The sequence below is a fragment of the Rosa rugosa genome, chromosome 2, assembly GCF_958449725.1.
Source record: "Rosa rugosa chromosome 2, drRosRugo1.1, whole genome shotgun sequence".
NCBI classification, from domain to species: Eukaryota; Viridiplantae; Streptophyta; class Magnoliopsida; order Rosales; family Rosaceae; genus Rosa; species Rosa rugosa.
The window spans coordinates 12,508,835-12,565,229 of record NC_084821.1 but is presented as its reverse complement, the minus strand read 5'-3'; the positions used below and the strand labels follow the sequence as shown (position 1 = coordinate 12,565,229).

Here is a 56,395-nt window from a genome sequence, read left to right as displayed (position 1 = left end):
CTGCAGATTTATGTGTTAGTTCCAAAAGCAGTTCAAAAACACATAAAACACCAAAACAAAATATCAACCATAATGGCAACAAGTACCACAAGATACTATGTCAATGAAAATACCCCAAATCTGAATTTCACATTAGGCAACACTTTTGTAGCAGTAGACATAATGTACTTAAGTTTCTGAATCTTCACCCCATAATTAGAGAACTCAAGTTATCCAAAAAGACAATCAACATCTTATGATAGTAGAAGAGTCTTTAAGTATCAAAATATGAATTCAAAATCATGTGTGAAGCTATTTGTCACCAAACTATGCTATATTAACACTTCTTTGGAAGACACGAGTAAGCACAGTTTGAAAACAATTAACACAAGTTTCCAGGTCATTTTTATCTTAATGATCAAATGCAAATAATAACAGAAATTGCTTTGTGCAACATGCCTATTTTTATTTGCAACAACCTGTGACCTAAATAAAGTTTAACTAAATTCAATTCAAGACATAAAGGCACTTGAAAAGAAACTTTACTCAATCTGCAATTTTCTCAATGAAAATATGACAACATTTACAGGGAGACAGTGAACTTCTTAACTCAAACATTCATCAATTTATCATATAATCATTGTTCAATCACAGATATATATTAGCAGAATGCAAAATATTAAGCACAACCATCCATAAGCAATCACAGAGAAAGCACAAAATCGTTTCAATTCAACTCAATTCAATTCAGAGACACAAGCACACCAAAACTTAAATTTCATCCGGTCACCATCTACTCTAGCCTAGGTGCACGCCGGGAATGCTTCTAGTGTTCTTGTAATTCAACAGAAAACGAATTAAAGCTTTGAATCGAAACATGGTTCTCAGAAGGCCTAACCTTTGCGACTGCAATTCTGCAATAATTTTAGCGGAAGCAATAATTCCCAATACTTGTATTCCCCAAGAACGATCTTTATCCAATTTTAATTTTTTTTTTTTTTTTTGGCCTGTTAACCAAAACCCTAATTTCCCAAAACGTTTTGCAATTCAACATAACACAAAACTCTAGTTCAAAATACAATGAATTGATCTTCTAAAAATGATTTATGAATTGTGAAATTTGGCTCTGATACCATTTGTTAACTTAATGAGCAAACCAAGATATTTTCACAAAATGCATAAACACAACCAAATGATCAATACAATATGAACTAGAATACAACAAGAGGAGATGCATCACCTGCTTCATGCACAACAGCCATTCCTTCAAAAGCAGCAGCAGCAACACAGCTATTCAACACAAATAATCCGAGCTCCAAAACTTCAAGCAGCCACACGCAAGAAATCTTCTACTCAACTATGTGTTTAACTCCTCTCTCTGGGGCAGGACTGAATGTTTTTTCACATAGTGAATAGGGACTTCAAGCACCTATATATACAAGCTAGATAGGTCTTCCCATAAAAGAATCCCTGATTCTAGCCAATGAGTTATTTATGAAAAGATGCTATAATTTATCATATCAACTAATTAGATATTTATCTTTATCAAAATGGATTCCTAACCATATGAGTGACATACCAAAGCTCATTAGGTGTCTAGGTAGATAATTCATATCTTTCCTATTTATTGTAATAAGCTTAATCAATTTGTTATTTACTTAATGTAGATAATATTAGGTCCAAATAATATTTTACACATTTGTCTCCAATATAGATGCATCACTCTTTCAGGCTAAAATTTGCAAAGATTTGCTGCCATGTCCTTGGAATTGGGTTGATTCTCACTTCAAGAATCTCAAACTGAAAATTGACATCGGTGAGCCTACACGGTACTTTTTTGTGTTCTGAAAGTTGCAGCCTACTGGAGAGGGATATTGGGATTTGTAAATGATAGAGATAGAGCCAAAAATACAAAGGTACATTTCTATACTCTATAGAGAAAAAAGAGGTGAATTTTCCAATGCCATTAGGAGGTGAATTTTCTGGTGTTACTAGGTGGAGGCGGTTTTGTAAACGAATGAGCAGGAGCTATGAATTAGAAGTGAAGCACCCTTTTCAGAAGCTCGGAGCCAGGGTTGGGACAAATACTGAGGAAAAGAAATTCTCCGCAAGAGTTTGTAAGGTAATTGTTTTGCTTAATTGTTATGGTATACCTTTTTTCTTTTTAATATTCTAGCTCTCGTGTCTCTGTCAAGGTTCCGATATTGATTATGAGATCATTAGTATCACAGAAACCTTCGTCAGATACTCTGCTGAAACACAGAAGCAGCACTACAAGGTCGAGAAACAAAATTTGTAATAAAGTATGTAGAGAACCCCCATTGGTCAGAGAACATAGGAATCATGAAGGAAAATTTTCCTTGAAGCTTATAATATCTGCAAGTCCTCTGGGAAGGTTTGTTATGCCGAAGCCAGGGAGGATTTTGTAATTAATTTGCTTTTGAGTTACTTGACTATTCCACTTGGGTTTTTAGTAAAACAGATGCAGGCTAGCTTTCTTCTTTGATAGGATGCATTAATAAGCTGTACATGCAAGAATGTCCAGGTTCTTGATGAGCAACATTTGATATCAAATATTCATATTAGCATTAATTTCAGTTTACCTACCTGAGGTTTAGGGCCAACATCATGTTAGTCCCTGTGATTTCAATTTAATCAAGAACACCCCTATACTCTGAAATTTCATCAACCGTGTCCAATTTTTATTGCTTCGTCCAAATTGGACGGTAACTCTAGTGATGAGGCCCACTTTAAGGGCTAAAATGGTCATATCGCGACCAAAAAAAAAACCCACGATGAACAAACTCATCTTCTACTATTCCACTCACTCTCAGGCTCAGCTTCACAGTCAACGCCACAAAACTGACTCACCCAGGACCTCGCAGATGAGCTCGTCCTCATCGACTCACCCCGCCTTCACCCCCCTACTCCGACCAGTGAAACTCATAATCTGCAAATCGAAATTAGACCAAGCCCACCAAATATCAAATACCCATCAATACCCATCGAAGAATTAAGAATAATCATCTTCTTCATAACTTTTCCGAAGTTCAGATTCAGCTCTTTCCGGTATAGTACTAGAGCAACCAGAATTCCTCGTCGCTCATCACCACCCTTTTCTCGTTAATGGGTCTCCAAGATTTCATTGAACCCGACAATGCCTGGCCTGACCCGACCCGCCCCACCCGACTAGGATCCCTGAATGCCAGTCCGTCTCCACCTTGCTGATTCGCAAAATCCTCCCCTTCGTGAAATTCTCAAACTTGGTTGACCCGCCTGAGTCCTGCGCCGACTGCCGAGAAAATCTCTGCTTTGACGAAGAGAGTGCTGAAAAATCTAAACACAACAGAGTCGAAAAACTGAGCAATCATTTGCAAGAAACCCCAAAATCCAAGTCGGTATTTATCTCAGATTGAAATTGGGATTGGTTTGAGACTTGCCCAATTTGGGAGGGATCGAAAATTAAAGATTTGATCCTTCTCTCCTTCCGTAACGGTCCATCTCAGAAACGAGACTCAAAGATTGTATTGATCAGGAAAGAGAGCAACCTGTGTCGGCGGAGAGTATGGGGAGGTTGATATCGTTTTCGAGCTTATAGCCTCTGACTAGCCCTTCAAAAACCAAGGGAGTGGAGAAGTTTCTCAATTTAGGATTTGGGTTCGACTTGTTCAAGAGTAAAAATTCTTCATCATCTACTAAGTCAATAGTGAGGTCTTCATCGTCTTTCTGGATCTGGTGGTGGAGGTCATGGCGGAGGTGGGTGATGGACCTAGGTAAAGGTAGTGCATTAGAATGTCGTGGGGTTATGCTTATTATTCTAATTTTTTTTTCCTTTTTCTTTTTTCTTTTTGATGTTGTCTTATTTGTACTTTTGAAATTCTAATAGATGTGAGGGTTACAAACGTAATTTAGCCCTCTAGGTGGACCCAAGCATGTGAGAATGAACGTCCACGTCAGCAATTAACGTTCAATTTGAACGGAGCAATAAAAATTGGACACGGTTGATGAAATTTCAGAGTATAGGGGTGTTCTTGATTAAATTGAAACCACAGGGACTAACATGATGTTGGCCCTAAACCTCAGGTAGGTAAACTGAAATTAATCCTTCATATTATCACAAGGAAATGCTACTTAGTCCTAAACTTTTGGTTATGGAAAACTTTTGGTTAAACCTGCTTAGTGTTTGTGCAAAAGAGGAATGCTAAAATGAAAGAGAAAGTAGCCGATTGAGAAGCAAAAATTCCTACTGCTGTTTGCACTGTTATATATACTGTTGTTTTCTTGGTTTCTTTTTGAGAAAATTAGAAAAAAAAACCCAAAAAATGAAGCTCCTATTAGGAAAAACCCATTCCTATATTTTCTTTTAATCTACACCCATTCACATAATCAAACCTTCCTAATAGAATTTTAAGTCTATAATTATGATTTTTCACTTTTTTTAGTTTGACTATTAGGTAAAATATTCCTCAAATATAGCTGGTGACTTTTTAGTAAAATATTTATTTCACCTCATTTACTGGAAATGAAATAGAATAATCCAACACCTTTGTCATTAACTTTCACTTGCTAATTTTGGTATTTCTACATGAACTATAGGTATAACTGTATAATTTTTCCTAGTGTACAGGTGTTAAATATCATGTGAGTTTTAACATAAGCAAATGATTTAGGTACCTGTCATTTAGAAGTTCACAATTTGTACCTATCAATCAGGGAATAACTTAGGTAGAATGAACCATAGGTAAAATTGCATAATTTTGTCTATCATTCAGGTGTTAAACATCGTGTGGGTTTTAACATAAGCAAATGATCTAGGTACCTATCATTCAGGAAGTTCACAATTTGTACCTAAATCATTCAAAGAATGACTTAGGCACCTATAACTCCAACTTTTGAATGTGGCGATTACATAACCTCCAACCCAGGTATTGATTTCAATTGCTGGAATCAAGAGTTGATTAATTCTGGGCGATGTCTTTGCGCAACCGTTTCCAGAGTTGCATCTGCAGAAAATTTGGGGATGATGACAGTTTTAGTAATTCTTAACAACAATGGGTTTTAATGTTTATCTTATTTAATAGGTTTTTTTTTATATAGATAAACCTCATTAATAGGTTTGGGTGTATATTAAAACAATCTTACAGATGGGTTTAATATAAAAGGTGTGTGTGAATCTAGATGTAGAATCAAATTCCCCTTTGTTTTTCAGTAGGATAAATAAGCTTAGTTTTCAATGACCTTTTTGGAGATTGGCTATTAGGCTAGCTCGTACAATTTATAATTTGATCACAATCTTTGTATTTGTTGTTTTTCCTACAGTTAAAATTATAAATGACTATCGAATATGTTGCTTATTGTAGGCTTTGCAACTTTTGTTGGCTTCTCTTTGTTGGTGACTGTATGTTGTTACTGTGGCACCCTCATTAGCGAGCGGGAGTGCAAGAACAATGATTACATTTTCCTGTCCCGGCGACGAACCATGGCTAGAAGACTTTGAGGTTGGTTTTTAATACTAGATGAGAAGTCCGGTATGTCTTATTGGTGTGGCAGACTCCTTGTATTATAATTCTAGCTAGGTTGCAAATATTGTATGATCTTTTAGGGACGCAATATGTTCATGAGTTTGCAATGAATATAGATAGAAATGGTATTTATGTTTGTGTTAAATATAGGCACATCTTAAGCAGTTGCTCATTCACATCTTAAACTCAGGCGCCATTTCTGTATTACAGTGTTGTATGACCTGTATTGCAACTACACATTCACATCTTAAGCACTTGTCTTTTCAGACAGTTGTATACAAAAATTACCCCATTTGAATCATAATATTACATAACAGCTGATTAACATGTTGAATTGTTCAAAATAATTAAACATTTACCGTACACATCAATCTGATTTCATAACGATAATGCGTCCAGGAAGAAACCCTTGATTTCTGTCATGCAAGACATTCTTAACATAACAAAGCTAACCATTCTGATCTTGTTTTGGCTTTGAAGATACTGGCCGGTGAGAGCATTATTGTTGAAGAGTGAAGAAGTCACCAAAAGACGAAATGCCTGCAATAAGAAACATAAGTAATCAAGCTTGTCATGGAAGTACAACTTCTGTTCCAAACTTCATCAATGATTATTAATAATTAGAACTCACCTCTTACTTGCCCACATGCACATATCGCTCTTCAATGTCAGTGATTGGTACATTCAACGCATTTAGAACAGATAGGCCAAGGATTTGAGACATTGGTCTTACACCATGACTATCGGTTATCAGAAACCTAGCATTTCCTCTTAAGAATCATCGCGCACAGTCAAATCCATTATGATTACCGTGGGATTTAGGATCTATGAACTTCACAGGAATGGCAGCCCTTTTTGTGAAAAAGTGAGCAAGAAAAGTGTCGGTGATTAGTTCACTGGAAGCAATATAGCATGGGGATTCGTTAATTCCTAAAAGATGATTCTGGTAGCAAAATCCAGGGAGATGCACGGGACTGGTTAGCATATCCCTGTGCCAAGTTAGCTTCAGGTAGCGGGGATGAAGATCCTGGCACTACGGTATAGTTGATCAATGCAACCATTGAGAGGGACAGCCAAATTTGTTTCAGTATAAACCCAAGGGGAAATTGAAGCTGAAAAGCAGATCAATAAAATCCTGCTCTGCTTCGTTCATTTACGAACACGCCATCACCATCTTGATCACCAGTTGCTAAAAAATTAACTGCGGGTAACTCAGTAGACTCCCACAATGACAAGGAACACTATCATACTCAGAGTACCATTGTGGAACAAGTCACACTTCCAATGAGAGCACTTAAAGTAGCGTGAAGGCTCACTATCATCAGTTTTCAGTATGAGGTTCCTCACTAGGAATTCAGCTCCAATTTTGGGATATAACAACATGTCTTTACATTCTTTAGTGCGACAATATTGTAAATCCATGCTCTCAACACTCATACAAATTCTTCATGCAACCAATGCCGGCTGGGATTGGATGACTACGAGCAAGCCTAGTAATTGCTCCAATAATAGGAAATGTTAAAAAGCTAGAGAGTGCATTAACAAATTCATAATCAGACTCTACGAAGATAACTCTCTTGTTCACTCCGTCCACTAAAGCCTTCAAGCTAAAATTCTTCACATCTTTGTCAGCCATGGCCACAAATAATGGTTGTAAAAATTAGGAGAGGATACTAATGAAGATAGCTGATATACACAAGCTTAAAATACTATAATGATTTGAGATTTTGAGAACATATTTAGATAGGGTTTTAAGAAGATGAAAAGAACCAACACTAAAGTGAATTCTGTTATTAGTACTTCAAATCCTGTTTGAAACGAAAGATGAACAAAAGTGAATTCATATGGATAGTATGCAAAGAACTTGATAAAGAATTTGAAAAGACAAAGTTAAAACCTCATGTGAAGAACACATATTGGAAGACAGAGGGTCAGCTAAACATAATAATTACAAGAATATCAAGAGAGACTACCAAAGTGAGGATATATGAGTCTTTCAGAAAGTGGGGCTAATAGCCAAAGTTCTTCTCCTGTTCCATCTTTCATTTGCAATCTATAACCGATTCAAATTATCTACAATAAATTAAATTTGATGATATATTATTGCAAGTCTTTTTGTCTTCTAAAAACTAGTATAAATTGGGGAAGCTCTATTGAAGAAGATAAGTTTACTTGTTGGGAATAGATATCTTTTTTTTGAAAGAATAAGTCAGCCCTTTATTGCAATAGAAAATCAATCAAACCATACAAAGTTCCGCTGCAACTGCAGCTGAAAGAAATGGAGGAGTAGAAAAATAAAAACAATCTTGCTGCAAAGAGCAAGCATAAGCTGCTAACTGATGGGCTACACCATTGCCCAGACGGCCTACATGTGTCACCTTCACAAAAGAATGAGACTGCAACATATAGTCACCATATCATCATATAATCGTCCCAGAACGGACGTATTACCAGTAGTAGAAACGCTCAACTGACCTTGAACTACCAACGCATCTGTCTCCAATATGGCAGGAAAGAAAGCATGGTCCAGCACAAATTCCATTGCCTTCTTACAAGCTAGCACCTCCCCGTGCTCCGGAGACAATAACCCAGTAAGAGGACAAGCTCCTCCTGCCAGCATAACCCCGAGTTCATTACGAATCACAAAGCCCGCTCCCCCCTTTCGAGTCACATGATCGAATGCCCCGTCGACATTAATCTTCAAAAAACCCACCGGAGGTGCAACCCACCGCACCACCCTGCTTCGTCTAATCTTTCCTTCCCCATTGTTCAAGGTATGAAACCGATATTCCTGTAATCTAGACATCGTCCGAATCACCACATCACTTGCATCCCCCTTCTTTTGGTCCCAAACCCGATCATTTCTCTCCTTCCAAATCCCATACAGAAGAAACAGAAAGTCTCCAAAGCTTGTTGGAGACAACTCCGCCGCACATGCAGCTAACCATTGAAGCAAATCTTGGCCTTCATGTTGAGGTCCATAGCAAACCTGTCGCAAAACCATATTGGACTGCAACACCCTCTGAGTGAAAGCACAATCCTTACAAAGATGTAGCGTGGACTCCTGATATGTCTCCTCAATAGATATCTGGCCGTACGTAATTCAGTGAGGTCCTTATACTATTTAATGCAACATGCTGTTGTTACAACTTTCTTAGTTTTTGAGTTATTTGGACTACTTTGGAGTTCTTGGACTTAATTAAGTATCTATAACTTATATGCTTGTGTTTATTTGTTCTTTGAACGGGGTTGCTGAAGGTGATTCTGTTCTTACAATCCAAGGCTAGTATTAGCTTGAAGGTGAAAATACTTATCCGAAACATTTTTCTGGGTTTCGGGGATTGATAGACACGATGCAATCCTTACTGGGCAGAAATAAAAAAATTCACACAGAAAGCACAATTTTGGTTACGCAGTGAAAACCTCAATTTTGAGATTAAAAACACTGCGGGGCTCTTACTCTTGAGAACCCAAATAAAATCAATAAACTTATTGATGAAGGATATGATTCTTTACAAACACATATAGCTCTCTACGCGGCTACAATCTCTAGACTCACTAGAGAGGTGCTTGTCTTGAATCTTGACCTTCTTCTTCACTTGAACGATCTGCAAATATCGCTCCACTTGCACCACCAATCTTCTCTACTGATCTCGAGAGAATCAATGCATGTATATGAATGAACAATGAAATACTTAGACACGGAACAAGTGTTTCATGGACTCGTATGGAACTCTTTCTCAGCAAGCAAGACACTTGTATCAAAATCCCTACACAATCAACGCTACTATTCTGAATATATTGAGGAGAAAATAAATTCTCAACAATTAAGACTTAACCCTAATTGGACTCTTACTAGGAAAGATCTTTTAATAAAAGATATCTAATTAAAATAAACAAATCCTAAATCACCTAGGACTTCAAAAGCACGATTTTATCAGTTGAAAAATATCTTTGTAAAATAAAATCTAAAAACCAAAAGATACTTTCCAAAATTGGACTCCAAAAAACGTAGGGTTGACTAGGACAGACTCGGGCAAACTCGGCATGTTGCAATCCCGTGATTATGCATGATATGCAATTACCTGAAATTCTCCGAGATCAGTTTTGATGAACTTTGTAGGCTTCTTCAGTGCTTTGTATAGGGACGCCAACACATTAAGTATAAACCTTATACCTACAGAAGGCCTTGGTGGACAAGGGAAGCAACAGAGTTATATTTATTGACGAATCTGATGATTTTATTGATTTTCTCTTTAGTTTCTTGACATTACCTATTGGAAAACTTATCAATCTTGCTCATCGGCATCCATTATCATTGAATTTTCATTGCATACACAATTTGTACCGAAGTGTAAGGACATTGGTAAAGGCTGTCATTCTTCATTTACACAATTTTTAGATCCGTACTATTTGGCTGCATCACATATTAAGAACCTAAAACTGGAAATTGAGGCTATGCAGAGGACCGATGATGGTAAGTATCTTTTTTTCTTTTCGAAAAAGGGCTGGTGCAGCGGCCCTTGCACCTTATCCATTAATGAAACCGTAGAATACATGGGGGGACATAGTACCTTAACCCCGTAAGTATATTTTCTGTTATAGGAATTGCAACCTATCCCATAGGGTGTTTGGATTGTTTGGAGATATTAGGTCATTTCATATCAATTATTTTCCATGTCAATGTATAGGCAATTTCAGTCACGGGAACTTCTCTTACGGAAATCCGGTGGAGGTGTCTTTATAAAAGAGCATGCTAGACTTATAATTACTGATGATTTACAAGTTACGCCCCCATTGATTGGAGCGAATTCTCCTTTGTTTACCAAGTTTGGAGTCATGGTTGGGAATTGTACTGCTTCTCAGATGACTTTCAATGTAGGATTACGTAAGGTAATTTTTGTGTTTGACTTCATGTGCTCGACTTGCAATCCATTTTTTTATATCATCATTTTCCTTTGCCTGTTTAGACTATGAGCGACTAGCCGTTGTTTGTGAATTTCCAGGTTTGGAATTTGATCTTGCGCTCAGTTGTGTCGAAGTCACCTTTGACGGATACGCTGCTGAAGCATTGTCCAGTAGCAGGTCTGAGCATTAATAATTTTATTCAAGAAAAGTGGAAGAATACTCAAACAGACGCACAGAACAAGGAAGAGAACATTTTGGTCAAGCTTATGATTAGCAAATCGATGAAGATGGTTTGTTATGCAGAAGCAGGGATAGATTTTGTCAGCTTACTCCAGAGCTTCTTAATTGTTCCATTTGGGTATATAGTCAAAAGAATGCAGGATGGTTCCCTGGAAGGATGCATCGATCAGTTATGCAAAAGTGTCCAGGATCTTGATGATCAATACGGGAAGTCAATTAAAAAACCACAGGGAAATGCTTCTGACACCCAAACATAATACCAACACAAACTTCAATCCTTACAGCAGTTCTCAGTTCATAATAACTGACACTCTGATCATAAATCCTGCATCACCAACCCATGTCTCCTCTCTTTTGAACTGTTTTAAGGTGCCTCTTACAGACTTTGAGGAGAAAATTGTGCGTGTCGGCAAAGACGAGGTTAGGTATAATTTAGCTGTACTATAAGATTGTTGAGTCTTTTTAATATCTTCAGTGCTAACACTTGATTTCTTATGTTTTGCAGGTCTTTCGTCTTTTGGTGACTTCTTTTTTGTGTGATTCTGTTCTCACAAATGTCTTCATTGGTTCCTCAAAAGGATGAACCATGATGAACAGGGCTTGGTTGTCTATTAACTAGTCTACGGACTCCTTTAGTAATTTAGAAAGTGGATCATATTATCAGAAACATTGAGGATCATAAGTGCATTCCAGTTAAATTATCATGTGGTAATTTCAAATGTATTTGTGATACCTGCAATTTGGGAATTCAATTGCATTTGGTGGATTTTAATCATGTGGAATAATTAGTGATGCATGTGTGGTTATTTATAGAACTCTATTGCTTTGCCGTCCGTGATTGCAACCCAGATCGATCTGTAAGGAAACATATATGGTTTGATATGGGCAAGCAGGGGACACATCATGTTCTTTTCAGCAACTTTTTACATTTCCGCCTTTTGGAATTTGCAATCGACTGATTAACAAATATTGAATATTAGATCAAGATTTGAGATGCAATTTTGTACTGAACCGATAAACGGAGAAACCTAAAAATAAGAAAGTGACTGTAGATCGATCGAGACATCGAGTGACCATAGCAATTCATTTCATCAATATTTATAAACCATGCACAACGTACATTTAGAAAACTGCACGAAATGAATCCGAAAAAACACAACAAGTTTGATCCAGAAGTCTCAATTATTAACCCTCAATTCTCAGCAACTTCTTCAAATGCAAGATAAGTGGAAACGTTGATGCCTTCGTGTGGATTTCGAAGCATAGAACCATAGTCATGGTTCTCAACACTAGACAGATCAAAGATCTCGTGTCCGGCAATATTATCCACACTCGAACTCATAAACAAAGTTCTCACCACCGCACTCTCTTTACTGTAGTTATCTGGAGGTAGGATACACTGCAGTCGAAAGATGCCTCCATCCACAACCGGCCGGTACAGCCACCAGCTCGAACCTAAGTTCACAGACAAATCAACAGTCGAAAACTTAAGACCAATCCCTTTTGCAAATTCCACAGCTTGAGAATATCTATGAAACGACCAGCTTTGATCCGACGGCAAGCAAAGCCCGGTGGCGTTAACCTCCGAAAGAGTGGGGCATATGATCTGCTCAAACGGCAGACTGGTGATTCGTACAAACCCTAGTCCAGAGATAGCAACCCCAAATGGTTGTGGGACCTCAAAGGGGGAATGAACCATCGGCTTCTTGAAGAATCTAGAAGCGCCTAGGCCGAAGTCGAGAGAGAAATTAACAGCTCTTAGCTTGAGATAAGTAAGAACGCAGACTCCCTTTGTGATTTCAGTGGCGAAGTAGGTGGCTTGTTGCTTAATATGGTCGAGTTTTTGGAATTCGGGGCTCAAGTTAAGAGCGCGGGAAATCACTGCGGTGAGGGTGTCGTTGACGCTGTTCCAGAATTTTTGAACGTCGAGTTCTACGTACACTGGCTTCTTTGACATTTGGTCTCGACGGAGAAAGCAGCCGAGCTTTCCTTCCGATTTCAGACTCTGTATCAATTGTTCTGGAGATTCGTCAGGGTAGTTGAAGGAAGCCATGGTGGGACGTCGTTTCTGTTGGTAGGAACGTCTTTGTTGATTCGGGTACGTATTTCGGAAGCTTGGAAGAGTGAAAATGACTGTTGTTTTGATGATGGAATTATACGGGGGTGAGAGATCTAACATCAAGAGTCCATGGTCAACAAAAATAAAACTCACAAGAAACGAGAGGTCAAATGTCACAAATTTCTATAAAGCACGGACTTTAAAAAAAAAAAAAAAACGACAAGTAATATGTAAGTGACTCAACACTTATTAAATAATTTTAAATCGTGATATTTATAATTAATATTTTTTTAATAATTAAGAAATGTATTTAATATCATCCAACTGTCCATTCACGTTGATAAAAGTACACATCATGAATTCTCTTTTTATAATTAAATAAAGATATGGGGGTTGAATTTTATCTTACCTTATAGTCTTTTATTTTATTGTGTTTGTTTAGGCTAATGACTAAAATATCGAATATCGAGAAAATATCGATAGTCCAAAAAATAGAAATTTTGACGGAAATATTGAGGAAATTTCGATCTAAGTAAATTTTGGTAATTTTTATTTTATTGTGTTTGTTTAGGCCAATGACTAAAATATTGAATATTGAGAAAATATTGATAGTCCAAAAAATAGAAATTTCGACGGAAATTTCGATCTAAGTAAATTTTTGAAAAAAATGATGGAAATTTAGAAAGTAATATGGAAATCATTAATGAATTTTCATGAAATGTTTACATGATCAGTTATCTATACTATTAAAAAAAAAAGTGTTTGATAAACTTAATTGTATAATTATTGTAGTAATTTGAAGTATAACAATATATACTGACATGACAAAGGTATGAGATTCTACATGAGAAATCTCAAAAATGATTTAAATAAGAGATTAGGAGAGTTAATTATTAATTATAATAATATTTTATAATTAAATATATATGTTAAAAAAACATCGGTCTTCTAATAAACAGAAAAAGAAGTAGAAAATGGTTCTTAGAAATACATAGAAAAGTTTTATTTTATTTTAATAGAGCCAAATGTTTACTAGTTAACAAATTAGATAATTAGAAGAATTATAAGCATGGAGGGAAAAGACTCAAAGACCGATACATGACCCTATAAATTTTTAAAGTTTTCCTCTTCTTTTTGAGGGAAATGTGGATTTCATTAACGCATGCCAAGGTGGCCATTACATATCCTTCTGCTGCCTTCAACTAGACAGATCAAGAAGTTGTAGTAAGAGAACTACTTTGATACATAGAGACAGACCATCTATATTCGAACTAACCGCTCACTTATTTAAAAGTGAGCCTATAAACTATGAAAAAATAGAGAGACATAGTAAATAGGCTCCTACCACAGCCATCTAGATCTTTTCCTTGCCCTTCAAACTAGGGCTTGGGGGTGTACCCGAGTACAGCACTGTCATGACCTCCTCAGCAGAGACCTTCTTTGTCTTTGGATTTTTATTTTTAGATCCCAAAGGCCTTCCTTTCTTCTTCTTTGTCCCCGGCAGCTCAAGTACTGGCATCATGACCTCAGCCGGCACCAACATACCTCTAGGGCTTTCCACAAGGCCCAGAGACTTAGCACTGAATTTAGAAGAAAATTCAGGCATCTTCACTTTCTTTGCAGAAGCAACCGGACTGGTTTTACCTTTAAGGAAGTCAGACATCAAAAATTGCAATTTGTGTGGGGAGGGAAAAGGTCTACCTCGTTTAGCCTGGCTCTCAGTCTCAACCGGCACAATAGCACGGGAATTCTCATCACTGGCTACCCTTGATTCAGCATTCCTGATGATCACCGGTCGCCTAGGCCTGCTGGACTCAACACCACCAAACAGGGAACGCCCCACTGGTGGCAGGATAGGAGTAGTGATGCCCCGAAACCTGAAAGTCCCTTCCTTGAACTGAGGACCATGGAATCCCAGAAACTGATTAGTGAGCTCGAGCTTTCGGGCCACAGATTGCTCAACAGTCTTGACACTAGATGGTACAGTGTCTGGCTTGCATGGACCATTCTCATGGAAAACACGAGCACAAATATCACACTCGCCTACTAGATTTTCAAACAGAAATTGTACCTCCTGCTCAACCCCTCGAGCAAACTTTAGGGTTTTTGTCGGAAAGAAAGGCTTCAAGATTGAATGGGAGACACGAACCCTAATCTCTCCCGTAGCATCAAACAACTTTCCATCGATGTCCAGGTACTTCCCTGCAACAGAGGCTATATTGGCAATAGTTTTCCGTTGTTCATATGCCGGTGGCATATTTGTTATGCGAACCCAGAAGAATAGGTCTTGCATTGGTATTGATTGCAGCGGAGCAATACCATCATATGGCTGCATCACGACCAGAGCTCGGCCAAAACTCCAAGGCCCCCCCATCATCACCTTCCTGCAGTCACTGCGAAGGTCAAAAGAGAACAAGAACCGAGTTGGAGTCCTTTGTTGGACGGTAAAACCCTGGTTCAGTACCCAAACACGCCTGAAATGACGTCTCAGGTCCATGGCTGTTGTCGGTTTTGGGGAGAGCGGCCATGCAAGGAGATAGAACTGCGATGTTCGCTGCGCACCTCCATCCGACATAGCAGAGATGTCAACCACATCATTGCTCGCAATGGCGAGCGAAGTGGCGAAACTTCTGGTGACAGAGTCAATATTAGACATGCTAGGTAGTGAGGCCGGCGGAAATCCGGTTGATTTGGCTGCAGAAAGGGCGACACAGAGGCCGGAATTAGGAGCTAGGGTTTCTAGGGGTTGGGCGGCCGTGAGAGCCTTTAGGGTTTTCTCTTACAGAAAGAAAGACCGGTGGGTTTCCGGAGAAGTTAGCCCCCTTCAAGCTAGGTTTTTTAAAGTTTTCCTCTTCTGATTAATTTAGTCAGATTGGATAAGGATAAAGACTAATTTTCACTAGCCACATATCGCGAGAGGTGACGATAATCTCAGAATTTCGCGAAAATTTCAAATATTTCCTGAAATATCGAAAAAATTTCTAATATTTTCGGAAATATCGCGAAATTTCGAAAATTTCTAATATTTTCGGAAATATCGCGAAATTTCGAAAATTTCTCCCGATATTCTCTTGGTAAGTCAAAGATATATCGAGACTCTAAAAAAAAAGGAAATATCTTTAAAATTTTGAGGATATTATCGATTTTTCAGTCCTTAATTTAGGCGTTGAGAATTTAAGTTTAGTATGACGGAAGTTTTTTTTAATGCTATCATTCTTTTAATAAAGTCATATTTTCTTCAGAGTTGGAAGTTGGGTTAGGAAATACTCTTTGTTTTGTAGCTGTTGTCATGTCGATGAGATCATGCTGGTCCCCCTCGAGCCTCAAGACAGTGAAACACCAGACACCGTCATGCGGCAGTCATGCCAAGTGTTTTTTCCAAGATGAGGCAAAAGGTAATTGATTTGCAGCCTCCGAGGCTCTGACGAAGGAAGAAAAATTATTCAAAGCTTCGCAGTGAAGCTCAAGGTGATTGATACTGATCAGACTATATGAAGCGACCGAAGTTCAGAATCTTCACACATCATTCCTGAGCGTGAATGGACTCGCTAAAAGCAAAATATCTCTACTACGAAGGTATAGGCTCCAAACCTAACGTGAGATTTGTGCAGGATATTTACGCAAAGACATAAATGATCTTAACGTAGGATAATGATGAGACTGGTGATACTTTTTTTGACCAGACTGATGAGTGATGGGGCTATTAAATTTCTAGAGTTATTAACCAAAATCATAACTCTGTTGGGAAGCACAATACCCTTCTTTTCAGGGGAATTCAAGCGAAAATATCTTATCTTTCAATGAAGCTCAATACTCGTTGTTTTATGGGTTAATTTAGATAATCCCGTAATCCGCATAGATAATCCCTAAGGCTTCGTTTGGTTCACAGAAAGGAAAGTAATTCCTTTATCTTTTCTATGGGAAGGGAAATGATTTCCCAATAACTTTCTATTCCGATGTTTGGTAACATAAGGAAAGTTATCAGGAAAGTTGGTAAATAATGTAATAAAAAAATATGTTGTGAGTAATAAATACAAGAAAAGAAGAAGGGGAAAGTGATTTCTTTAAAATTTGGAAGGAAGTCAAGGAACCACTTTCCCCCTTATTTTCTCTTCCTTCATGAAATAATTTCCTTGCAGGAAAGGAATTTTCCTGATACATACTTTCTGAGAACCAAACGTGGCTTAAAGCTCATCTCTGTTGCACCACTTCTGACCAAAGAAAAAAAAATCTCTGTTTCACCTCTGCCAAAATCTCCTTGCGTAAAGCTTGAAAAATTTATTTGAGTGGTCAAATCAGAGCCAGAACGCAGAAGTGATGTCGCTCTCCTTCTTGGAGTTTTTCCAGATTCATAGTACAAAACCAACTAGAGGGTAGCAAACTTTTGGTAACATTAAGTTGATACTATACAAAACGCGCATGGAAGGACAACAGTAGGCCGCCCGGGTTAATTTTCTTTTTGGTGGTTTGCTTTATTATTATTATGAGCTAAATTTTTAAATTTATAAAAATTCCAATGAAAATTTCGAGCGTGAATTGAAATCTTTCTATATATCAATTGATATTAGTATTTAAAGGTAGTTTTCAATATATTTTCACTTTCATTCAAATATTGGTAGGGTGAAATCTCGTTAGTTTTGTTAGTTTCATAAAGGAACTTGAATCATTGACTATATTCAGTATATTGTAGCTAGGAAGCATCATGAAACGGAAATTAAAACAAAATTTGCAAGTTTGTGATCAAGCGGAAACGAGGAGATAGTTTATGCGAAGATATGATCTACTGTAATGATAAAGATGAGAGTGGCAATACAATAAATCTACTTCAATTAAAGGTCTTTATTCTAGATATAGAACGACTTACAGAAGAGTTCGAGGAGCAGATTAAGAAATACATTGAGAAACAACTTCTACCCTCTACAGTTCTTAAGTTAATCTTCCTCATATAAATTGACAATAAGTTTTTTGTTTCAATAAAGACTTCTAGTCTGGTCTCTATGCAGAATTGCAGATGGAATAATTTGTTTTTTTTTTTTTTTCCTTCTCTCTCTTTTATCTTTTGAATTTTCAAAAAAATTGAAGATCTATCGTCAGTCTAGTGACGTATTGCCTTGCATTTAAATTTCAAATTGATGTTTGCCGAGATGAGAGATCCCTTAAAATAGGGGAACCCCTATTACTAAATGATAACAGTCAGTCAGCTGGACCATGATCCATTAAAAACCCACGGTAAAACAACCCAATTTCACTTCGTTTACACCTACATCAGCCGAACCCTAAGCAGCCCTACCGTCCTAACAGCGATGGATCCTAAAGAATCTGTCGCCAGCCAAACCAACGTCGCACTAGAGTTAACCAAGCAACTGTTGCTGACTGAATTCAAGGACAAGAACATGGTGTTCTCGCCGCTTTCCCTCCACATCGTTCTGAGCCTGATAGCTTCTGGGACAAGGGGCCCTTGTCTGGATCAGTTTCTCTCTTTCCTCAAGTCCAGATCCACCCACCACCTCAACTCCCTCGCTCATGACCTCGTCACTTTCGTTTTAGCCGATGGATCACCCGGCAGTGACGACAGTATTCATCCCGGCGGTCCTGGTCCTCGTTTGTCCTTTGCCAATGGCGTTTGGGTCGACGAGTCTCTTCCTTTCAAGCCTTATTTCAAACATGTAGTGGACACTGCTTACATGGCGGCTCTAAAGGAGGTCAACTTCAAGTCTAACCCTGACCAAGTAGGTATGGAAGTGAATTCTTGGGCTGAGAAGGAGACTAACGGCCTCATCAAAGAGATTCTTCCTCCAAATTCAGTCGACATCTACACGAAGCTCATCTTTGCAAATGCTTTATACTTCAAAGCATATTGGGTTAATAAGTTTTTTGATACAGAAACAAAAAAGCGTAACTTCTACCTTCTGGATGGGAGCTCGGTTAAAGCAGTTCCTTTTATGAGAGGCGGGGGCTACCAGTATATACGTGCTTTTAAAGGCTTCAAAGTCTTGAGGCTTCCTTACCGACAAATTGGAGTTTACCCCCGGTGTTTCTCTATGTACTTTTACCTTCCCGATGCAAGAGATGGGCTGCCAGCTTTGGTTGAGAGAGTTTGTTCTGAATCTGGATTTTTAGATAGCCATGTTCCCCATAATAAGCTTTATGTGGGTAAAATGTCAATCCCAAAGTTTAAGATTTCTTCTGGTTTTGAAGCTTCAGAAGTCATGAAGAGGTCAGGCCTGGTGCTGCCTTTCACTTTTGATCCTCTTAAAGGAGGTAATGTGACAGAGATGGTGGAGTCTCCTGCCGGTGAGGACCCATACGTCTCGGCAATATTTCATAAGTCGTGTATCGAAATTGATGAAGAAGGTACGGTAGCTTCAGCTGTTACTGTTGCTACGCTTTCTGGTGGGGGTGCTCCTCCTGTGGAAATAGACTTTGTGGCGAATCACCCATTCATGTTTTTCATCAGAGAAGACAGTACCGGAACAGTGTTGTTCATGGGGCAAGTGCTCAATCCCCTTGCTGGCTGATTCATGTTCTTTGTCCTTGCTACTTTGTGTTTTATGTCATTCCTGCTTTTGTATGTTTAGTCATCCTTTGTTTGGTCGTGAACTTAATTTATGGGATATTAATTAAGTAGTTCTATGGCTTCTATCAGATTAATATCTGTGTTGACGGGTGAATTGGTGTTTCATTTGGTTTATTATATGTATATGAATTGAGTTTTTTTTTGGTAAATTAGATTAAGAAGCCTCTCGAGCAACCGTGTTTACAACATCAAATAAAAGAGCTCTAGCAGCTACATGCCTACACTAGAGGCAGAATTGGTCCAACAAAAATCAGGAAAAATTTCACAAATGGTCACTCAACTATGACTCATTCGACACTTTGGTCACTCAAGTTTCAAATATATCACTTTGGTCACTCAACTATTACATTGTCAATCACTTTAGTCGCCCAAATAGTATTTTTTTTAATGAAAAAAATTAACAAAGTGACCAAAGTGATTGACAGTGTAGTAGTTAAGTGATCAAAGTGATATATTTGAAACTTAAATGACCAAAGTGTCGAATGAGTCATAGTTGAGTGACCATTTGTGAAATTCTCCCACAAAAACCATTTAATGATGTATGTCCTAGGTTTGCAAATAGTGTCCAGCCGCAAAATTTACTTCTCTGAGGACGTGTTTAAAAGAGATTTGAGTCCAGAATCCAGCAAGGCTTCATATGTGTTATATGAAATCAGGTTTGCAAAACATGAGTAACGCAAATAGGTGTTACTCACTTACTCATGAAAGTAATTATTAATATTTTCACATGGGGAAGAAATTGGAATTCGGAAGCAAGTGATCCTACTTCTGTATGATTGGAATTGGTTTCATGGACAATCAAAAGTTATGATTAGAGCTTTTTAGAACTGAAATGTGAATCCATGTCGTTCTTTCCCTAGCGGAGCCAAATCTCTTTTGGAGAACCTCAAACTATCTTAAGATGCTGAAATTTGACACCTGATGGTGTTACTCGTGGAACTTATTAATATTTTGATTATTTTCCACTAATTGGAAGTAATTCCTTACTAACAATGTTAGCTTGAAGGTCTTGTTGAACATTTTGTACACAAGTGCGGAAATGATAATGATTTCGTTGATGCTGTCTTAAATTTCTTGACTATCTCAATTTGGAACAATGGTTAGGCTTTTCTCATACTTCACTTCAGTTGGAAACTTGGAATTGGTTGCACGGACAACTAAAATGGAAGTGCTGAGAGTTTTAATTTAAAGCTTTTACGAACTAAAGAATGCCAATCCGTGTTGTTCCTTCCCTGCAGTGGAGCTTAATCTCTTTCGGAGAGCCTCAAACTAAAATTTAAGTGCTCCAAATTGGCGTGCACCAGTTGTGTTGTTGGAGAGTGTGTAAGTTAAAAAGTTTCACAGAAACTATTTGTTACGAGTTGCTTCCTGTGCAGAAGCTAGAAGGGGAGGATGTCTTTTACTGTTCAAGTTTTTGGACTCCACTTGGGTTTAAAGCTAGATGAGGGATAACTCTTTGGAAGGCTGCGTTGATCGGTTGTACAAAATTGTTCACGATGTCGATGAGCAAATAATAGTTCATTGAAGTCAAATACACAAGGAAATGATAGCGAGCCCCAAGGTTTTCCTTTGATGTTTGCTATCAGAGCTCTTGAATTTATGAATCCTGTAATGGAGACTCCAAATCGAATTCTAGAATTTATGACATGTCATGTAACCAGTCAAATTCGTAGACTCCAAATCTCATCGTAATGACAAGGTAGCACGCTCGTGGATTCTTGAAAGGACCGGAATGTTCATGGTACTGGACGACTGATGGTCTCAATGGAAGTCCTATATCCACAATTTTTGGCGTCCCTGAATTCGAAAGAAGATCTCACCGACATTGAGGTACAAGTTGCTCTTATACACAAGGAGGTGATCAGTTTGTCAATTGCCATTCATACTTTGACAGTTGACACAAATGGTGCTTGCATACTCGAACGCTCATAAGCAAGGCAGATCCAGAAGCTTTAAAGGAGAGGGTTAGCTTGAGCATAATGACCTTAATATAAGAAGAGCTTAACCTTATTACAGATTGACACATGCATTATTACCTAAAATCGAGCATTTAAGCTCAAACTAGTTGAATCTCACTTATTAGATTTTTTCTTTTCAAAGAAAAATTACTTGGGTTATAGTAAATTATGTGCAAGAAACACGTCCATAATCAATTGACAATAGTTAGAGAGACCCAAACCTTGAATTTTATTGCAGATTTAACTTTTCAAATATGGATAACAATCTACATTCTCGCACGTCCTTTAACGTATGATGAGTTTTAAGGCATACACGTGAACAATTTATATTTAGTAACCTGAAGCATGTTTAGTTATTGAGTATATAAATGTGAGCAAACTAACTGTGATGCTATAATAAAGTAATTAGATATTCAGAATCAAAATCAATTAATAATGGTTGAAAATGCCCAAACCAGGTCTCTTTTTTTTAATGTGGCACAAGCACTCCACGTTATCACAGTATTTTCTGTTACATTCTAGTTTCTGTATTTGTTCTTTGCTTTGTGATACCTGTATGTTGTATGATTTCAATCTTATCTTCCCTTCTATCGACTTTAATGAAGGAATAAAAAAGAAAAATGTAGGAGTTGCAAAATATTGTCTTACAAGTACTCGCATCATCTTCTTTTACTTTTTGTATGCCCGGTTACCTTTCATATACCAAAACAATAATACCTCACTATTTCTTCAAAGTAATTCTATTTACTATATACTAAAGATGGGTTACTGTTCATAGACACTGTTTCTAAGCGTTGTTGAAGTGACGGCTCCAGCCGAGCCGGTCATGGATGAAAAACCGATTTTGTCCCTGCTTCCTCTCTGTTGCCCGACACCTGTCTACCGTCTCAAAACTCCCGCTTCTTTCTTCTCGACACCTGTCTGCTGCTCAGTGCTTTCGTGTCTTCGCTACTTCGCTGCACAGACAGGTGGAGAAAGAGAGAGAGATAGCGAAGGAGGTGGTACTGTTTGTTGGCATCTACAATTCGGATTCGATCTTCCCTGTGTAAATCTGGAAGTCTCTATCTACACGGAGAGAGGTGTCTATCTACAGTAATATTTGCTAAGCCAGATTATCGGGTTTACTGATCGATCAAAGCTGGATAGAGTTTGGGTTCTTCTTGATAACGTTCAGTCTTCCAGATTATCAGGTTTGGTTATCGATCAAAGCTTGATAGAGTTAGAGTTTCTTTTGATAGAGTTTGGGTTTCTATTTCATATTAGACCTGATGAAATTTTTTTTTCTTTTGGGATTTTGTTGTTCGTCGAGCACACAGAAAAAGAGAGGGAGAAGAGGACGGGGGAAGAAGGAAAAGAAGTAGAAGAGAGAGACCAGAAACTTTAGCTTGCTTGCCTGAGAGAAAACAAGTGGAAAGTATTTTTTTAATCTTGAATTTTCTGATTGAAATTGTTTCTGGGTTTGATTGTAGTGTGTTTCAAACAAGGAAAAGTAAAGTTTTTGTACTTTGTTTGCTTTTGATTGTTCACTTTTGATATGTGAATTGGGGTTTGATTTATTGTTTTCTGATCAGCATCTTTTGTCATTTCGATTTTGTGATTGCTTTTTGATGTAATTTTTGTTGCATCTTTTAGATAAGTTTCTTTACGATCAGTTCGTTATAGTTTGAAAAAGAGTGAGAGGATTTCTGAGTATTTGATTTCTCTGAATGAAATTTGGTTTATGGTGTTTAATTGAACTGATTTACAGAAAGTGCTGGATTATTCAGTTTTGTTTTGCTGGTCAGGAAGCTGGATAAGCAACATGTCCACTACTTTTCCGTTTCTGGAAGCCTCCATCAACATCACCCTTTTCTCTTGCCGACATCAGGATTACCCATCAACATCAGCACTGATCAAAACTTGGTAAGATTTTAACTTGATACAATCAGCACAAATATGTACTTACTGACGCGTATGCTTGCACTTGCAATTGTGTTATAAGCACAGAGCATTACATGTTCATGGTCTTGGCTGGGTGGATCTATAATTATACGACATCAAAGAAGAGAAAGTGACCCCTTGATATATGCTGGTCCAATTTAAAGTTATGAGGTTGTCTTTTTGAAGCGGTTTTCTTCTACCATACCTTTGATCACTGGTGAGTTTTGTTCATGTGTCTTTTTGAGCTATTTGATATACTGATCTGTGTATTTAGTGCGGTTATGATGTGGATTTTGATATATTGGTAACATGATGTTTAATCTAGCAGGTTATTTTTGTTTATGAGAGGATAAGTGCTTATCATTCACCAATTGCAAGAGTGGGTTTTTATTTGCATTTGAGGATTTTCGGCAACATTACTTGCAACCGATTTGCGGGTAATTCCATTTCTGATGTTGCATGTCATGATTGTGTCTGTGATCCTTTGATTTACGGTTTCTTTGTTGGGTGGTTTTTGGATTTACATGTGCTGTTGTGTTCAATTTCTGTCTAGATTTTCAAGTTATGTAGATATCTGGGTTTCTTGATTAAATTCATCCATGATGGTCGCATGTGTTCTTCAAAGGTTGATGAGGCCATGAGCAATAAGTGACATGTCTTCTTCGTGGTAATAGGCGTGAAACACCGAGGCAATTTTTTTCCCTTTTCCTCTGTTTTTAGTTGATTCGTTTTTCACTTTAGATTAATTGTTTAAAGCTTCAATTTTTGTTTTGATTTGTTTGTACTTTGTAGTATTCTTTGCCTCCTCAAGTGGGAAGGAGTTGGGAAAGTGGAAATCCCCATGAGGCTGTAGACTTCTGGGGTTTGACCAAAACCTAGGTGAGCAAAACTTCCCAAAGTTTGATTCTTTATCTCTCAGATTTTCATTTGGTTGTGGAAACAGTTTGTTGGGTTTTGATTCAATTGGTCTGTTTTGGGTTTGATTGCTGTGTGTGAGTGGATTGATTGTCACAATACTTCAGGATCTGAATTGGGTGTTTTGGTAAGAGAAAGTTTGAAAATTGGGTTTATAGAAAGGGAAAGATTACATTTTTATGCCATATAATTGAGAGCTTAGAGCTACATTGAGGGTCTGAATTTGTTTTGTTTTGCTATTTCTTTTGTCTTACTTTTTGTTTTGTGGAATTTCTGAAGTGCAAGGTGTAGCAGATCAGATTAGTTTATAGGTGTCTTCAGATTAAGCTACTCTGGTACAAGGACTAGGACTACCCTGAGAATAAGTTAATGTGTTGGAACCATTATAGATTAATGTGTTGAAACAAGGTCTACGTTGAGAATTTGTTTTCAAAGATAGTGATATGTGTGTGTGTCTGTGTGCTGTACTTTTGTTGGATGCATATTTTTACCCTTTTTTTTTTGGGTTTATATCAGTTGAGCTGAAAAAGGACCAGTAATTACTCAAAACTTAATTGGGGTGTGATCGATCAGGTGAAAACTGGTTGTAAAACTTTGGGTTTAGTTATAAGATCTGTGGTGTTGGCAATAGCAACCTTTTTAGAACAGTAATTAGCTCTACATATTTAAGTAGAATTATGGGAAATCAGGTAGAATTGGGTGGGGCATATATGGCATTCAGATCAATCCTCTTGATCGAACATATAATTATGCAGTTTCCTGCCACAAGGCTGGAATACTGGACTGTTCAAAAGCAAAAGCATGTGAATTTGATTCAGTAAATCTGTGCATGATCCAATTATATTATGGTCAATTTGTCCAATTAACTCTACAGCTATCATTATGATTGAGTCTGCCAAAAATTGCATGTGGTCAGATTATTGCTATCACCATATAGTTATACACATTACTCATGACTAGCTTAACAATAATCATCAAACCAGTACTACTTGAAGCTCAAGTTCATATGCCATATGATTCATGTGTATACATTCACTACACACACATATATATGCTGCATCATACATATATCTCATATATAAATAATTGTAAGTAACTCTACGTGAACATTAGAACCTATGTTTTTCATATTAATTATCATGGAAAACATGTTTATCATAGTATCAAACAGTGGTTTGGGTTGATGAGAATATTAAAGATGGCTCCTTCATCCTAACAGAGATACCAGAGCCTCAATCTTTGAAAATTATATATATTTGCATCAACATATTAGATGCTATTACCCATCTAAATTCCGTTTTTTCTTTTTAGCCTAATAAAGATAAGATCAAAAGAATCACTGTTAATTCATATCTAAATATTTGGGGTAGCATGTATTATACAGCTTTGCTTAATTATCATGGAAAACCATTTAACTTTCTGCCAACATATTAACTTTCTGTGCTGATTTGCTTTTGTATTTTCAGTTTAAATGAATTCCAGAGTTTGTCAGTCCTTGCTATTTATTGTAGATAGGCTACATACATTTCAACTCCATTTTTCCACTCATAAATTCTTTCACACCTTTTATAACTTCTTGCTTTCACAGTGATACAGAGACAAGCATTGAATCAGCGGCCTCAACACCAGACACTCTGAATTTATTTACTATATACTAGAGCTCCTGTAACTGTACTGTTCTTAGGAACAGTACATATCAGCAGTGGAATGACGGTTTTGCCCCCGAAGAATGTAGCGAGAGAGAGAGGCTCTGAGATACAAGCGTGGCAGCCATCAAGCTGTCCGATAGAAGCGAGTATCGACCGCATCAATCAGGATCTGAGATACGTAGGACGAGTAGGAGAGGTTGGTTTTCTATGCTTATTTGCCAGATTTGAGATTTTCAATTTTTGATTTGATGTCGTCGTAGGTTGCTGGGGGGTGGGAAAGAGAAGAGGAGGGATTCAAGATTGTGGTGGACTTCGGGGGAAGAGTTTGGGTTTGTTTCCGGAGAGGTGGATTCGAAAATTTAGATCGAGTTTGGGGGATAGCTTTTAGCAGGAAAGGAGGTGTGTGTTTGTATGTGTTTGGCTTCCCTTGCTTATGTGTCTACATCCATGATCATAAGTGAGAAAGAGACACCCTTCAGTAATTCACATCTTCAGTGTAGTGAGGCTGGCATACTTTTAATTAGTTAAAGCACCATGTAGCATCACTCACTGTCTTAGGGACTGGCCTGATTTCTTATGCTTCCTTTTTGGTTGATAACCATGTTGTGCATTAGTAAAATATCTCTTACGTATTGAACTATATGTACGTATTGAATTATGCTATCAATTGTTTTGAATGGTATCTTATGGTAAGTGAGCTGGTGTTTAGCCAGTTCAAATTTGTTTGATATTTTTTTTGTCAGTTCAGCTTTAGGGATAATGAATTCTATTTTTGTAATTCCTGTTGTAAATTTTTGAAACTACTTTGAAATCTTTCATATGTTACAATGTTCACAGTGTGTGCACAGTGATCAAGCCCTTCATTGATGTGGGACGATCGATTTTCTTTTTGTGGGTTTTTGGTTTTGTAATAGTCATCTTCACTTTTTCAAGGAAAGTGATAGTTCGTGCTCTTGAAGAAAATGCTAGAGCTTCCTACAATTTGGACACTCTTTGAACTACAGAGCCGTTTGAGAAAGAACCAATTCAGGTAAAGTTGAAGTGGACAAATTTTTTTTTTGTTTTTACACAATCGGCATCACATACTAATCCTTTTGCATGGATACGATGCTCCCTTGAAAAGTCATGCTATGAAGTAGCTACACATGTTGCTGTCATGAATTTGTTATTTGATGGTAAGTCCTCATAAAGCATGCTCCTATTCAGTTCCACATGCCATAATAAGCACACTTGATCTTCCTGATATCGTAAAATTTAAACAGTCCTGTAGTACAATTGCTTTCTGATGTTTTAGATTGTACAGTGCATATTATTTATGTTTCATAATTGTTAGTTTATTACATGGAACAAGAACCTGTAGGTTGTTTTGTTTAGCATTATTACTAAAAGGCATTTCGAAATCAAAACACTGCTGATGACAAATTTATGCTGAAGGAATATTAAGCCTATTATATGTCAACAGGTGAATTGAAAGTATAAATAAAACTACATTTGTTCCTTTTATTTAGGTTGAGTTAAATGGAGCACTTGAAACCCCGTGTTAGCAAGGATTTAGTGCATGGTCATAGAGAATGTTGGGATTTTATCTGCAAGCCTTTTCCATCATATCTGCTTTCCTTATTCTACAGAGTACATCATTCCAGGGTTGTATACAGAATTACAGATCAAATTAAAATATGTTCGTGAACACACCAAGTCAAACAAGTCAGAGATAATAATCTGTGCCATTAAGTAACCTCAATGCAATATCTCTGTAACCTAAATGTACTAATACATATTATAACTTTTCCAGATGCTGATGAAAAAAGTTTATGCATTGATGAAAGCCATGGAGCGGAGTCTATGAAAATAAAGAAAGAAAGAAGCCGTAGCTAAAGATAGAGAAGCTGCAGCAGCTAAGGTGGATGCTAACAAAAAGAACAGAATTATAAACTCATCTAAGAGGTTGTAATTACTTTTCAACAGCCTCAATACCATTCTTTCCTTTTGTATTTTGCTTCTGTTGCAGCATCCCTTTCAAACATTAAAAATTTCAAATCTGATCACCTGAATATATGATTGATTTTATGATTTACTTCTAATTGCTGGGGGTAACAAAAGCATCTTGAATGTTTGCTTACACGAGATTTATTGAAGATCATGTGGAGATTTAGTCTTTATGAGCAATGTGTTCTATTTTTTATATTAAGAACAATCCAACTGCTGTATACCACTACAGCTAAATTAATCAACTACAAAACCCGCAGCAGTTATTTTTTCTCTTTCGGCTCTCTTCTCCCCCTTCAGAAAGTGATAGCCACGGATTGCGACAGAGAGAGAGAGAGGTATTCTGTGTCTTCTGGGTCCCTTCACTATTCTGCGAGAGAGAGAACGAGGGAGTGAAGGCTGATCCGAGAGAGAGGAAGAACAGGGAACGGGAAGAGGAAGAAGAATTTGATACACCAAGTTGAGGTAATGACTTTTTTCCTGAAATTTCAGTTCCTGATTGATGGTTTGGTTTGCCATGCATGCTGGGTATATGCGGGAATTGGATTTCAGAATTTGTTTTTCTTTTTCTCTGTTTGAGTTGAAAGCTCTGTGGGTTTTGAAGTAGTGGGTAGCTGAGATTTAAGAGCATCTGAGATGAAGTCCATGAAGGTAGATGGCTATAGGAAATGTTTTTGATGGCTCGGTTTTGACGGATTTTCCCTTTTATAAGTTATAACTTTCAATTTATCTCCTGTATTTGTAGCTTGAGTTTCCAATAAATTAGTTAGAGCTGTCTTCTTTTTATTAGAAATTGCTTTTTGAAACTTGATCAAAATTGTAGAGCCAGAGGATGTAGTTTAAGTTGATGAATGACTAATTGGCCGGTAGATGTACTGATTGTATTATTGCTGTCCTGTTTTATAGTTCGATGAAAACCTATGCAATTTTAGTTTATCATTAACTTTTAGGTATATTTGTTCGTCTCTTAGTCCGATTTGGTTGAGTTTTCTGTGGACTTTGGTTGTTCAGCTCTGAGGAGTTGTGGAGCCTTACAATGTCCTTTTTATTAGACCAAACCAACTTAAGAATAATAGGATACTAAATGCGTCTTTCCTTTGAAAAAAATTTCTTATGAAATAAGCTTACTGGATCCAACATTACTACTTATGAAGCACATACCCAGAGTTTCTTATCAATTCTTTCTGTCTTATATCTACTTGCAATTTTTAGAAAACCATACTGCATGAAAGATACTACTGTGAAGTGTGAATCTATGATATGGGTACGGGTAGTTTTTATCAACAAACAACATTTTTATCTCTCATTTGAAGATTTGGAGCAAAAGTTATAAGGAAAGGGAAGCTGAAAACTTTAGTTTATGCATTTCCTCATTTCACACATACTGAAGAACACGTTCATTCCTAAGCAGAAGAAGATCATCTTCTTCAAATTTGCAGGTATGACAAATCAAAATGATAGTTGGGCCGACAGCAAAGGGATCTTCATTTTAAGAGGTATTTGCTTGGTTTCTTCGGTCTAATTCTTCTTATCTGACTCATTTTGGGGTTGGGCTCTTAGATTGTTTTTCATTTGATCTTAGCGTTAGCATCTACAACTAGAGCCCAAGATGGTATCTTTTATTTAACAAATTTAATATATCACCGAGGTATATATATTTGTAGTTAGTCTGCATGCCGAACTGAGTCACTAATTTTCTACTCTCTGTTTAGGCTTCCAACAAAGCTTTTGCTGATGCATATGCGGTGACGGCAGTTAGCCAAGAAGTTGTTCATCCGGAAAGTTCCAATTAAAAGAAGCAGAGTTCAAAGCTCCGTCTATCTAAGCTTCTATATATATAAATGAAAGAGAGGGGAGGATTTACTATTGTTCATCAGGTAAAGCCCAAATATTTCATGGTTAAGAATTTTGGAGATGATATGTTGTGGTTAGAAAGAAAAATTGAGTTAACTACATGTTTTTCCTTCTGAGTTCATCAAAATTTTAACTTCTGGTTAGAAAGAAAAAGTCTCACATTTCCAATAAGCAAGACAGGCTTGGACATCCCCATAATCAATAGGTGGCCTTAGTTATTTTGCCATGAATAAGGGGAGCGGCAATGTGTTTTTCTAAGTTATCTGTTAACACAGAGCCACTTATACTCACTATTGGAACAAGAGTAATAATGGTGTGGCTCATTAAGCTTTTCAGAGTAGTCCTAAAGTCCAAATAACCTTTAGCAAGCTCAAAGATATCGCAACAGCTACTCCAGTTCTTTTGAAAGAAAAGCAGCAGGAAACCCTCACTCCCAGAGGTTTATAGCCTCCAATTGAGAGTAAGGTTTTTCATGAAGACATCGTCATAACTAATCTCACAGTATAGAGAATTTATGATCTGCAAGGAAAGTTAGAAACACATCAATATTAAAAGCTGTATACTTTTAGGTGTATGATCTGCAACGAAAATTATAGTTGCAATTCGATCTGTTTGTGGATAAAGAAACTAAATCGAAATGTAGTTTACAAGCTAGCTACTTTATCTTATTGTAATCCGTATAAACCATTGTTCTTTTATCTAGGCTGTTGGCACTAACAGAACTGAGCCAAATCCTAAAGGTGAAAAACCCATAAGCATTGATATAGAGAACATCTGAGAAATATATGAGCTGAAGACACAAATGCAACTTCTAAAAGTTCCTCACAAGATGACCAGACAAAGAGGGACTCAGATTACTCTTCAAATGAGAATTGGCGCCATGATGAGCCATTATCTGTATCTGCCATCCTATTACCAATTAATCATTTTGAATTGGTAAGCCTATAGAAGACAGAAATGTGCCTGCGTTTATCCAGTTGATGATTTTGTACTGAATTATTATGGGATTACCTGGACAGGAGATTGTTGATTGCTATGTATAAGCAGGGTTTAATTTTATGTGTTGGATATTTATCTACAATTTACATAATATATGCAGTTCATACTCTGTTCTGTAAATTACTCCCTCCTGGAAATTTCATTTGGGTGTTGACTAATTCACTATAGAAACAAAGAGTAGCCTTTTTACAGTTATTAAATTTTGATAACAAGATTCAACCATTTATCCTGTAGTGACTGATCAAGCATTTATAATTTATATCAAATATAATAGCAACATGATCAAACTATCGTGCTAGCAATTTGTCCTAACTAAATACCACATGTCTCAATAATAGAGCTCCTGCAACTTCTAGGTGTCTGTTCCTTTAATTACGCTGTTTTACTCACAAAATTTGTATCAGCATTCCTATTTACTTTTAATAAATTAGTCTCCAGCATAATGGTGTGAGCATGTATAAAAAAAATGATCTTTGGTATCTCTGTTATGCTCAACAAGTCACCACTAAAATCTTTGCCAGCCTAAAGCACTCTGATACAATCATAAACATGCCAGAGGAAAATCCTGCTGAAAATAATATGGTGACTAAATCCCTTCCTATATTTGATTTGATTTTGTAGTTTTTTTTTTTCATTTTCTTTATGTTATTTGTTGCTGGGATGTCATTATTTCCAGTTTCTGTCGATCATCATTGGGATTTGTTTGTAGTCTTGAAAGTTTTCGTGCTTTTGAGGCTGAAATTGTTACCTTTTTAATGTTTTGGTGTCATGATCTTCTGATTTCATTCCTTGGCCCTTTCAAATTTGTAGGGTTGCAGTTTTTAAATATTGAGGCAGCCAAACCATTTTGATTAAGGTAATTGAACTTATTGGATTATCTCTGCAAATAAACTAAAATGATCAATCTCTTAACATTTGGTCCTTTTTGGTTTTTTCTATTATCGAAATTTTTTTACAGATAGATAGTGCAGATAAGATTGATCTGTTTGGATCTTCTATTGTTGTTAGTTTGTGCAAATGAAACACTTCTTTTTATAGTCTTACATTGTCTTATAACCATAGTTGTTAATAATATGATTAATATCCAAAGTTCCTAATTAGCATTTTCATTGTTATGAAAAAGTTTTATCACTGATATGCCTAAGATGTCAGGTTGTGTTTATGCAGAATGATCATGTGGTATTTGGTGCCTGCCACACTATCTTCACTACTTATTATGCCTTAGTCAGAGGGTATGTAAAACTATTTGATATGCTCAAAGTTTAATAAATTTTAGACATCCTGTATTATTTTTGCAATATCTTCCTTTAATATTTTTGACAAGTAATATTTATCTCCAGCATAGTTTCATCTCAATTGATGGACTTTGGTATGGTGTTAAGAACATCGAGTAGTGGAGCCGAGTTGGAAGAAATTATAGACCAACTTCAATGGCATAGGTTCTCTCAAGAAGAATGTGCCAACATTGATACAGTTATTGGCATTGAGAAAAAAAAAAAAAAACTAAAAACCAAGTCAAGCCATATGGTCTAGATAATGAAACTACTGGAGAGCGGATAAAGATCCAAATATAGCGGTACCTGAAGATGGGATTCTGGAAGAGTGTCAGAACGAGGACATCTTTTATGGGAATGATAGATAACCTTTTGTTGCATGCGATTGTTTAGCTATTTCACATTTCTTCTGTACGCTTGATTTGCATAGTTTGGATTCACTTTCAGCTTTAATATACTATGCTCTTGAACCTCTCTATGTTCGATCTCTTTGGTGTAGAAAAAGATGGTCAAAACAATGGCCATTTTAGGTTTTAGGTCTGCAGCATGTTTTGGATTTTGGAGACTTCAAATCACTGTTAGATTAATGCTCAAGGCTTCTTTTTTTTTTTTTTTTTTTGGGATGAGTTTTTCTCTATTTTCCTTTTGTAATTTGTGAAATAATGACAATTTCAGTTAACGCTTCTTAGATTATGAGTTACTCTATTACGTATGAATTTAGGAAAACAATCCCGCGCGGTTGTGCGGGGCCCACTTGCTAGTTGTGTACCAAATTCCAATGTTACGGCCACACAAATCTTTTAGTTCTAGCTTGCCACGAACAGCATCAGCATCACCATCACCACCGTTTCTTCCTCAAGCTTCCACCCCTCATTTCCTCCCTAAGCCAACCCTATTACAACTTAGACAAGTCACTAGAGTTTGGGTCAGACACATAAATTAGATGTCCTTAAATAATTTTATAATTATTAGTGAAAAAGACGTGATGGCCAAGCCTCCCATGGGGTTTGTAGCCATCAAAAAAAAATTAAATACATTCATACAATGCATTTATAATTGCATATAGTCGCATAGATGATAATTTTAGTTTAGCAACTTACCACTTAATTATTCATCCATATTAAATATCATAATTCTATTATGGATATACAACTTTAGAGATGTTACATTGTAAATAGGTTTATTATAAGATATTTTAGTCTATGTGAAAGTTTCATTCAAAAATATAATTTTATAAATACAATTAATATGATTTTTTTTTAACCGAAATTTTCACCGAAATCAAAAGTTTCTCCCAAATTTCCTTAAATTTGAAGTACTGAAATTGAAATTTGAATCCTTGCATGGAATGGAAGTGTTACAAGTAGGATTACAACACTAAGAGGAGCCATAGACTATATATATATATATATATATATATATATATATATATATATATATATATATATATATATATATATATATTGTTTGAGCCCAAAAGTATTTTTGGCAATATCCTTCAGAGGATTGAGCATAGCGGGCCGATACCTGAGGCCCGAAAATAAGTCTGCTATGGTTTTGGGTTACAGCTTCGCCCATTCCAGAGTCCATGAGAAAAATGAGCTCTTATAGGATTTAAGTGGCAGAAACCAATTAGGAATATTCATTCAATAATCCTTCTATGGCAAGGAACTACCGAAACCCTAGGTATATATACCAGGTTTCAAGGGTAAACAACGACAACGTCTCAATCAACTAATCTCTCAGATTACCCAAAGTCTCTCTGGAGCAACCGGCCTTCAATCTTGTTGAAACCAACGAAGCTAGGGTAACGCCCCAGCAACCTAGCGAAGCTAAAGATTATACTTTAGCAAACCTTGTGCTTTCTCTTACTTCCCGGTGATTGCTCTGCTCAACCTACAATGTTGAGTATCGATTCGGTGATTCAGAACATCACAAAAAAAGTCCTTATCCATAAGGCAGAAGAAAGAACCCTGTAACGAGGTTAGTGCTCTCCTCATCCGCAACGTTTGAAGAAGAAGTCAGGTTAAAGGACGCTCCGACAATCACACCCCACGGTGCTGGCATGCAGCACACATTTGTAAAAAAGACTATTTGCTAGCCAAACTTGGTCGAGCCAAACACACACACACACACACACACACACAGAGTCAGTCTCAGGAACGGACGTCTGTTCCTTAGCTAAGGAATGGATTTCTATATTTTGACCACTTTTCGCCACATATTCACATCTTAACCGTTCATTTTTTAGGTCCTAATGTATAGATCATTTCTGCAAAATTTCAGCTAAATTGATGATCGTTAAGGCATCTAAAACTGCAATTTACCATTATAAACACGAACGGTTCATGTTGGAGAGATTCGGTTCGTTCGTGTAAATTGAAGTTTTGGATACGTTAGCGATCATCAAATTGACTGAAATTTTGCAGAAGTGATCTATACATTAGGACCTAAAAACTGAACGGTTAAGATGTAAATATATGATAAAAAAATGGTCAAAATATGGAAATCCGTTCCTTAGTTAAGGAACGGACCTCCGTTCCTGAGCAAAATCCTATATATATATATATATATATATATATATATATATATATATATATATATATATATATATATCTTCCTAACGCTAAAAGCGCAATAACAAAATATGGAGCTCACATTCTCCAGAAGCACCAAGAGGCGTCACTAAACCGAATTACAGGCAATATATAGAATTATAGATAGTCACGTCCTGGACGCCTAGTCTTGATTAGCAGGAGTACATCAACTTCCAAGTCTTTAGAAGTTGAACACAGAAATTTGGACTTTAATTTGTACTTATTGAAAAGACATCACTTGTATGTTTAGAAGTATACAGAAATTTGTGCCAATTTTCCACATAAGAAACGAAAACATCAACTTGTTTATTTATTCTTGCCAATTGTACAGGCTAGGTTTCTCATATATAAACTATAATACTCTCTTCTTCACAGCTTGCTTGCCAATCACTTCATAAAACAAGCCATTGTTACAAAGGTACGTACGTAACCCGGCCTCCGGTAGTCCGGTACTAAAATTGTGAACAATGGCTCTTCAACGCATTAACCTTGTGTTTATTGCCATATTCATTACCTTGGGGACTTTGACAGCTAGCAGCGACGTCTAACTCAAAAACGTCTTGCACCACCACGAAAACTCAAAATCGCATCAAGAATCTTATAGTTAATTATGGATGTTGAAATTTGATGAACAAGCAACAATTCCACGTAAAAAAGGTGATGAAGTAAGGACTACTTCATTGGTGGAAGACGTGTAGCCTGTAGGGTCGTCGGAATATTTTGCGCAAATCAATGCCAAGACGCCATCAATTTGAAGTCATTGGTACTAGTTTTCACACGGAAGTTTTTTTCGCTTGAGTTTTCACGCAGAAGTTGGACTAAGAAAAAAGATATCAACTTTGGACGGTAGGGCGGAAACCTCGTTCCCAATTATCAATCTAGAATTACATTCGTCAAAATTACACATAGCTAGACAGATGGTTATCCCCTATATAAATCCCAAGATAGTATGCTTGCCTCTACACAGCTAAAATTTGAAACCATTGTTACAGTAATTCAGTACTGCTTTGTGAACAATGGATTTCAAAAGAAACCATGTGATCAGTGCCATATTCATCATCTTAGGGAATTTGGCTTCTCAAGCCACATCCGATGCATTGTACGAATCTTCCATTGCCGAAAAACATGAGCATTGGATGGCAAAGCATGGACGCGTTTACCCCAATGCGGCAGAGAAGGAAAGGCGTTTCGGCATCTTCAGGAAGAATGTCGAATACGTGGAGAAGTTCAACAATGAAGGGAATAAGACTTACAAGTTGAACATCAACAGCTTTGCGGATATGACCAACGAAGAATTCCGGAGACATCATACCGGATACAGAACCCCCCCCGGCTTAAGTTCAACGTCATCCAATTTTAGCTACCAAAGCTTGGCTGCTACTGATATTCCAACTACCGTGGACTGGAGGGAACAACAAGCTGTCACCCCCATAAAGTATCAAAGTCAATGCGGTAAGTGAATCACACCATGCATATATATGAAGCCATGCATACGTCAAACCTCCTTGATCGATGATATATTATCCCTTGTTACTAACTTTTGTATATATACATGTAGGTGCTTGCTGGGCATTTGCAGTAGCAGCAACTGTGGAAGGGCTAACCAAAATCAAAACCGGCCAATTGATCTCACTCTCCGAGCAGCAACTTGTGGACTGCAATCATCAGAACCATGGGTGCAAGGGTGGTTCCTTAGAATACGCCTATTCCTACGTAGTACAAAACGGAGGACTCGCTCGTGAAGAAACTTACCCTTACCAGGCAACAGACATGGGAACGTGCGATACTAACAAGGAAAGTGAGCATGCGGCACAGATCACTGGCTATGAACGCGTCCTTTCCAGAAGTGAAAACGATCTACAGAAGGCTGTGGCCATGCAACCAGTATCGGTTACCATTTCTGCTTATGGACAAGATTTTCAGATGTACGGCAGTGGGGTGTTCTCCGGCTATTGTGGAACGGAGCTCGACCACGCCGTCACGGTCATTGGCTACGGAACGATTGAAGATGGAACCCCCTATTGGTTAATAAAGAACTCATGGGGGCAGAGTTGGGGTGAAAGTGGGTATATGAGAATTCTTAGAAACATTAATGCCCCAGAGGGTATGTGCGGCCTTGCTATCAATCCCCTCTATCCGACTGCATAACTCTACGTATAATCAAACCAATAAAATCAGGCCCCGGCCTTTTCCATATCTATGAATTAAGTATGCACTTCCAAATTCTACTATATGTTCGGCCGTGAAAACGCGTGCCTGCATGTATTGTATTTTGTACCAGCATATATATGCTTAAATAAGCTGGGTAGCTCTTGTTTCAATATAAGAGGATCCCATTGGAGGAAGATCGATCATCGTCAACTCATTTGTGATAATTACCATTGCACTATGCGTATTATTTAACCAACCAAGTACTCGTACTCATATATGTTCCTGCAGCAAGTTACTTGGAATATGCAATGAAATAAGAAAGACTTACTTTTTTTTTTTTTTTAGAAAATTACATATAAGTGTCATTTTAAAATTTTAATTAGTGATAAAGCCACCTAAATCTTTTTGTACACATAAGGCCACTTTAGACCACAAAAACATCAGCTTCTTTTTATGCTATACCTATTTGCTCTCAACCTTCTCTCTCTCTCTTTTTCGATAGAACTGATATGTTTTCAATTCTCATCTCTCATCTCTCTCTCTCTCTCTCAAATCAAGATGTTGTTGCAGACCTCAGAGGATGTCGGCGACGACCTGGAGGCATGGCGCGACTATCCCTCACAAACCAAATCGATGTCGTTGCAAACCTCACGAGATCGCCGGAACTGAATCTCCGACACACGACGTACGACGCCGTTTCGCAACTGGATCTCCGACGCACGATCTGGATCTCTGATGCACGACACGGACTGGAACCAGATCTTCGATTCTCTCCTCTCTCTCTCTCTCTCTCTTCGGCGAAACACTCCTCTCCACCATCACGTCGGCGACTGGAACTGAATCCCCGACAGACTCGCCGTTTCGCTACTAGATCTCGGACGCACGAAATGGATCTCTGATGCACGATGGATCTCAGCCTTGGCTCCGGCAACACCCTTCCTCAACGCCATCGCCGATTCTGTTGTCGATTCCATCTCCATCACCTTTCTCAGTCGAAGCCGAACCGAACGGAGACAAGCCGGAGTAGATTCTCATCGTATCCACGCACGAGGACAACGTCGCCGGAATATAGCTCACTGGAATTGATCGTTCTATGGTTTGTTGTGCTAAGTTCTTGATTTTCTTATAGATTTGTGTTTTGAATCATGTATTGCTACTGTTTTTGGAAATGGCAGAAACTCCTGTATTGTTTTTTTCATTCAGTTTGATAGCTTTGGTTTGATTTGGGCAATTACTATGAATTTTACAATTGTTTTGATTTCTGAGTAGCTTTTGTATTGTTTTGAGTTATGGTAATGAAATTGGATCTTAATTTTCTGCCTCATTGTTCAATTTTGATCTTATGGTATCTATGTTTCTGATGGTGTTGTAGTCTAGTTTGTATTTTTGTTTTTGTGGTTGAATTCTGTTTTCTGATGGTGTTGTGATGTATTTTGATTGATGAATAATGAACCATTTCTTGTATGTTATTTGTTGCAGTTAGTAACTCTCTATAACTGTTATAGCGGCTTTTCAACATAGTGATAGTATCTTTCTATGTCTATGTTAGTATTTTTTTTGAACATGATGTCAATAGCTTCAATTTTCATTTTCATTATTTCAAGTTAGCAGCTTCGTGTAATTGTTCTAGTGGTATTTCAATATCGTGATAGTAGCTTTATGTGTCTATGTTAGTATATTTTCAAGCTAATGTCAATAGCTTTTTTTTTTTTTCAAATCAGTAGCTCTCTGTAACTATTATAGTGGTTTTCCATCATAGTGATCGTAGCTTTCTGTACCTATGTTAGTAGCTCTCTAGTGTTAGTGAGAGTACCTCGTTGGTGTTGGTGACAATAACTTTTGGTGTTGGTGAGAGTAGCATTTGTTGCTGATGACTGATGAGAGTAGCTTTTGGTATTGGTGACAGTATCTTTTGTTGGTGGGGATAGTAGCTTTTTGTTTTGGGGAGCATAGGTTTTTTGGTAAGGAGTAGCTTTTGTTATCTCGCCGGAGGTTGCCGGAAATCTCACCAGAGTAGCTTTTGTTGCTAGTGACAGTAGCTTTTGTTGCTAGTGATAATAGCTTTTGTGACCTCGCTGGAGGTGACCGGGAATCTCATCAGAGTAGCTTTTGTTGCTAGCCACAGTAGCTTTTGGTGTTAGTGACAGTAGCTTTTGTGGTCGCCGGAGTTCTCCGGAAGTTGGCCGGAGGTATGCCGGAGACCCGCCTGAAGTTGGCCGGAGGTCGGCCAGAGTTCGCCGGAGGTCCATCGCCGGAGAGGAGAAAGAGAATGATTGTTGATTTTGTACTCTAGTGGCATTTATGTAAATATATTGGTTTTTAATATCCAAAATATAACACATTTTTTAATCAAGTAGCCTTATGAGGGAAAAAACTAGTTGGTGGCCTTATGGCTAAAAAAACATTCAAAGATGCACTTATATGTAATTATCTTTTCTTTTTTTTTTGCGCGACAAATGAGAAGAAATTTTATATATACCCCCCTAATTACTTAATGCATACTCCCTATTTCTCATGTTTCATCGAACTATCATGTATGCCTCTCCTCTTTAAATAAATAAAAAAGGAAGAAAAAAAGCATAATTGTTAAAATACACCCTAAACTTGCCCAATACCATTTGGTCAAGTGGCATAAGTATCCCCTTTATAAGTAAGAGGTTGTGAATTCGACTCATAATAGACTAGTTGTATATGAGTTGTTTATTTAAAAAATAAAAGAGTGAAATTCACAATCCCCATTTTACAATCCACACTCCCTCTTTCCTTTTTTAGGAACTTAAATTTTATCCTTAGCAACTTATAATTTGTCTTTTTATGAGAATTTTCACCAAAGAAGGAAAGAGAGAGTGTGAATTACAAATTAAGGAGTGTGAATTTCAATCCAAAAAAAAAAAAACACCCGAAACTTCGCAATTAATAATTGTCAATTTATACCTCGAACTTGTAATTGCGAAAATTAACCCCCTAAACATGGCGAAAACTGCCAATTTGCACCCCTCCGTCAAATTCAATGTTTTCCATCCAAATATAAGGAGTAATATGGTCATTTTATATTTATTACTTTGAATAATAAAAATAAATGAAAAAAAAAATCTCTAGAGGGAGATCCATGCCCTTCCATCTACTTATTTATTTATTTGTATAATTTCATCTACTTATTTACTCATTCACTTCATGACTTCTTCTTCTTCTTCTTCTTTTTGTTTTCTGTTTGTTTGTTTTTTTTTTTTTTGCTGAATTATACCTACATTATATTATTTCAACAAAAGAAAAATTAAGTGGAGAAATAAAATCAATGCTGTAGTTTTGGATGCAAGTGATAAACTTATCTTACCAAGGCTTGAGAAATTGAGGACATACTATAATACCCCGAAAATTAGTTATTAATTTCTGACGATTTTTGAAAATTATTAAGTTGGTTGTCAGTACGATTACATGGTTTGGGGGTGGAGTGGAATTGTTTCGGATCAATAATTCCTCGAAACGTTTTATTTTGAGGGGTCAAGGATTGACTTTTTATTCGTTGAGTTTCTCCGAAAACTTCCTTCATGAAAGTCGTAGAGCGCGGTGATACGAGTTCGTGGACATGTGCTTTCGACACGCGAAAATCAAAGATTGTATGGAGAAGTTAAGGTCAGCGGAAAAACTTTTAATTTTTGGAAATTGACTATAAATAGTAAACTCCGGAATTAGTTTTTCTTAATTTCAATTTTGAGAAACTTTCCAAAAATATCAAACCTCATTCTCTCTCAAAATCCGGCCGACCCGACCCAGACTTGCTGTCCCAACCCGCCTTTTCTGCCACCGTCCGAAGTCCTCTGGTGACGCCACCGAACCAGAACGCTTCGCCGCCACCTCGTCGTTCTCCCCATCGGACTCCTTTTCTCATACACGGAGGATCGAGGCCTGAAACTAGGGCGGCGGCGATCCGACTTTACTCCGGCGGTGGTTTAGCTCAAAATTACCCGCGTTGTGAAGCTTTTCTCCTCCTGCTTTCAACCACATATCAGCCTTGTAACTCGATTCAACAGGTGGAGCTCCGATTTTTTATTTGAAGCTTTGGGCTTTCGGTGGTGATCATGGCCTATCTAGGCCAGATTGGCCTTAGCTCCAGGAATGAAAGTAGCTTATCTTGGTGTACTCTACATTCTGGACGGTTGGATTGACCTCGTTCTAAGGTTGATACTGCAGCGGGTGGGGCCTACGCACAGCCGCTTGTGGCCGCGCGTCCAGCCACCTTTGGGACTGTTTGTTACTATGTTATCATCTACTCGTTGATACGAGCATTTTGATATATGATTGTAGCATTTAGCGGTTGTTTGATCATGCTAGGGTTTTTGTAGTTTCGATTTCTTTTTGTTTTGACACATCAACCCTATGAGTGTTCCAAAGAGACTTCGGGTAGTCTCAGATGAGGCTTCGTCACGATTGACGTAGTCTTCGGGTTATAGTTCGCTTGTTTTGAACTTTAAATGCTTTCGTTATTCGTTGGGTACTAAGTTGAGACCTTGTTTCCATAGGTGCTTGAACGGAGTATGTTTCTGTACTCTTTGGGTCGTGTGAAGACGCAGCAGGAGTTTTGAGGTAAGTAAATCTCACAATGTTCATTTACGAACAAAGTTACCATATCGGCTAGGAGTTATTTATTTAACTGTGACTATAGTTGGTATTAGTGGCATTCTTGAGTGAATGACTACGTGTGTGTGTGTGTGTCTGTCTGTCTTTACGTGAAATATATGTATCATTGTGGATTTGATGTGTGATGAAAGCAATATGCATGATTGTGTTCATATTATTAATGTTTGAGATGTGACTTTTCAGGAAACAATATATTGTGGAAATGATGATTTCTATTATTTTGAAAAGCATTGAGATTGGTGTAATATTTTGGGTCTTTTGCGACTCGCTTAACGTTTTGGTCTTTGTCACATATGGGGATTAAGATTGGGAAATTTTTTATTAGATTTATGTAACATTTTGGGTCTTGTGCGACTCGCTTAACGTTTTGGTCTTTGTCACAGATAGCGATTAAGATTTGGAAATCTTTTATTACATTTATGTAATATTTTGGGTCTTGTGTGAGTAGCTTAAATGTTTTAGTCTGAAGACCAGTTGTCATAGATGGTGACTATTACAAATGGTGACTAAGGCATGTATATCGAGAACCAAGTCTTTGGCCGGGTGATTGGTTACGATAAGTTAGAGCTCTAGTCTGTCTGCTAGGATATCTCCTGGGGGTAACGGTCGAGGTTACTTGAGACTCATGAGTACGTGTTTTAAAAATGGGTCTCGAAAGTATTCTTTATTTTATTATCCATAAGGGACTTTGAATTTTATATTTGAATTGAGATTTCAATTAATATGATTTTGTCACGGAGTGACATGTGTATTTCCATTAAAGAAAAGATCTTGAGATTTGAAAAGGAATCAATGTGTGAGTTGTTTTCCTTGAGTTGAGTGGGTGGATTTCTCACTATTTGTGTGAGTTGATTCCTTAAGTTGAAATGGTGGTTTCATGTTTTTAGCGTGAGTTGCTTGTGAGTGATTTCAATGTAGTCTCCTGAACTAAACGATATGCAAGGATTACTATGATTTTGGATTGCGTGATTTTGTAATTCGCCATGGAGTGTTAAAATAATTTCAAACATTACTTAAAGTGGTTTTGTTATGAGCCTATAGCTTGTAGTCATGAGTGGACTTTAAAAAAATAAAAAATAACCTTAGCCCACCCCACCCCACCCTTACATATGTCAGTGAGAACCGAACCCATAACCTTTACAATGTTAGAATTATAACTTACCAACAGGTCACAGCTCACCGACAATCGACCCTTAGTCATGAGTGGACTTGCTGATGCATGCTATTGAATGATGAGAAATTGATAATTGATGCTGTGACATATCCTTATCAATTGTTTAGGTTGAGATGACTTAAGCTTGTTTCTCTGTCTTGGTTGTTTAAGTTTACTCACACGAGCTTTCAAAAGCTTATCGGTTTTGTTGTTGCAACCCGGTGTACTATTTAATGGTGTAGGGGTTTATCCTGCAGGTTAGAGTGAGCGTGGTTGAAGCAGTAGAACTTCCTTGCTGTTGCAGTGGTAGGTTTAACAACCTGATTGTGTTATGCACTTGTTTGTCTTTCGCTGTGTAATGAGTATAGCGCATGGGTTTACTTATTGAATTGATGTTTCTGTTTAATTTGTAAACTTTGTATAATGTAATATGTGACTGTAAAGAACAAGTCTGTATTCGAATTGTGGGTTCGGGACATCATTGGTTGTCTTTGTCTAAAGGAAAATTTTTACAGGTATTTAGTGTTGATGTCTCGTGTCTGAATCATCATGCCCGAAGTATTTTTGTTTGATTTAATTGTATTATTATTTGTGATTAAAAATTGGGGCGTGACACTTACCTTGGATGGCAAAGCAAAGATAAACCAAGCTAAATTTTTATTTCTCCACTGAATTTTTCTTATTGAAATAATATAATGTAGGCATAAGTATAACTTTGCAAAACAAAAAAAAAAATATCATGAGTGAATGAGTTTTTTGTTTTTATTTATTTATTTATTTATTTTAAAGAGGATCAAAGGATTTCACTCCTACCACCATGGTGACTCGAACCCATGACCTCGATCGTAGGTAGTGGGTGCTCTAACCACTGAGCTAACACCACTTTGTCATGAAGTGAATGAGTAAATATAGATGGAATTGTACAAAATAAATAAATAGATGGAATGGCATGAATCTTCCTCTAAAGATTTTTTTTTCATTTATTTTTATCATTCAAAGAAATAAATATAAATTGACCATATCACCTGTCATATTTCGATGGAAGACGTTGAATTTGATGGAGGGGTGCAAATTGGTAGTTTCAGACAAATTCAGGGGGTTAATGTTCGCAATTGAAAGTTGGGGGTGTAAAATGACAATTATTGTCAAATTTAGGGTGTATTTGATCAACTATGCCAATATATATATATATATATATATATATATATATATATATATATATATATATATATATATAGGGCTTCCACTAAGGGATCCCTTTTTTTGGTCTTTTATAGGGATAGGCATTAGACCAACTTTTAGATCATATTTTCACATCTTAACTGTTCAGTTTTTAGGTCCTAATGTATAGATTACTTCTGCAAATTTTCAGCCAAATTGGTGATCGTTAAGGTATCCAAAACTGCAATTTACACGAACGGACCGAATCTGTCGAACCGGAACTGTTCGTGCTTATAATGGTCAATTGCAGTTTTAGATGCCTTAACGATCATCAAATTGGCTGAAAATTTGCATAAGTGATCTATACATTAGGACCTAAAAACTGAACGGTTAAGATGTGAAAATATGATCGAAAAGTTGGTCTAATGCCTATCCCTATAAAAGACTAAAAAAAGGAATCCCTCACTAGAAGGGCCCTGTATATAAGAACACACAAAAATAAAATAAGAAATAAATGCATGTTTAAGTAAATCCAGAATATGTGTCTGACCCAAACTCTAGGTTACTTGCTCTAGTTGTAATAGGGTTTATGCTTAGAGATAATCTCGGAGAATCTTAATAGATATCCAATCATTATATGATTATGTTTCTATATACGACTCTGATTCTATGCTTGTAATCCTCTATATAAAGAGGCTCCTATTATCAATGAAAGCACATCAAATTCTCTCTCAAATATCGATTCCCTAGAACACGTTATCAGCATGAAGCCTTAACCCTGAAACCCTAATTTCGTAGCCTTCAAACCCTAGCAACCACTGCCGTACACATCAAAGCCCCTAATCCCAAGAGCCTAGAACCGGCCGGAATCGCCCTAAACCGACCGTCGGAAGTTTCTGAACCTGAACCGCTCAGTTAGCCTCGCCAGCCTGCAAGCGCGCCCTTTGCTCCCCTCACCTGCGCGCGCCTGTCGACATCTGCCAACATCTATCAACATATTCTGCCTCAACGCTGACCCCTGCGCACAGCCCTCGCTCACAGCCCTGCAAGCTAGCCTCGCTAGCTGCCAAGACCTGCTGACAGCCCCGCGCACACCCTTGCCAAGACCTGTTAAGAGCCCCGTGCACCCCTGCCGACAGACCTCGCGTAAGCCTCGCACGCACGCTAACAGCTTCAGCACAACCTTGCGCAGTCCTAGGCCAATCTGTCGACCAGATTACCCTCGCTAGCGCAGCATCCTCGCATGCCCAGCATAGCCCCTGCCACGTTTAGCCTCGCTCCGGCCACAGGTGATTTTCTGGAGACTTTTGCTGGCCAAATTTTCTGGCGACCTATTTCGAGATAATTTTTACTAAAAGTTCCCATTTTTGAAGTTTTTATTTTTTTTCTCTTCTTTTCCTCGGGGACTTGCAACCTCCCTTCTTCTACCCCCCCCCTTTCTTCTTCATAGGGGAGACTAAAAGTCAAACTGTGGAGGTTCGTGCTTACTCCAAGCTTGGAGCTTGTAGAGTTCTCCAAACTTAGAGTTTGTTGAGAAGTTATGATCGATCACAAACACATCATTGTTTCGATCTAATCCAATACCTCTTGGAATTGAATTTCTTGGAGGCGACTACGCTCAGAAATTTTATATGTTTTCGTGGTAGCCATTTTTCACTCCAAAACTAATCTTAATTTCTTGTTGTTTTTCAGGATGAGTAACCTGAACAAGTTGAACTTTGCTCCACTGGAGACAACAGGCGCAGGATACCATAAATGGGTCCGTGATGTGCGCTAGCATCTTAAGGCTGAAGGGATCCTGGATACGATCCAAGAGCCAAGTCAGAAGGTGCTTACTCCTTAACAAGTTGTCGCTATAGAAGCGAATAGAGCTACTTTTGAGGCAAACCAAGCCAAAGCCATCATTCTCATGACAAGGCACATGAATGACGCGCTCCAGAATGAGTACGTTAATGAAAAGGACCCCAGAAAGCTATGAGTAGAACTCGAGCAGCGATTTGGCAACGTTCTAACTCTCTGCTTCCTGATTTAGAAGTGAGATGGCATAGTCTCCGCTTCTGTGATTTCAAGTCTGTACTTGACTACAACTCGGAAGCCCTTCGTATCAAGTCTTTGATAGAATTCAGTGGAAATAATATCACTGATATGATGTTGATCAAGAAGACTCTCTCTACCTTCCCTGTCTCTGCATTGATGATTGCAAAAAATTATCGGATTGATGTCAATGCTGGACGCATCACAAGGTTTCATGAGCTTATTGGAGCCATGAACGTAGCTGAAAATCATGAAAACATACTTGTGAAGTCTAACTATTCTGGAGTCTAACTATAGTCGCGCCCCTAAGGGAGGGTGCAAGAAGTGAAACCCTAAGGAAAGGGACAATTCTAGACGTTCTGATCCATATTCTTGCCCTAAAGAGGAAGGAAACCGCTAAGATAGGCGTGCACGGAACTGTGTGAAGAGAGGGAGAGGCAGAGCCTCTGGCTATAGTGGTGGCGCCACCAAGGATAATAGCCGTCCCCAACGCGTCCCTAAAGCGCCTCGATCAAGGGAGCTTGACCATAATGATGCTTGTCTTCAGTGTGGAGCGTCCGGACATTGGGCCAAAGCATGTAAAGCACCCCAGAATGTTGCAAACGCATACAAGACTTATCGCTCTAAGGGTTGAAGACTTCAAAGGCCAAGAGACTGGCCATTTTGATTAAGTCTTTTTATTTTCCAAGAGATGTAGGCAATTGCCATATTATTTTTCATAGTAAATGCCAATGGTTTAGTCTTTCTTCAAACTAGGTTCATCCAAAGTAAGTGTGATGTCTAGGAAGGTTTTGAGATTAGTGTTACTTAAACGAGCTTTGCTCCACCGACATCTCTCTACTCGCCTAGTCACATTTACTTTGGAGTTACATAAAGAAGTTAGATGACTACCATTGTTTTGCATTAGCTAGTTCATTGGATTAGATTTTCTTTGGCTAAAGAGACAATGATGTAATTCTGTTTGGCTTATTAATAAAAGTTGAGTTATTTTCATTATGACTCCTTTTTAATTACGAGATTTTTCTTTTAGGAATAAACTCTGGAGAACTGTAATGTCTTGCGGATAGTTCGACTATGCACACCATTCTCCACCATAGGCAATTATTCTGGGAGATGTTGCCTACATATTCCTCTGTGACTATGATGGCTGGGCTATCGGGTTTAGTTTAAGGACATGGAATGACCCAATTCCTCTTGTCAAATGGCACCTTGATTAATGTCGCAGAATCTTTCTATGGTCCTAAGGTAAATCGAACATTATTGAGCTTTAAAGACATTCGAGCCAACGGATTCCATGCGGAGACGCATACTGAGAATGGAAAAGAGTTCCTTTGCATTACCTCTAATGATTGCGGATGAAAGCGCATCTTAGAGAAGCTTATGTGTCAATCTAGTGGACTTTATGTCACTACAATTTGACCTATTGAATCCAATAATACGGTAAGAGAAGATCTCTTGGATTCTGACACATATTGGCTTTGGCATGACTGACAAGGACATCCTGGTCGTGATATGATGATCCATATACTAAAGACTTCACACAGACATCCATTCTTTCGAGCGAAATGAAGCAAGAATCAAAGATTGATTCCTAAACTTAGAGTGACCGCTGCCGCAACAGCCTCTGGCGCTGCCGCCATCCACTGTCGGCCTAGGGCCACCACTGTCCCCTTTGACAATGCCATAGATGGCGTCACCCATGGCCATGGCGCCATGGATGCCACTTCCCATGGTCCCAACACCATGATGGGTGATGTAGTCACCAATTTTGCTTCAAATAGCGGTACAGATGGTCAGGCCCAACCAAAATCCTCATTGGTTACTTCTAAGGCCTCTTGCTCATTTTGCAAAGCCTGTTCCTTAGGGAAATTAGGACCGAGACCGTCCTACACAAAGGATCCAAAAATACTCATTCTGTTCTTATAGAGAATCGAAGGGGATATCTGTGGACCGATTCAACCACCTTGTGGACCTTTTAAATACTTTATGGTGTTGGTTGATGCGTCGACACACTGGTCACATATTACGCTGTTGTCCACTCGAAATATTGCTTATGCTAAACTCCTAGCCCAGATTATCTGTCTATGGGCTCACTACCCGGACCACCCAATTAAGTCAATTCGACTTGATAATGCCGGGGAGTTTACATCGAAAACGTTCGATGACTATTGCATGTCATTGGGGATTGGTGTAGAGCATCCAGTTCCTCATGTACACACCCAAAATGGTCTCACGAAAGCCGCTATCAAACGACTATAAATGATAGATCGAACATTGGTTATGCGCACCAATCTCCCTATTTCCGCTTGGGGATATGCAATACTGCATATAGCCACGCTAATTCATCTACGACCCACTGCTACCCAACCTTATTCTGCGTTATAGCTAGTGACTGGGTATGAGCATGATATCTCGCACTTACGCATATTTGGGTGTGCCATTTATGTGCCTATTACGCTGCGACAGCGTACTCAGATGGGTCCACAGAGACGAATGAGCATATATGTTGGATATAAGGCTCCAAATATCGTCCGCTACCTGGAACCCGTGATAAGTGATCTCTTTACCGCTAGATTTGTGGCTTGTCACTTTGATGAGACAGTCTTCCCATCGTTAGGGGGAGATAAGAACATAGATGTTCAGCAGGAATGACAGGAATTATTGTGATCTATCCCCACTATGTCTCATCTCGATCCCCATATCACACAGTCTGAACTTGAAGTGCGAAGAATTATCGAGCTTTAGAGCGTAGCAGATACCCTGCCTGATGCGTTTTCTGATACTGCTAAAGTGACGAGATCACATATACCTGCTGCAAACGTGCCTCACAATCCGGACGGATGTGGTATAACCGTCTAAGTGACTACTTGATTGGGAAGGGATATGTTACCAATGAACTATGCCCATGTGTGTTCATAAAAAGGACGAGTTTCGGATTTATAATAGTAGCGGTTTATATCGATGACATGAACATAATTGGCACCCTTAAAGAGTTAAGCGAAACCGCTGAACACGTAAAATCCGAGTTTGAGATGAAGGACCTTGGGAGAACACGGTTTTGCCTTTGTTTGGAACTTGATCACCGTGAAGATGGTATCCTGATTCATTAATCATGTTATACCCAAAAGATGCTTAGGCGTTTCAATACTGACAAAGTTAAGCCTTCAAGCACCCCAATGGTCATTTGTAGTCTTGATCCAAAGAAGGATCCATTCCATCCAAAAGATGACGATGAAGACTTGCTACAGGCAGAAGTTCCCTACCTAAGTGCAATAGGCGCATGATTGTACTTAGCTCAATGCACAAGACCAGACATCTCTTTCGCTGTGAACTTGTTAGCTAGATATAGCTCTGAGCCAACACGACTCCATTGGACTGGTGTTAAAGATATCTTTTGATACCTTAGTGGTATGATTGATATGGGCTTGTTTTATCCTTACAGAGGATGGATTCGGACCCATCATATGTCAAGAATGCCACCAACAGTGGTCTGCGTTCTCTCTCGCCATCCCAAAATGATATAAATGTTTTGGAAGGTTTTGCTGATGCTGGGTACCTCTCTGACCCACACAAAGGTCGTTCCCAAATTAGTTATGTGTTCACCATGGGTAAGACCGCGATATCTTGGAGGTCTACAAAACAGACTCTAGTCGCTACTTCTTTGAACCATGCAGAGATTATTGCTCTTCATGAAGCAGTTCGTGAATGTATATGGTTTAGATCCATAGTTACACATGTTCGAAGCAATTGTGGTTTGAAGTCCACTACACCAAAAAACGAAACACACAACGGGTAAAACTCATTGTCTGATTTGGCTGATAACCGTTGTGTATCGGCGCGTTGTGTGATTAAAATTTGCACAACGGTGTTGCACCGTTGTATGATATACAAACACACGACATCCTTTTGTTATCACCGTTGTGCCTTCTCTCAGCAGATGCCAGGCACAGCTGCCGCACATCATGGCAGGTGTATCCTTCATACAACAGAACTTGTTTCCAAGCTGTTGTTGGAAAGCCTAGTCAGACAACGTGTTCTATAATTTCACCGTCGTCTGATATAGCATCACACTTCAGTTGTACACAATGGTTGTTGTGTGAATTGATTTTGGACAACATTGTTCAATTCTTATCGTTGTGTGATTGTAAATTAGAAGACATTTTTTTTTTAAAACCATTGTGTGATATGTAAAGAATGCATTGAGTGAATGACCCAATTTTTGTATTCAGACAACGTTGGATTGCTACACTATAAAACTGTTGTACGATCATTTTCATTTGCTCTATTTTGTGCATATATAGCTCCATTGTACCTAATGAATAGTGATTAATTGGGAACAAAACTGATTGCAAACCATCAAATGAGTAATCCAACCCATACTATAAACTTCAAATGTAAAAAGGGAGCATTCCCCAATCATCCAAGCCAGCATTAAAAGAAGAAAAGCATTCTATAATACATGCCCATCTACTTGGGACATCAAAAGTTGATACAAATACATATTGTTCCAAAACAAGATAGCATTCTAGTGCCATGCCATTATAAATATCCATAAACCATCAAAAAATAATATGATTAATGAAAAAAACATGAGCAGCTGCTGCATGTGAATATTATATGCTAGCAGAAGCAGAAAATGGTGCGCCCATAGGATCAATATTTTCCCTCTCTTGTGACTCGACCCTGTATAGAAAAAGAAAAATTATTATTAGTCACAAACAAGTTAGGCCAAGTACTACTACATTGTCATTGTTGACACTTCAATTCAACTTCTTCAAGCGATGGAATAGAGGAGCCAGATTTGTAAAAAAAAGAGATTACTTGATCTAACTTCTAACTCACAAGAATTGAAGCACAAGAATAATATCAACTCATGTGAAAATTAGTTTCTAGGACTGCACTAAATTACAACTTGTATGCCAAGTACAAGAGAAAGCAACCCAGAAAGCCAAAACATGCAGATGGAAGTGAACAGTACTAGATTATGCAGATTAGAATGACTTGCAAAATGCTTGGATTTCATAACAAAGCCAAATACAAACATGATGCTGGATTTTCATTATACAATAACATAAAAGAAATTACTGAAGATGCCAAATCACTTAGGACTTTGACACAAGACCAAAGTAGGGAAAACTCACTCTTAAATCCTTTTCAATATTATGGAACTATTATGTTTCAAAGCAGGGAAAAATCTCACAGAAATCCATAATTTTTTTAGTGTTACTTTGACAACTTTGACACTAGGAAAGCTTAACCAAACATAACACTAAATTAGCCATATGACCAACATTTTGGCAATGCAAGTGATCATATAGTGCAAAGGAACCCGGTGCCATCGTTCAAAGTAAATGTACACAATTAAAATGCTTTACAAAGTGGATAGGACATAATTTCAGTCAGTAAGAATCACCTGAACACCATCAAGCACCAAAACTCGATGTGGGGATGGGAACCAAGCCCCATAGCTTGCCTCCTTTTCATCAGCATTGATATCTGAAAAACTTCAGGACTAATCTCATTAGAACCATTGTCACGCCCCAATCCCAATATATGGAATTAAGAACATAGACAACTAACTGAAAAAGACTAACAGAAGGAAAGAAACAAAAAGGAAGTGAAAGCACTTCATATTTGAATTTAAAACACTGCTCCATTTCAAAGTTCCAGTACCTTTCTACATTTGCAAATATACATAGTTGAGTTTTCAAAAGAGCATAATTACAAGATCTTACAAGAAGAAGCCAGACCCAAAGGTATACAAGCTGATTACTCAAAAAAAAAAAACAAAAAGGAAGAGTGACAAAATCTCAGTCTGTAAACAAATACAAACTAGCACAATACTATGGTCACATCGTACCAACATCGAGTTCCTTTTGAAACATAAGCAACAGACCAAAACACAATTGAAGCTCAAGTAATTGTCCTCGACACCTAATAGAGAACAAAGTATATAAAATAACAAAGCAAAAGCTCAGAAAGAAAGATATCAGAATTCAAACCAATTCCAAACTCATGATATCAAACACCCAACCTAACCACAGTTTACAAATCAAAAGCTTTACCAGACATCAAAGATCCCAAACTAAAACCAACAACGATAAAAGATAAATAGAACTAATATTTCTAGGTACGAAATCACTCATTGACCCACACCAACATCTCAATTTAACATAGAAATCAGCCAAGGAAAAATCAAAAATAAAACATAACGCAAGAAAGAACAGCCACTCACCTCAGTTCTTAAGCAGACCCAAAACAAGAACAGCCAAAAAAGGAAAACCCAAAAGGCTCAAAGCTTTGAATAGTAGAAAAAAGAATAACAAAGGCTGAAACACCTCTCCTAAATCTCCTCCTTCCATCCACAGTTTGCTTTTCGAATCATAGAGCAGAATGGAAACAATTAATGCAACCAACCCAACTCAAAGCAAAACCCCTTCACTAAGAGATCAGATTCTCAATTCTTCATCTTTGCTTCTGAAAATCAACAGAAACCTTCTAGCTTCTCTCCCCTCAAATCCAGAGATACCCAAATGGTTGCCTTCGACAAAAACCCAAACTCTCCAACTCTCTCTTCCCTTTTTTTTTTTTTTTTTTCTTTCTCCCGTCCCCCTCCTTTCCTTATTTAGTCGGCCCCCAGCCCTTCTAATCTAGCTTCCCACAATCAAAAAGAGAACAATATAACAATAAGACTAAAATAAAACAATTAACTAACAGACCATATATTAACGAGAAGAGCTCTCTCTCCCTCTTTTGGTCTGAACTCGTCGTAATGACATTGACGAAGAAGAAGGTGGTCCCCCAAACCCCTTATCTATACTATGGATGATCGTAACTTCCATATTTGCATCTCCATGGCAGTTGAAGGTTCTGTGTGTTCTCATTTGATTCCATGGGACTGCAAATAACATGCAATCATCATCATTGTTAGTATGAATAAAAATTGAAATTGGATAAAGTTGGGATTACGACATGCCTATCACTGGAATATAAAACTCTACAAAAGTAAAACCAGAGCAAACAAATTGATAAAAGCTTTACTTCTGTACCATTCCATGACCATGGCCGAAGGCACCACCTTTGCTTAGTTGGTACATTAGACTCTGCATCATCACAAACCACCATTTACGTTTATAATTATTTCAAGGTATTAGCAAGTATTGACTTGTTTAACATATCAAACATGCTCAGTTTAACATATCTGGAAATAAAAGGAGCATTTCTTCATACCTAGTTTATAAACATGAAACGAAATAGGTTCATTCTTGTCATCTTCGAAATAGTAATTCGTAACTGGCAGAGGCTCTGCCTCATTATCAAAAGATGCCATACGTACCCTCTCTTTCAACTCAGACCGTTGATGATTTTAGACCTAAGAGTAAAATTCAAAGAATGATCTCTGTTGTGAAACAAGTACAGTATGAGAAATCCATGAATGCCACTCCTTTGCATTGCAATAAGTAGTAAAAATCTATCAAGGCAATCAACTAAAACATCTATCAAGGCAATCAACGAAAACAACGAACAACCAACAGCCATAACAGTAGGATCAAAACATCAAACTTGATTATCACAAGTCATTCAACTCAAGGCAAACAACCCATTCAACACAACTCGACCAATTTCAACCAAGGCACAGACACCCATTCTCTACATGCATTCAAACTTGAATTTCACTCCCAACACCACGATTCAATCAATTCATGCCAAGACACAAACAACCCATTCTGCACACGAAATCAAACCGACAATTTCAGGCTTGCTTCTCTGGGTTTACCTTTGCTAGTTTCTGGTATTGTAACAGAAACTTCATTTTCCAAAGCTTGCTGCCGAGACTGGGTTGGTGATGAGTTGGTGATGCCTTGTGCTACAATCCAGAAATCTTTGAAGTTCAACTCCCACTCAAGGTCAGGCCTCGTCCAGGGAAGCAATCGAACCAGAAACCAAGCCCAGATGCGTTGGAGAAGTCGCCGGCGTAGCAACCGCGTCGAACCCGAGCTAACCCAGAAACCAAGTCGACAAAACTCCATCAATTTTGAAAACCAATTAGCCTAACACGTAGAGAATGGCATGAATCTAAGTTTCCATACCAGATGAAGCTTAATCGGTTGCCGGAAATTACAGAGGTTGCTGGTGAATGTTCGGGCTTCTCGTCGTCGGGCTTACTTCTCCGTTCAGTGCATGGACAATCCAAGGATAGGAGGTTGTTGGCGACGGCAAGACGAAGAAGGTGGTGGTCGTCCGTCGTCTATCGGTGGCCGGACGTGGAAGTTCCGGTCGGTCGCTGGCCGGGTCGCGCTGTGTCCAGATCAGAGAGGAAGCTCTTTCTCTCTCTCTCTCTCCCTGTTAGATAATCACCCAAGATAAATATTAGGTGTAAAATCAAACGATCGCTCCAGTATGACATATAATGCTCGAAAACCCTAAAATCAAAACAGAAACTACATACCACGAGGAGGGGTATTGTCTTCAAGAGCCTTATTAATCAGCTCGTTTTTCGGCAACTCGCCCAAATCTTGCCATCGGAGGATGACCGGCAGCGCTGCTTGTTCTTCAAGTTCTTGGCCCATGGCTGTGTGGTGTAAATCCAGCTAATTATGGAGACGAGAGTTAGGTCAATGAAATTTGGGTTTCAGATTGAGGGTTCGACCAATAGAGATTTGGTTGATGTCGAGGAATCTGAGATTGGGGGTTTCCCTATTTGGGATTTCAGAATGAAAGAGAGAGGAAGACTATGATTTCTGGGTAAAGAAAAGAGTTGGATGAAGAAGAGAGCGAGAGAAGACTGAGAGTGAGATGATTATACGCATTTATATGCGTGTAATTATATCTAAAACACTATAAATAAGCAAATCTTCATGTCAATTAATATGTAATTAATCCATTTTTATTTACTGTGTAGAAAATAAGCGGAATTGCGGAAACGAGAGAAAATTGTGCGAAATTGGAGCAAATTGGAGTTTCCGACAAAAGGACGAAATTGTCAATATGGGTCAACCGTAGTCAACACCATCAAGGGAGCGGAATCAAACCATCTCTGATAATGTGTGGAAGTGCATTGAGGAAGAAGAGAAGAAAGAAAAAAATGGGGAAAAGAAAGAAAAATGAAGAAAAGAAGAAAGGAGAAAGAAAAGAAAACAAAAAAAAAAATCTGGACTGTGCTGACGTCATCATGACGTCAGCAATATCATAATCAGCACATTTTTCTCTCTTTCCCACGTGCTGCTTCTTCTTTTTATTTTTATTATTACTTTTTTTTTCTTTTCCTATCTCCTATCCCGTGCTGACACATGTCCATTTCCATCTCTTTTCCTCTTGTGCAAGACACCAGCCACACACTCAATTAAACCCAATCATCCACTCACCCATATATACGAGCAGCTTCCCCCCACAATCCCAGACACCCTAGAACAGCGCCGCACTCCACTTTCTCAAAGGGGGAGGGCTGCAGCCCTCTCCCATCCTCCGTCTCCATTTCCATTTTAGCTTTAGTTTAATTTCTTTCGGGTATTTGAGAATTACTCACCCAAAGCTTCCAAGCATCAAAGGACTTCATCATCATCAAGATTTGAAGATTGGGTAAAAGTGGGGAGCTATAAATCAAGGCTTGTCATAATTGCTTCATAGCAATTGTGACTTGTTCTTGTTACTTCTCACTTCTTTTCACTTTTTCCTCTTTAATTGATGTTTGTTGATGTTAATTTAATTATGGGTTGTGAGTAATTCTCTTGTTGGGGGTTAGGGTTGTGTGCCCTAGCCCAAATTTGATGTAATGGATGCTTAATTTAATTTATATATGAAATTTGTTAATTATTGGATGCTTGTGCTTTGTGATAATTGATTAGAATGCATGCTTAGGAATTGTCAACTCTTGGGTATGTGTTTTAATAAGTCTAGATTAAAATTTAGGGGATGACATCCTTAGATTTTAGAGCTAGAACCCCACTTTAATATTCGTGGGAAGTACAAGCATGGTTCACTACATGATTAGCTTGATCGCAATTATGGTGAGCTTGGTTGCCTAATTCCTTGAACTCTAGACCTCTTGATGTGAATTAGTGACCCTTGAACCGGCTCTAATTCATGTCAAGTGAGTTCCTACGGCCCTTGAACCGGAGTAGGAATACCATGAAAGAGAATTTCGACCCTTGAGCCTTGAAAAGCCTTGGGTACGGCTTCTACCATCTTTAATAAATTGCATGTAAATCAAATTAGCATCTAGAGCATTGAATTAGGGTTAGGATTCATCCCTAACTACCAATCCCATATCTATATCATTTCTTACTTTTCTTTGCTTTATTTAATTTAGTTGTTAATTAAAGTCTTCATTTAAATTCTTGCAATTTAGTTATTAGAAATTTAAATTACAATTATCGGTGACAATTTCGACTCATTGTAAATAACCAACACTAAGCTCATAGCTTTGATTAGGCTTCGGTGCAAACCAAAGCCGAGCATTGCTAAGGCTTGGTGCCTTAGAGTAGCATTTTTATTTATTTTCTTTTTCTTTTTCTTTGTGTGCTAAGTGTCTTTATTTCCGATTACCCAAGGATTGTGGGTTAGCCACTAATCCCCGTGGTACGATAACTTTAGGCATAATACTTCCCTATCTTGACAATGATACGTACGCTTGCGTAAATGTGTATCCAAGTCATGAGACAGGGAGAGAGAGAGAGAGAGAGAGTAGAACGTGAGAGTTCAGCGATGAAGAGGACAGAGATTTCGCGAGAGAGATGGGGAGCTGTGAGTGTTGGGCGTCTTGAGAGGAGATCGAGAGGTTATGAAAAACAGCCGAGGCACTAACTTTGTTTAAATGTGCCC

At 38.0% G+C, this 56,395-nt stretch overlaps 4 protein-coding genes and 4 long non-coding RNA genes across 23 annotated transcripts; 6 read left to right on the top strand and 2 right to left on the bottom strand.

Moving 5' to 3' along the window:
- Positions 1-10,184: 10,184 nt before the first annotated feature.
- On the top strand, positions 10,185-10,906 carry LOC133730369 (uncharacterized). Its single transcript, XM_062157976.1, has 2 exons — positions 10,185-10,394; positions 10,508-10,906. Exons 1-2 carry the CDS (start codon positions 10,185-10,187, stop codon positions 10,904-10,906), a joined length of 609 nt encoding a protein of 202 aa, XP_062013960.1.
- An 807-nt stretch (positions 10,907-11,713) lies between these two features.
- On the bottom strand, positions 11,714-12,693 carry LOC133727802 (uncharacterized). The gene has a single exon (XM_062155204.1). The coding sequence runs from the start codon at positions 12,604-12,606 to the stop codon at positions 11,842-11,844; it is 765 nt and encodes a 254-aa protein (XP_062011188.1). The 5' UTR covers positions 12,607-12,693; the 3' UTR covers positions 11,714-11,841.
- A 5,231-nt stretch (positions 12,694-17,924) lies between these two features.
- Positions 17,925-19,369, top strand: LOC133733508 (serpin-ZX-like). The gene has a single exon (XM_062161130.1). It carries the CDS (start codon positions 18,012-18,014, stop codon positions 19,224-19,226), a length of 1,215 nt encoding a protein of 404 aa, XP_062017114.1. The 5' UTR covers positions 17,925-18,011; the 3' UTR covers positions 19,227-19,369.
- Positions 19,370-22,016: 2,647 nt separating this feature from the next.
- LOC133734262 (uncharacterized) lies at positions 22,017-23,602 on the top strand. Of its 4 annotated transcripts, XR_009858183.1 has the most exons (5): positions 22,017-22,433; positions 22,560-22,657; positions 22,991-23,145; positions 23,230-23,380; positions 23,492-23,602. It is a non-coding gene; the product is annotated as an uncharacterized LOC133734262 (long non-coding RNA). The 4 variants fall into 4 exon arrangements; XR_009858180.1 differs by having other exon boundaries at positions 22,560-23,145; XR_009858181.1 differs by having other exon boundaries at positions 22,560-23,145; positions 23,489-23,602.
- A 175-nt stretch (positions 23,603-23,777) lies between these two features.
- On the top strand, positions 23,778-25,921 carry LOC133734264 (uncharacterized). The gene is made up of 3 exons (XR_009858195.1): positions 23,778-23,830; positions 23,956-24,042; positions 25,667-25,921. It is a non-coding gene; the product is annotated as an uncharacterized LOC133734264 (long non-coding RNA).
- A 731-nt stretch (positions 25,922-26,652) lies between these two features.
- LOC133734263 (uncharacterized) lies at positions 26,653-32,449 on the top strand. Of its 11 annotated transcripts, none has more exons than XR_009858187.1 (9): positions 26,660-26,757; positions 26,851-26,902; positions 27,520-28,178; positions 29,153-29,209; positions 29,426-29,590; positions 30,271-30,503; positions 31,377-31,422; positions 31,734-31,798; positions 31,907-32,449. It is a non-coding gene; the product is annotated as an uncharacterized LOC133734263 (long non-coding RNA). The 11 variants fall into 11 exon arrangements; XR_009858190.1 differs by having other exon boundaries at positions 31,719-31,798; XR_009858193.1 differs by lacking the exons at positions 31,377-31,422; positions 31,734-31,798; positions 31,907-32,449 and having other exon boundaries at positions 27,520-27,671; positions 28,014-28,178; positions 30,271-31,366.
- A 2,936-nt stretch (positions 32,450-35,385) lies between these two features.
- LOC133733451 (zingipain-2-like) lies at positions 35,386-36,825 on the top strand. Its single transcript, XM_062161069.1, has 2 exons — positions 35,386-35,889; positions 35,996-36,825. The coding sequence occupies exons 1-2, from the start codon at positions 35,454-35,456 to the stop codon at positions 36,583-36,585; spliced, it is 1,026 nt and encodes a 341-aa protein (XP_062017053.1). The 5' UTR covers positions 35,386-35,453; the 3' UTR covers positions 36,586-36,825.
- A 13,114-nt stretch (positions 36,826-49,939) lies between these two features.
- On the bottom strand, positions 49,940-54,401 carry LOC133732435 (uncharacterized). 3 transcript variants are annotated; one of them, XR_009857130.1, is made up of 8 exons: positions 54,024-54,398; positions 53,665-53,917; positions 53,352-53,572; positions 52,805-52,946; positions 52,624-52,677; positions 51,810-52,472; positions 50,988-51,070; positions 49,940-50,257 (listed from the first exon to the last, which is right to left on the bottom strand). It is a non-coding gene; the product is annotated as an uncharacterized LOC133732435 (long non-coding RNA). The 3 variants fall into 3 exon arrangements; XR_009857129.1 differs by having other exon boundaries at positions 50,988-52,472; positions 52,805-52,973; positions 54,024-54,401; XR_009857128.1 differs by having other exon boundaries at positions 50,988-52,472; positions 54,024-54,400.
- Between the last annotated feature and the right edge of the window lie 1,994 nt (positions 54,402-56,395).

Bases quoted from the DNA above. Each gene is read 5' to 3' on its own strand.
- LOC133730369 (XM_062157976.1), top strand. From the start codon at position 10,185: ATGTATAGGCAATTTCAGTCACGGGAACTTCTCTTACGGAAATCCGGT. The intron at 10,395-10,507 runs GTAATTTTTGTG...GTGAATTTCCAG, and splicing joins TCAATGTAGGATTACGTAAG to GTTTGGAATTTGATCTTGCG.
- LOC133727802 (XM_062155204.1), bottom strand. From the start codon at position 12,606: ATGTCAAAGAAGCCAGTGTACGTAGAACTCGACGTTCAAAAATTCTGG.
- LOC133733508 (XM_062161130.1), top strand. From the start codon at position 18,012: ATGGATCCTAAAGAATCTGTCGCCAGCCAAACCAACGTCGCACTAGAG.
- LOC133733451 (XM_062161069.1), top strand. From the start codon at position 35,454: ATGGATTTCAAAAGAAACCATGTGATCAGTGCCATATTCATCATCTTA. The intron at 35,890-35,995 runs GTAAGTGAATCA...ATATACATGTAG, and splicing joins AAAGTATCAAAGTCAATGCG to GTGCTTGCTGGGCATTTGCA.